This window comes from Sparus aurata, chromosome 17 (assembly GCF_900880675.1).
Source record: "Sparus aurata chromosome 17, fSpaAur1.1, whole genome shotgun sequence".
Taxonomy (NCBI): Eukaryota; Metazoa; Chordata; class Actinopteri; order Spariformes; family Sparidae; genus Sparus; species Sparus aurata.
Genome location: NC_044203.1, coordinates 20,050,685 through 20,119,313, shown reverse-complemented (window position 1 = coordinate 20,119,313; position 68,629 = coordinate 20,050,685). Strand labels below are relative to the sequence as shown.

Sequence of the window (68,629 nt, the reverse complement as noted above, 5' to 3'; positions counted from 1 at the left end):
ATGCAAAAAATGAAATATGTTTCTTAAAACATGTCTCCTGTCCCTCAAACTCTAACTCTAAATCAAGGCTGTTGTTTTATTGTTTTCTCACAGAGTTATTTGTGAATCACTGAGGTGTCCTGGTGGCCTAGAGGTGAAGACCTATCACAAAATAATGTTTGTTGCATCTCATAGGCCCCTCTTCTGATATTTCCTGTCTAAATCTTCTCCCTAATTCTATCCCATGAAGGTAAAAAAGCTAAAAACCTCTCTAAAAAGTTTGGTCCTTTGTTGTGTGTTAACTCTCCGGTCAGGGTTTGGTTATGATAACCCCAAGTTGATCCATACTGTAGCAGAGCACTAAATCCAGACAGGACCTCACTGCATGCATTACTGCCATTCTCGTGCCCGCAGCGACAGCTCTACCCTATTAGCTGCTCTGTTACTATGGCAACTGGTACTAAAACCCCAAAAGAGCCGACAGGAAGGGGTCAGAGGGCGACAGCAGGTCATACGGCAGATAACCAACACATGTCTTGCTTTGGATTCTGGGTTGGCTCACGAGCAAAACAGGCAGTGACCCACTGGAGATAAAGATGTAATGTATGGTTGACGTGGTTCTGTTGTGAAAACTAGAAAAATGTACCACTTTTTAACTCTTTACAAAGGCTTTATAGGTTGCAACTAAAGCTTTTATTAATGATCATTTATTAATAATGAATGCTTAGATCAGTTGTACGTTTTTTTTAACAAGTACAATGTTTTGGTTTCAATATTGTAAGAGAAATCTCTGGTTGTTGCCCTCTTCTGCTGACACTTACCTGCAGAATTTCAATCCATTTACATTTAAGTGTCTTAACATTTACGACCACAGACTTGATGTACTGTGTGGTATAAACACTATTTTAATGACTTATTAATACCCTAACCCTAACTGCAGATTTGGTGGCCTTTAAAAGACAACCTGGCAACCCAAATATTGCTTCTTTATAAAGAAGACTTATTTAACTTTATAGACGTAATATGAATTTACTTAATATGCTTATTAGTAATGTGTTTAAGTTGTGCTACTTCTATGAACTCACAAAGTACGTAATATGCTAATGGTAGAACATTATTACTATTAAAGACATACTAATATTTGATTAAGTGTACTTGACTTCCATTTAGTGGCACTTAAATATACATACATACAGCTTCTGTTTTTACTAATGCTGCACTATCTTTTTTTGATAACACTGAACTGGAATGATTTTTTTCATTTCATTTTGAAGTGTATTTCGAAGTAAATACATTACTAAATTATACTTACAATGTATTTTTCACATCTTTCTTTTAAATATAATAACTATATCTTATATATAAATGTGATGATAGTTAAAATTATTCATTGAAATATACATGACTTTTTTTCCAAAGTATAGCATTATTGCAAAAAAATTTACTTATACGAACGTATATTTAAGTGAATTTTAATGATGTCTCAAAATAGAACAGTTTAGTACACTTCAGTGTATTTCAGTATGTCCTTAGTTGTACTATTGATAGATCATTAATCTATTAAATAGATTGTTAGTACATCAAAGATATTACACTTTTCGTACATGAATCATGTGCTCATCAAGTAAACTAAGTGTACTTAATAACTAACATTATTATTTTTTCATTTTACATGGGAATGGCTCGTTATTGACCTAAAAAATATACGTCACTAACTTCACAACCTTCGATAAAGATAATAAATGAATGCTTTTTAAAAGGTGCCTTATTACCAAATGTGTAGTTCTGGCACCTTTTCGAAATTCTAGAAATGTTAATTGTAGAATGCAACTAAAAAAATATATACAACGTTTTCTAGTTTAGCGCAAACTGTTGAGGCTGATCACACTTCAGAGGACAAAGAGAGAAAGTTTCTCTAATAGCTTGGTGTAGAAAGGTCATCTGAAGTGAGAGCTGCTGAGGGCAAAGGATGTAGATGGTGTTTAGTTGCTGAGAACATCTTCAACACAGAGTAAATGATTAATTTAAAAAAAACCCAAAGGTAAATAACAGAATATTAGTTTCATCAGCTGAGAACTTGCAGTTTGTTGGGACCCAACCAGCAGCCTCCGATGTGAAGCCTCCACTGCAGTGGGAGTTGAATGGTGCACATGCATACATGGATTTGCAACCTGCATCAGACCTGTGTCCTGTCCCCTCTGAGAATCAATAAACTCTTTCTGTGAATACGACACACACCACATTCATCTTCCCTGCCAGCTTTTTCACTGAAACCACTTTTAATCACATCCCCAGGGCCTCCCCTGTGTTTTCTCATTGAAAATGAAACTGAGGTATCACTTCTCAGGGCTGTAGCACATCACGATGTGCAGCTCTTCACTGCAGGCATGCCTGTATCTGTGTTACACTGGTGCTCTTACAGTGCATGCATAAGTACATTTCATGAACAAATGTGCCCGGTGTTACATAAGCCTGCCGTGGGGATGAAATGGTATCAGGAACAACAGTGCATCAGAGGCAGCTCCAATGTGAATCCTCTTCTTCTGCTGCCTTTAGCTGTGAGCTCTCCAGCATAAATCCATTCTCATTAGTTCACTGTGGTGCAGGAGCACTGAGCTCTCGGCCTGCTGAACCTGGCAGCCCAACACAAGCAGACAGCGTCCCCCAGTGGTGTGTTAGAAAAGTGTGTGGGATAAATGGTTCGAAAAAAACTCAACCTGGTCAAGAAGGAAGGCCTGTTAGTGGTGCTGACTCGGCCAATCAGCAGCTTTGGGGTTGCCCATTGGCTGAAAGGGAGCTGTCAATCAAATCCTCCAGAGGGGGATTGTCTGTGATCGCCTCAGTGTAGTTTAGGAGGTCGTGGTGAGCAGATCATCTCCGTAGAAACCCTCAGGAGTTGAGCTCTTTCATTTAAAGCACAATAAAGATAAAGGTACATACAGTAAAAAATTTAAACTATTACAAGTTGTTGATAATATCATGTAGAAATGTACCATTCTGCATATTATATTTCTAACATGAAGTACTCAAAATTAGTTAAGGATATTGGAATATTTTGGACTTTCATGTGATTGTTCTGTGACACATCTGAATTTTTATTTCGTATTTTGTGAATATGCATATCCATATCCACGCACATGCCAATGTACCAAATTAATTTTGAGCAGTGTATATCTAACCTGTGTTTTTGGGGCTGCTATTATTGGTAAACTAAGTTTCATCCAAATTTAACTACATATAAACTAATTTAATCTTTGACAGTATATCATATTTTGGTAATCATGACGTTTTTTTATTTATATAAAATCTTTAGATGCAAGTGCTTAATATAAAGGTAGTGGAGTAAAAAGTCATAGAGGAAAACTATTTAGTATAAAGTATCATAACAAGGAAATACTCTTTATTATAATAATATCATATGATATCAATAGTGAAGGCCCAATATTGTGATGTTACATATTTCTTAATTTTAGTAGTTTGTAAACAACAGTAATCTAAGATCAAACAATCATAAATCTTTAATCCCAGTGAGACACGCCAGGCGTACACGGTCCTTGCCATACCCAGCTGACGCCCATGGGTGGCAGGGCTGTTCCGGACCACTGGACGGGGGGGGGGGGGGGGGGGGGGGGACGGACGAGCGGACTGCTCTCTGATTGGTCGGCCTCGGTGCGCGTCCCCGTCGTCTCCTCCCGGTTTTCCTGGCATGACCTTTTCCCTTGGCAACCACTTCCTCCGAGCATCCACGGCCATCTTTAATTTTAACTCATTCATGAAAAGTTGCCTCGCTCATGTAAACACGCGCCGACCGACACGTTTGCGCACGAAGCTGCATCGACGGCGCCGCTTACATGTAGTTGTTTTTCTCCTTCCCCGCCCCCCGCCCCCCCCCCCAGCGAGGAAGCTCCAAAACAGAGCCGAGCCGAGCCGAGCCGAGCAGCACCGCAGCAGGCTGTCCGTCCGCCGAGATTAAGTAAACAGCGAAAGCGTACGTGCATATTGTTCCTGTGCATCACGCAGCGGCACGTCTCCTCCACTGCTCTCGGGCAGCCGTCCGCTCTGTGTTCTCTTACATAAACTGTAATGAACTATATATACACACGTGTGTCGAGACTAACGTGTTGCGTTTTTTTGGAAAGTGTGTGTGTAGTAGGGCTGAGCTCCCGAAAGAAACAGCAGGTGGAGCGCTGCGATAAGTGCACGGATCATTGTGTGAAGGGCACAGCAGAGCACTGAAACACTGCCATGTTGCTGCTACTGCTGTTGTTGTGCAAACATGCCAGGAAAGGGGAAATGAAAGTGTGTTGTTGTTGAGTTGAAGCCAAAAGCAGAAAGAAAAAACAAATGACACTTTGAATGTTTTTAACGCGCCTGTTTGTCATTCAATTATGGCAGGATGAGAAAGAAGCAGACTGCCAAACAGAGGAAGACAGAGGAGACCACAGTAGTCCAGGAGTTTGTGGTGGAGAAAATAATACGCCGCAGAATATTTAATGGAAGAGTGGAGTACTTCCTGAAGTGGAAAGGCTTCACCGAGTGAGTTGAGAGGTTGCGACAGTCAGCTGGTTGTCTTGCTCATACTGTATGGTGTCATCTCTGTGGTGTGTGTGTGTGTGTGCATGATTTTTAAAGTATATCCTCTCCTCCTACAGTGCAGACAACACATGGGAACCTGAGGACAACCTGGACTGTCCTGAGCTCATCGAAGAGTTCCTGAGGAACAGCCACTACACCGAGCAGATTGAGGAAGAGCAGCAAGGGTTCATTCCCAAAGAAGAGATGACGGAGCAGGAGACGGAAATTGTGAGTTTTTTGGCACGTCTGTGTTTCCATGTTATTTACAGGACTTCCTCACTTGGAAATCATATTATTAGAGCCCCCCTTTTTTTTTTGATACAGTGCTTTTGCTGCTTTACGCTCAGAAAATTCAGGAAGCTTTACTCCTGGAGCCGGCTCAGATAAATCCCACAACGCTGGCAGATTCTGTTCCTCCTTTTTTTTGGCAGTTCTCAAACCGAATATGAATCTAAATGGTGTGTGAAGGTGGTTGGTTTCGCAATGCCCCTGAAAGCGAAAGCAGTAAAAAAAAAAAAAAAAAGCTGTTCAATTTCCCTTTCTTTCACAATCTGCCAGTACAGTGAAAATATAAAGTCACAAGTCACAACCACCATGATCTTTGTGGTCTCTCATCTAAACGTTGAATTGTTTGTCCTTGTCGTCCTCCCCACAGTCCTGCATGCAGTCTCAGCAGCAGACTCGCACCGTGCAGAGCGACGTCGACGTCCTCCAGCCAGATGATGAGCACTCAGACGCCCCCACTAACCTCAGCACTTACCTCGAGCCTGAGTGCATCATCGGCTCCACGGACAGACAGGGAGAGCTCATGTTCCTAGTCAAATGGTAACTCCGCCACTTCCCTCTTCTTCTTTTTTTTCTCCCCTCCATCCTCGAATGAATGCCAGAGGTTGGGTAAATGTTTGCACAATGGTAAAAGTCCCAGTTGTTCATATTTTAAAGGTTTAGTGTCAGGTTTATGAGGGTGTTTTTGGAGCGTGTCGTGTCATCTACCAGCTATATAATGTGGACATATCATGTACTAAAACTCAGAGTTGGACTGAACATCTGACAAAACATTCATCAGATGAGTGAGTGATCTTGGAGAGCATCTCTGACCGCAGTGAATGTTCAGTGCAGTTTTAAAGAGGAACCAAATCTTTACATAAATGTCAAGTTATTAGTCGAAGGAAGTGCTGTGATGACACTCATAATGTCTTGGGCGGCTCTGACAACTTTGTGAGGTTTGAGAAAATGACTCTTAGGCTGTCTTTGAGGGAGAGCTTGTTTTTAAAAAAACAAACGGCAGGTGTGAGGAGATGTCGGTACTTACCAAGAATGTGGAAACGCCGGGGCATCTGGCAAAAACATTTAACCTCGCTCAACTCTGCAACGGCTGCGTTGGCCAATCAAACACCTGAATACACACATTCCTGGTAGATGACTTTGTTCGGAAAAAGTGTCTACCTGTTTTTAGTTTAATTTGCACAATTTAAAAGAAAAAATACAAATAACATGGGTAACGAGTGATAAACTGCACAGGAAGAGGCAGAAAACCTGGTGGGTTTATTTGAAGCCTTCTCCTAAAAATGATCTAAAAATATCACAAAGTTATAAATGAATATATTCAACAACATACAGAAAATATGAAAACATAATAAATATGATAGACTAACAGTAACAACAGCAACATAACAATAATAACAAACAAATCTCATGTTTATGTGTCTGTGTGTTTGTGTGTGCAACACTGATTTTATGTCTGCATTGACTCCTGACTCCACGTCACTTAAAGTGATTCAAATGAAGCATGAACACAGAGACGGCAACACACAGTTCACCATTTTCCAATTATGGCAATAAAAGATCAAATGATTCCTTTCTCATCTCTTAAACAGTCGGGTGGTACTCGGACTAATCAGCCTTCAACATCATGAACCTGTTCCTCAGACTGAACTTCCTGGAATGGCGCGGCCTGAATTCTCACTGGCAAAAAGAACCTCTTAGTTGCATTTTGAGAAGTGAGGTTGTCACAAGACCAGATCTTTGAACTCAGTCACAATACTTGTGTAAAAAAAAATAAAGGATGTTCATTACGTCTTTTGACTCCATGGCAAAAAGAAACAAAAAGTCCTTGGCACATGAGAGAAAACAATATGTTTTTTAAAAGTTAATTAACGACACATTGCCTTGGGTTGAAAAATGTTTTCTAGATTTGTTTGTTTTTTAATAGCTTTGGTTCTTCTTTGGATAATATCAAATGTGGCTATTATATAATTTCTAACAAGTGTTATCCAAAAAAAGGGGAGAAGAAGCGATGCTTTTGACAACGTGAGGGGGGAAGTAGACAAACGGGCAAGGCAGGTCTATTCATTTGTTTATGTATAAGCACCTTTCAAACACAGAGGTAGTTCAAAGTGCTTTACATCAGACGAAGAAAAGACATTGGAACAACATTTATACTATGAAGTTAGATAAATGTCGACATTATGTATTATGTACACCACTTAATACTCGTGTGACTTATTCATCAGATATTTCAAAACTGCATTAATAAGAGATGAACTGTTCTCAGAAGCCTCCCCCTCCACTGCCCTTATTCTGAACTGGCAGAAGTGTGTTGCTGCTGAAACATTTTAGATATATTAAAACTAGGAGGCGGCCATCTTAATGGTTTCCTTCTCCTCTGTGTTCCCCACAGGAAGAACTCTGACGACGTGGCCCTGCTGGCGGCCCGTGAAGCCAGCACCAGGTGTCCCCAGATGGTTATCGACTTCTACGAGCAGAAGCTGATGTGGCACTGCGGAGACGAGGAGCAGTGAAGTGTGTGTGTGTGTGTGTGTGTGTGTGTGTGTATGTGTGTGTGTGTGTGTGTGTGTGTGTGTGTGTGTGTGTGTGTGTGTGTGTGTGTGTGTGTGTGTGTGTGTGTGTGTGTGTGTGTGTGTGTGTACAGAACTGATAAACAGCTGTGCTCTCGCCTGAAGCTTAGTTTAACCTCCATCAAGCGTCCTCCTTCAGCTGACATTAGAGGCATGCTGTGTGAAATTACGTCCCGCTGCAGGTAGACTCTCGGATTCTGGCAGGTGTGAGATACTCGGCAGGGATGGGTCTGAAGTGCTCTCTGTCCTGTGGTGCCCAACGACAGCTCTGTGCCTTTGCGGAGGCCGCGATGGAGACTGAAACTAACCTTTGTGTGTAGCGCCTGACGTGAGGTCGGACTAACCTGTAGCAGCTTTAGTCTTGTGCAAGCAGACACAATCACTGTGGACATGTGTTTTTGTTTTTACTGTTCTGTAGTTATTGAGTATTTATAGTCCTGATCTTGGTTGTTTAGTGTGTGCTCGACACTGTGTAGGCAGAGTGAACTAACTGTACCTCCAGTCCATGTAGCTGAAGATTGTAGCCCTGTTGTGTCGAACCTTTTGGTTGTTTGAAAACGTGTTGTGTGAGGTGTTTATAGCCACAGCCTCTACTGTGTCTTACTGTGTCTCTGTATGACCCTTGTGGTTTATGTAAAACATTTTAAGAAATGTTGCCCACCAGAAATTTCCCCAAATTTCCAATCAGCTGCTAAGTACCAAACCTTCTCTTCCCATCTTTATTGAATTATAGCACAAAAAGTGAGTTTTTAAAACATAATGTGGTGCTTACAGAGTGGACTCGAAGCAGAAAGACTCAGAAAGGTCGTAGTTTTGCGACGTCCAGAATAAATGTTGGCATTGTGCGTGTCTCCAACCTTGGGATATGTTGAAACTTTACCACCTATGCGGGGCAGCTGGCTTTGTGTGATCGTCTTGCAGGGCCTCGAGGTACGCTCTTGTGGCTGAACACACGGCGTCCTTTAAGGAACTTATGGCAGCTACAAACGTGGTTTAGACTCAACAGCCAGCGAGAGAAGCAACTTAGTTTGCAAACAACATTTGAGGCTCCTCAAGACATTTGGTTATAGCATCAGTTTGTAGAGCTGTAGAGTATATTTCTGTAAAAGAACAGCAATGAAAGCTTTTCTCAATGGGAAAGATGTTTTCAACAAGTCTCCTATTGTTAATCTGATTGGTTAGAAGTTAAGCCCTTGATAGACAGTGAAATACAGGTGGGTTTATCCAATCAACGGCCAAGTATTTTTAAAATGTGCCTGCCCCTTTCCCAGAACAGTTTTGTCAGGTCATAGACTTAACGGTTCTTTTCATCTCTGCAAACCACATATGTGTTGAAACTTTACATTACTTCATATTTCAACTTCACTTGTCTTTACAATTCAGTTTTATGTTGCGACAACACTGCTGAGGGTGTCCTGGATTCAACCAAAAAAATATCCTGACACTTGCTAAGATTACTCGGTTTTTGTTGGTTAAAAAACTGGAAGTGAAACGTGGCCTCTCGCCCACAGCGCCTCCTCTTACTGATGAGAAAGTCAGCTCATAATCATGTAAACTGAACGTGATATGATAGGTGTTGTGAAAGTGTGAATAGGACGCGTGCAAATTTACGGAATCCAGGTTTTAGAGACACGTACACTGCCAACATTTTATTCTGGCGACTGGGCCGAGTATTTCTTAGGTAAATCTATTCCAATTTACATACATTGAAAATAACTTTTGTGCACCTGTGATGACTAATAAGATTGTTAAATATAGCACTTTAGATACAAGACTGTCCAGTCATGCAGGGCATTGTCTTCCAATAATCACACAGGTCCGTGCACATGACACCTGTGTTCCGATGGCACTGTCCTGACTCGACATATCTCCCATGACTGTTAATGGGACACTCAGCTGAACCTTAGACCTCCTGAAACACTCCTGCTACTGAATTACTGTAACTGTTGACCATGGATCTGTGAAGTCTCTGTGAATAAAAGAAACCTTTTGTGAAGCTTTTCTCTAAAAAGTCTGGGTTATTTAAAAAAAATGTTTTTACTTCATTTGTCACATGCTAAATCATAAGGGATTTAAAAAATGATAAGTTTCGATCTGACTTCAGAACAGTAGCTCCTGTCAGGGATTGCGCTGTGTGCTGACCATCAATAAGCAATAAAGTGATAAGCAGCAGTAGAATCATGGAGGCATGTTGGCACGTGTCATGCCAGCAGTATGTAGTGATCAACAGTGAGTTTGGCTGAGTTGTGAGGAGGAGCCTATCTCGGTCTTGTGACTTTATTTGTAAAACCTTTGCTCCTGGACAATAAAAGTGGAAATAAAAGGCACTATAGTGCTAAGCACAGCGTTATCTGGCGGAATACCTTACAGTGACCCAAACAGGAGCGCTTGGATTATGAGAGAAGAAAGTGACAGTGCTGTGAGTCAGGTATGTCTAAAAGTTCATTCTAATGAGATTTGTTTTTAAAATGTAAGCACAGAAGCTTTAATTTGTGGTGCACCCTTAAAAAGCAACTTCTTTTTCTATCCTGAGCAACAAAGGATATTTGGAGGATTTTCCTGTCCCGATGCTTGTCGTGTTGCTCATCGCACTTCCTCTATCTGCCAATAAAAACTTCCCTTTTTCATAACGCACTGCATTCAGTTCAGCGTCTCTCCTGCTTCCTCCATGCAGCAGATCGTCAGTGTCTGGGTGCGGGACCCGCGGATACGAAAGAATGACTTCTGGCATGCCTACATAGACTATGAAATCTGTTTACATGTAAGTAAAGTGATGAAGGGAAGTTGTTTTAATGTATGTACGTATGTATTGCTATAATATATGTGTCACCTGTTTCAGACTGACAGCGTGTGCTTCACCAAGAAGATCTCGAGCGTGAGAAGGAGGTACAGTGAGTTTGTATGGCTGAGGCAGAAGCTACAAGCAAATTCAATGCTAATGTGAGTACAGTATCTTAAAGAAATATACCTCCAGTTTCCATGTTAAAGGTCACCGGCTTTGGTTCCTGTCTTTTTTACTGTCTGTGTATCTTTTGCAGGGTACAGCTTCCAGAGCTGCCTCCAAAGAACCCCTTCTTCAGCCTGAACAACGCCCAACAGATCACTGAGCGCATGAAAGGGCTCCAGAGGTTTTTGGAAAAGTAAGAGTGACTTCATAGATCAATAAACGGGGACTTTGACATAGTGCAACACAAACACGACAGAACTGGTGAATCAGAGTTTCCAAGAACGCCGAGCCACATGACTGCTGCTTTACAGGAAGCAATACAGTATGCTGTAAACAACAATGTAAGTCGTTCTGTCCTGTGTTCTCCAGGATCGTCCAGAGCCCTCTGCTGTTGTCCGACAGCTGCCTGCATCTGTTCCTGCAATCACAGCTCAGCGTGTCCAAGATCCAGGCCTGTGCTGCTGGAAGGACCCACTACTCCGTGGCACAGGCGGTCAAGAGCTGTGGCTTGAGGCGATTCCACTCGGAAGAGGATCTGCAGAAGGACCTCAGCATGTCCTGTGACTCTGACTCAGACAGGTATCATAATGGAGTCCAAAAATTAATCGTTTTCCTTATTAGGAACACAGCAGTAGAGCTGAAAGTCTGTTACCTCTTAGGATAGAGATCTGTTTGCATTTTCTTTGTCAACAGTGAGACAAAAATGCGCTTTTAAATATAAATCAACTGATGTATTTTCCAGGAGAGATAATGCGAGAACTCACGCCCATCCTCTGTTTTTTGCCTTCTGTCATTCCAGCTCAGAGTGTAGAGATCCAGAACCTCGGATTAAGGACTTGACGATAATCAAATCACAGAGCGCGGGTTTGCTTGATCTCATGGGAAGCAGCCAGGAGGAATCCCTCAGCTCCTCGTCTGGATCTACATGAAAAAGCATCATCATCTCATTGGCAGGAATGTTTGGACCTTGGAGGAAGAAATCCGCCTGTTACTCTGTCATACAGCACTTTTAGCCATGTGGTTTCTCCTTATTACTACTTGTAAAAAAAAGCAACGATGTGTTATGTTGTAATTCCGGCATCTTAGTTGGAAACGTGCACCATATATGGTGATAAAAATGTACCCATATGATGAGTATTCTTTAGCTGTTGTAAAGTTGTAGCAAAACTGTGCCTGAAGATGGCAGTGTTGTCTCATCCATCTGTTTGTAAATTCACTTAATCCATGAACATATGCTGTAACTGTCCCTACTGACTTTATAAATAGTGGCATTGTGACTTATACTCATTCACAGTGTGTGTTTTTGTCACATATGTGTAGATAACAATGCAGTATCTTAAAGCAGCGACAGCCTAATGTCTCTCTGTGGCTGAACTCCCCTCCCCCCCCGCCAACCCTCCTAGAGTAAGAGTAAGAATAAGAGTAAAGTGTGGGAAGCTTGTCATCTTGTGGCCACTGCAGTGCTTAGCAGTATGATGGGTAATGGGGTCTCTGCAGAGTTTTCACACAGCCCCCCTGTCAGGTTGTGTGGCTGGTGGGAGGTCCTGCGGGATCCCAATGGACTCGCTCCTGTCTGAGGAGGCTAGCAGGTAGACAGGCGACATTGCTCCCTGCTGAACAAAATGCCAGCTGCACTGACAAGCCACCTTTTTCTACCTGTCTCTCCCGCTTTGTGTTTGTATGAGCCCGTTCCCTACAGTCTCATATCCCTGCATGTGCATGTGCTGACACACATACTCCCACAGTGAGCAGCACCGTGCTTATGCAGAGGTAATGACCACTAAACAGAGAGAAGGCAGGCTGACATATCCGCACAGCTAATTAGATTAGCTTTGTCTCTCTGCGGCGCCTGTGATATTCATTATAAATTCAGAGCAGACAAAAGGCTCGTGTTGTGGAGAACAGAGAGGTGACGTCACCTCAGACCTGCTCTGCTCTGCAGCAGAGCAGCTTGTGACAGCGGGAAAAGCCCAGAAACTCAAATTGGGGGGTGGGACGTCTTCCCATCTTCCCTGCAGATGTGTGGGTGTATATGTGTGGTCATGCGCATCCACATATGCTAATGCAGTGTATGCATGTGTCTCCTTTGTCAGCGCTTAATAGTGTGGGGCAACGTTATCCTGAACCCTCCAGCACATTCACTCAGGCTGCAAGTGCTGCTTGCTTCGCTTATAGCTGGATATTCAGAAGAGGTTTATGCCTCTTATATATCCAGAAAACACACTTAAGGATGTGGAAATGACAGCATTCATACAAAAATGCGTCAAGCCCGATCGATATTACATTTTTCTGTGCCAATGCTGATCCAGATATTTGGGATCTTGAGAACCAATCTTTAGGGCTGGGTGTCATTAAAAACAATTCTGTACCGATACTTTGACCTCAATACCAACTCCTGAACGACCAATACTGCGAAATACGTTTTAACAGAAGATGACAGTACACATGTAAGCGGTGAGCCCCGTCTCTGGGTCTTTTTCCTGCATGCTTCAAGACAGCCAACCACCAGCACTAGTAGATCTTGGCACAACAAGCATGCTCATGCTTACTGGCACACTGACACTGATGGGATGAACTCATAAAGCATTGAACTTTGGCATTGAATGACATTTTTGTATACTCAATAGTATCGACCATAAAAGTGTTGAATTTCGATACCCAGCCCTACAGATAGCAAACATTGTTTGCAATGGTCCCTCAAATGATTATCAAACAATTAGATATGTATGTAATGAAGGCAGGATGTTTTACAATTTAACAATAAACTTTACTGTCCAAGATGACATCAGTGCAGTGGCTGGGAATTGAATTGTTATGAATTAGCCTACCCAAAGCATTTTTTTCAGAAACATATACGCCTATGACATATATAATAGACCTTATATAATAGACCAATATCGGCCAAGACATATATCATTAAGGCTCCAAAGATGTGTGAACCTGGAAACACATTTACCAGTCCTATATACAGTCAATGTTCTGACAATTCTTATTGTCAACGTGAGTTCATTTTTAGGTTCTTGTGCAAATTCTTGCATAAAACATTCTTCAGTTATATAATAATGATGTCACATCGCAATGTTAAACTTAAACCTATTTACCCAATTTAGCAGCACTGGGCGTCCACAATAGTCTCAATGCAATTTTGAAGGACTTAAATTCTACAATGAAAAACCTAGACATGGTGGATATTTTATGAGTCAATTCCAGTGGTTTTTTACAAAATGTGTTTAAAGTTGGCCATTTTTGGGCACCGAATAAACAAGTAAATGAAGCTCATACAGTTGACCACTCCCTCATCTTTTGGACCTTTATGTTGGGAGATACATTTTTACAAAAAATCAGCAATTAACTGAACAAATACAATTTACAAATTAATCAAAACATTTTAGAGACCTTCATTTTGGTTTCTGGTCCACACTTTATGAGAGTGGTTGGAGCTATGCTGGCAGGGCTTGTGACCTCAGTATTTTTAAGATCTTGGCAACATGACAACCCCGGGGCAGTGAATGTAAAAGGCTGTTAAACATGCTGCTAAAGTGTAGTTAGTCACACTACTTTCAGGAAGGGATTCTGTTGGGTTCTGAACCGCTGTAGATGGATAAATCACACGTACGTGTTTACTAACAGGTCTCTTCAACAGTAACGCCTTTGTTTGTTGCTCGTGGAGGATTGAAACGTTTACATCGTTGGTTTTAGTCCGACCTGTCCAAGTATTGACTCTTCTTTTAATGGTGACTCTGGTCCAGTGGCTGTTAACCTTGAGCCACTGTAGCCTAGCCTGTCAGCGCGGCTCTGCTGCCATGACAACACTGACACGTTTAAACCCACCAGATCGATTGGCTAACAGCTCCCTGCTCTGTGTTGCGTGACCCCGAGGAGGTCAAACGGAGAGAAAACAGAGGGAGTGAAATACACTCTGTATTCAGGTTGGATATAACAGCACAACAAAAATTTCACAATTTTTCACAATTTTCCACAAATGCTTCTGCTCAGTTTAAACTAATTAGCATGCTTATTGTTTGACACATAAAACAGTAGAAGATAAGATAAAGGAAAATGGCTCCGGAGGGAGATGCCCATCTGCCTCAGACCAAGTCAGCATGTCTTTCTGCAGCGACAGCTCGAAAAAAACCCATCTCATGTCTGTGATCTCATGCTTGACTCACAAATACCAGTGGCGTAATTAACAGGGAGTCGCACAAAAACACAAAATAAATCCATTTTACGCACTGGAAAGAGCCAAATTGTCATACTTGAATGTAACAATATGAAATCCCAATCAGGGTTTGTTTACCGAGCACACTGCACAGCGCCAAAAACAAATGAAAGTATTGAGGGAGATATGCTCCAGTGGAGGCAAATTACAGATAAATCAGAGGCTGCTCATGCATTTTAAGTGCCACATTATACAGAATCCATTAGTAGCAATAGGACTTCGGCACCACTCGAGATATTAAATCTCTTTGGCTGCAACTCTGTGGAACCAGGATGAGTCAATATCAGAGAAGCCCAGCCTATGGATATGGACAGAGAAGAGACCTAAAGGAAATGATACACCAACAGCAGTCATATGATAAAGCTTGGAAATGCTGATGTGCGGCCTTGTTATGCAGCAAGACAATCACATTCAGCAGGGGCAGATGCAGGAGCAAGGTAAATGATCTGGATGTCGGGGGTTAATTGAATTGCTAATAACATACGCCTCGCCTCTGAACATTTCTCAAGGTCTCCCACATTTCATGCCAATACTGAGCACTGATTTACTGAAGGTCACAAAACTTGCACAATCTGACAGCCAAAAAAGGATTTTCAGACGTTAACACCTGTCCTTGTGGCTGTGTGTGTCTCATTCTTTGTGTGTGTGCGCTTTGTCCTGACACCTGACTCTATCTGGTGGAAAAATACTTTTTTCTCAAGGCTGAAACATTTTTCCTTGCCACTCAATTGTCCCAGATGGAAATGAGCTGACTTATGAGCTATCCATCATTCATCAAACCCAACAGCCCCAGTACCTCACTGTGGTTCTGCATGGCTTCTACCTGCTATTTTCCCCGCCACATGCTGTTGCCTCGTGGTGCGTGGATGTAGCAATTACTGGGAATGACCGTGATCACTGTAGCAAGGCGAGCAACAGCTTCTCTTCTCCTGGAATCGGGGCTGATCAGTGTGAAAGCAGTTCCTCTGCTTTGAACACATGGGCCTGGGGGGGGGAAAGGAAAGTGATTCAACACTGCTTCATCATTTCCTGAAATTATATCAGATGTGTTTTCCTTCAGAGCGTACAACTGAAAACAGATGGAGAAGGAAGGGCCTTGTGTTGAGGTCTAAATCAGGAAAACAGGTCTGCCCATAGTGTACACAAAGGAATCTATATGGAATCTACTAATCTTTTCTATATCTACATTGTAGATATGCAGGTTTTATTTATTTAAAATGTTTTTTTTTCAGACCACTTCAGCACTCATAAAAATGTGTTCTCCTAACCTGAGGTCTTGAAATGATGATTTGGATGAATGTACTGTGAGTTGAGTTGGCTCATTAAAGAAACATAATCGGCATAATAGAAGACTTCCATGCATGCATTGTTTGAGCATTAAAACTCTCCTGAGACTCTTCTTTTTCATAGTTTAACGGAAACGTATGTGATAGGAACTTGTGTGTCAAAGGCTACATTTTGAGATACGTCATGTTTGTTTACGTAGACACTTATCCCCTCACATTTATTCATTTTACACTCATTATCAACCACTGTGATAGAAGAAGCTAATCCAGGGCTGCTAATAGTCTTTCTTGTAAAAGAGCAAGTTGATCTCCAAGAGCCTCCTGAGCAAGTTATTTCAAAGGTTAGGGTACATTCAGACCAAATCTGGTGGTGTGTGAGTGTCATTGTACAGTTGTGTGTGTGTGTGTGTGTGTGTGTGCCTAAACTGATCAGTCTGCCAATGGGCGAAGCTGCTATATGTTGTTATGCTACTGGCATGCTGGTCCTACTAGTGATCATTTGTCCTCATCGGTGGATTTAAAATAACAGTAAACAGCCTTGTTGGGAGGCAGATCATTACTGCGTGTTTTGAACTGGGGCACAAAGGGACAAAGAAATGTCTGTTATGTTCCTTCTGTAGCATTTAGCCATGCTTAGTATCACGCTCCGCTACCGACCCGTTCTACTCTGCCTCTGATCTCCGGTCAGGCTTCTGCCAGAGTAGGTTTAGCATGCCGGTCCCACAGTGATGATCAGCATCCATGGAGGTGTTTGACCTGGTGTGCGATGCCAAACTGAGTAGGTTAAATACACAAACTACATTACAGTCCACTGTGGTTGCAGTCATTCACGTTGCCAGTCTGATCGCCAGCTTATGTGACTGGCCACCGCACCGTGACATTTTTGAGTCTCACTCACAACTCATCAAATAATGACACTCAGTTTGCCAACTTGTCAAACACGGACATTTTGGGATCATGGGACGGGTCGGCAGCCATCCCAAAGCAATTCTTGACGAGTTGGGAGTGAAACTCAAAATTTCATTTTTCTTACAAATAAGTCATTTAAGTACAACTGAATTAATATCAAGTTATTTATGTGACCAGGATGTTTATATAGGTTTATTTGTTTTGGATCGTTATGAAATGACCTCAACCTCTCCTCTGAAATTCAATCCACTTAAAATTTTAAGGCAGCCTGAACTCATTTAAAGTTAAGATAACAAGATTACATAAGTTTGCATACATATTTAAAAACATTCACAAATATTCCTTTAATACATACTGAAACACATTTCTTCATAGGCATTCTATATATATACAGAATCCTAAAGGTTACAAATGGGCTCTAAAATGAAACACGAGCGCTGGAAGATACCTTTTTAATGTCTCTGATGCCTTTTGCTCATCCTTACACGAATGTGTGTCTTGGCACATGGGAGCAGCCCCTCAGTGTGTCACAAGATCATGTGTGAATAACAACGCCTTCAGATTAATGTCTTCTTAGAGACGAAGAACAGGTAGAGAGGGAGCCCTTTGGTCAGTCCAGTGAATGGAGAGCCCGGCGGTGGCAGTGAGAGGACGACTGTGGATGGAGCAACAAGGGGGGAAAAATGGAGGGGTAGAGGGCACCGTCTCTTGAGGCCTCTGTGCTTCGCTGCCAGTGTGTGTAAATCAGCAGGCAGCTCACGGCTGCAATGAGGTAGAAAATAAAAAAAACATAAAAATGTCCGAGTGAAATAAGAGGCAAGGAGAAATCTTTTATGATGAGCCTAAATTCTCCTTACTCTGCAGTAGATCCACTGGCCGGCTCAGCTTGTCTTCTCCAGACACCGTCCATCATCCCAGTGTCTGCATACAGCCACAAATTACTCAAATTACCCCACCTGCTATTCATGTAATACATATGTAATGAGTATCCTAAATTCACATGATTATCATTCATGGTATGTTAATAGGCCCATGTCAAATTCATTAATATGCACGTAAAATGACATGGAGCGACAAACCAGGACGTCCCAAGTTCTGCACATGTGGTTTAACACACATGACGTCCTGGACTGGAGTTTAACAACTTGTTTAAACTTCATTCTTGACCTTTGAGAACAAAGTACAGTATATAACCAAAACAGTTTAAACTTTAAACTCTGCTTAATAGCGTTTGGAGCTCATAATGGTGTTTTTTGGCATGAAGAGGTTTAGGTGCCATCAGGTTTCCACGTTGTACAAATTCTAAAGTTGAAAGCATGAAGAGGTGGTAAGTGGATCTTTGAGCCTTGTGTTGTTTATAACATTTTGCTCAATTTCTTAACATTTTCTCACCAACAAAGTAAGGCTATCTTACTTACAGTGCCAATAAAAACTATTCCGTTCTCTTGGAAGTGTCCATATTTTATAGCTTTACAGCACTGAATCATATGAGATTTATCGTGGCTTTTTTGGCACTGATCTGCAGAAAAAGATCTGCAGTGGAAAAGGAACTCTACCATGTGATCTGAATTAATCTAAAATAGAAAATAAAAAATGTGTTTACCCAGAATGTACTCCATTTAATAGGGTGTATCAAAATCATCACCAGTGAAGCCATTGTGTATTTCTTTTTTTATTATTCAGCCTTTATTAAATCTTGTTAGTCCAGTCAAGATCAAGAATTTCTTTTATAAGGGAGACCTGGCCAAGAATGTCAACAACACTGAGTCACAATGGTAGGTGGTATTAAAGTCTGCAGATAAGACATTTGTACACACGTAGACAACCTGGACTCAAAAGATGTCACCATAGTTTTAAAACATTCAGTAGTCTGTATGCTCATTGTCAGGACCAATAAAATCCTTAATGAAAAGCTACAATCAAACTTACAAAGTACAGTGCAGTTTTCTAACCCCGCTACAAATGTTGGTCATATTTATTTATGTCATTTGGATGAGAGTCAGCAGCGACTGTCAGCAGCATTACGTGGTTGGCTATCAACTCTTACAGTGAGTTCTTTAAGTAACATGAGAGAATATCCAGCAGGCCAAGAAAAGCCAATTCATCTGTGACATAAGTGCATTAGTCCAAACTGTTTAGATTTACAGCGAGTGAAAGGACACAGTCATGACATTATCAGCCACAAGCTGCACTGACAAAAGAGCACGGTGGAGAGTGACCAACAGGAGAAAAGAAATCTAGATATGATATATAATAATGTATCTAGTTTCTTAAAGCATGTTTCCCTATTGATGTATCTATGTTAGTCTCCCCACTACTTATTCATGGTCACTCTTCACTGACTGGCACGTGTACTCTAGGCACTAAATTAGCCCAGGTTAGCTTGGCAGGGCCTGAGCTTGGATACATACCAAAGCTGACATGGCAGCAGTATGCTGTATCCAGTGTCACAGTTAACTCAGCTAGCTCCTGTAACTCGACCCCTCACACCTTTACTTCCTCTGTGAGGGGGCTGTCTTACAAAAAAGTAGCTGCTATATTAAGACCTGACATTGAGAAGGCACCTCCACCCGAATGTGTGGTCATGGAACCACGGGCATTCAACTCTGTGGGGGGTGGAAGAGAAACAGAGACGGGGAGAAGTCGTTTTGGATGGGCAGTCAGTCAACTGCAGTGAGGTGTGTGAGGCACAGTGTGGAGAAAGGGCTGTAATTACAGTTAGAGCATCTGTGGCATCTCTGACCTCCCCTGATTACAAACTATCTTCCCGGACCATCCAGGGTCATTACTCACCTCACTAACTAGTAGAGTAAATCAGTGGCAGAGCACTGACCTGATATTAGAGCTGCAGCTACAGAGTAAACAGGGCCAGAGTATGGAGGCAGGATCCTTGTAAATAATGTGCGAGGAGATGGGGAAGGAGCGCTGCGTGGGAGATGTTTATAGCAGGTGGACAAACACCTGTCACTTTGATAAGCCTGATTTATCCTGAATGACATGTCAGCACATAGCTTTACCATGTCTGACAGCCAGGGCGTCAGCCCCACACCCTGGAACATGAGACCTGTGATGCGTAGGAAGTAGGAAGTAAGAGATATGACCAGTTGTGGAATGTAACTGAGTGCATTTACACAAGTACTGCACTTAAAGGTGCCGTGTGTTTCCAGACTGCAAACTTGACAGCTCTCCTATAGCCCTCCAATACCATGTTCACTACGAACGTGAAAGGCCTCCTGAGGAGCCAGTGTTTGGTTTGTCCATTCTGGGCCACTGTAGAAACATAGCGGACTCACTCCCTCTGTAGATATAAAAGATTCACTAAGATAACAAAAACAAATCTTAGTTTCAGGCAATTATACACATAATAAAAACACAAGTAGAAATATTATATTCCATTACTGCCAAAATCTTACACTCTGGACTTTTAAGTACAATTGTTTGGCTGCAAATATTGTACTTTTTACTCCACTACATGTATTTGATAACTACAAGTTAGGTTACTAGTTATTTTGTATGATTACATCCAGAGTAGTTCATTATTTGATTCATTTATCAAATCAGAAATAAAATTTAAAAAAAAACAAGAACAATTAAAACACCTACTTTGGAAGTGGAAAAATGCTGAATTTCAGATTTGATAATCAGACCGATAATCAGTCGACAACTGGGAAACAATGTAGACACGTAAATGTCTATTTCACTTTTACTTTTGATGGTACCATTTTATATGAGATACTTTAAGACTTTAACTCAAGCACTTTCTGTATGGGTGAATTTCAATACAATATTATAAAGTAATGTTTTATTGCTACTTCAAAATGTTAACTTACATTTAAGTATTTTAGTTTGCCTTTTGGGTGCTTTAAACGACACTGGATATGATGAACATGCAGCTTCATCAGCATAAAAAACAGTAGGGGGGCTGATGATGATGATTTCAAGGGCAGAAACTGGACTTTCAGAAAGGGGAGCGACTTGTGTCTCCTCTCCAGCTCCTGGAACATACAGGTTTTCATGTAATCTTTTGCAAATTGTTCAGTTTATTTCTCTGGGACAGCGCACATTATCAAACATTGAGGTAAATATGCCAGAATCAGCCAGTGGGCAGGTTAACTGCAGTCCCTGGCCAGGTGTGACGTTGCCAACCTAAAGTCAGAGAGAACCAAGCTCACAACAACAATGACGATGTAAGGCAGTGATTTTCAATCCTTCCCTGAATGTTGTAGATGTTTCCAGCGCACCTGATTCTAATGAATGGGTCATTGTCAGAGCTTGATGGCAAGCGGATCATTTTAATCAGGGAAACATAAAAACAACCAGGGCAGGGGGCCACCAGGAGCGGAAAAACACTGATGTAAGGCTTAACAATTACCGGGGAAGCAGAATGCAGACATGGGCGGCAGTAAAAGCAGAGCAAAAACAAGCAACACAACAACAAACAAATGCAATTAAGGATAGACATGAAGCACAAATTTACTCGGCAAAAACAGACATAAGCAGACAAACAGGAGCAACAGGACAACAGTAACATTTAATCAGGTTAAGTAACGGCAGTTTAGCAGCAACAACAACGGATTTTTAATGATGAAAGCATCCAAACTATTGCCGACATATTTGATGGCTTATATCCCATGTTCTTACCTACACAGTATGTAACGTCTACCTAGGGGTCTGTCAATCAAAACAAACCAAAAGACATAGGTAGTGTGGGATCATGGAAGTTGTAAACAATGAACATCCTTCTATGTGACTCTGGCAGATGTGTTAACTGACAAGGTAAAGTTTATACGTTACTTTCCAACGTTCTCACTCTCTCGTGGAAGTTGGAACATCTCTGGAAACACTTGGGATAATGAACTCAACAAAATATAGAACAATGGCGTAGTTGTTTTTAGACATTTGAATGCAGACATCTCACATATTATGTATTTAACTGTTCTACTTTCATGTACTGCTATTTAACTAATTTAAGGCAGATCATGTTTTTTTTTGTGGGATAACTTGGTTTCCTCTTGTGACTCTCTGCAGCTCGCAGGGAAAGTACAGACTTTGGGAACATGAAAGAGGTGGGTGTGGCGCTTGTGATAAATGGCCCATCTACACCCACATTTACTGGCCTGCCACTAACTCTGGTCCTCCACTCACAACATTATGCATCAGATACTGAAAAATCATTGAAAGGAGTGAAATTTTAGCCTCAAATTCCAAGAAATATGAATTTTCCGAGCAGCCTGTCATGGTCTCCGTTAGCCTTTGCTTTAAATGCATCCTGTCTTCTCACAATGTCATAAGCCAGCTGAGGAAACCTTAATTTGTCAGCTGCCGTGAGTTATGTTAACAGAAACTGACCTCAATTAAGAGTGACTTGCATTTAAAAAGTGTCTATTTCGGATTTTAAGATTTAGACCACGGGGGGAGAGGCTTTAATGGAATGCTGACAGAGGGCCAGTTGGAGAGGTAATACATTTTCTGCAAAATGCCAGGGGATACCACATAAATAAAGCAGTGTTATTCCTGACAGAAACTCTCTATGAAGCTGTGCTGTGATCTACGGCCGAGTGACCCGGTTAAAGAGCAGCAGAAACAGCTGACAGCTTGATCAAGATCACCTCTCTAAAGTGGTATAGATCAAGTCTTTAGCCTTCTCACCAACCCCAGGGGTGACGGTATAAAATGGTGAAGGTACATGATGATCCTCAACAAAGACGAGCAGCCGTCTGCGTGATATTAGTGCGAGGATATTGTCCTGAGAGGAAGGTGTGCATTAACAGGAGGATGAACAAAGTTATAATTGTCAGGCTGTGTAAGAATTAACACACCTGAGTGCCCGATTGTTAGCGTTAAACGACTGTGAATGTGTCCTGTCCTAAATGGAAATGTGTTTTATATTTCCATCATCTTTCTCAGCAAATCCAACTTTATTTATTATTACTCAGCAGCTCAATCTATATATATTTGGCCGGTAAAGTGTATCTTTATGGTCGCAAGTATTAATTAGTGATATTCTGGTATCATTAGTGTAATTTAGTGCTCACTAGATTAATGGCCCCCTGGCATTTATCTATGAAACATTATATCTTGATGTTAAATTGCAATAAAAGAACCTGTATATTCTGAGGATATGGCTGTCCAAATGTAACATGGGGGGATGGTGAGTGTAGTTGACATCCATTAAGGAAATCCTTTATTGGCACATAAAAATGAGAGGCAATATTTAGCCTTACTTGCCTTTGGCAACCTTACCTACAGCCTAATATTACAGGGAGGACTATTAGGGGGAACACCAAGCTCGGTCAGGAGTAAAGATATATCTGTGTTTATGTTTTAAATCCAAAATTCACGATTGAAATGTGTTTTTAGTCTTTTACAATCAGCCTTTATGATGGAAGTACACGCACTCAGTGTCAGTAACGTTCACTGACTGAATCTATCATATTGTTTCACTCCTGCTCTAAAACAATGCATTTCCTCTCTATATCCAATGTAGTATATTCAATAACTAATTATGGTAATTCATTACACCTCCAATTAGCAGAGAGGCTTTATCGCTGCACTATACCGTAAAGAGGAGGATTTATGTCGGCTTTGAATGTCACCCAGAGGACAGAGGACGAGCTCATCACTCAACAGGAACAAAACAGAGAGACAGGAGCGAGGAAAAAAAATTGAGGGAAGAGGGAGGAAAAAGATACAGTGAGTTATTGGTTAATGACCACATTTTCCTTCCCATTTTCTCACCAACCTTGAGGAAACCTTGACAAGGCCCCTTTTTGTCTGTAGCAAACCAAAAAAGTGTCGTTTTACCCTGATAGATAAAATTCTTGTATAAGTTTGGAATTTCAGTGAGGAGGCTGTAAAAAGATATGAACAGTATGTATGTAACCTCGCTGGAATAAGCCCAGCTAACGCCACCCCGCCTGCTGTCAAACAGCCCCTCAGAGGGTGATAAGCGTCCCTGCTATCTGTGTGGGTGGCTGTCTTATTAGTGCACCTCAGGCACGCAGCACAGCCAACCATCTGCCACGCTGTGATCCTCTGCCCAGCAAAGTCTCCCAGGTGTCATAAAAAAAGGCTCAGTGTCCCTTTGAAGCTTGGAACAAAAGTGCTGACCAGATGAATAAAGTCATTTTAAAAAATAGATTATTTTTTCATGTATCTTTGTGTATATTTTGGTGTGCACACAAGATTGTATATTGACAGTGACCTGATTTTAGCTGCATAGCATTACAGGAGGCAAATAAAGGGACTGATAGGCTAAAGTACTAATGATAAATGCAACGAGTCCTCATGTCCAAGCTTGTTAACTGTTTCTTTCCAACAAACCTCCTTGACGATAGTTGTGTAGTTAATTATAAACTGATTACTGCTAGACTCTCTTCTTCCTTTTTCTTTTAAATTACATGTAACAATTGTTTTGTTAAATTTTGTGAACATCATTTCAAAATGTGTCTCCTGAGGCATCAAAAGAAAGAAAGAAAGAAGTATTCCTTCCTTGAGCCGCTGTGTCACAGAGGTAATCTATGACCTTTGAAGAGACTCTATTGCCACCTTGTGGCTCAACTAGCAGGTTAAATAATGAAAACAGCTCTGCTAGATTTTTATTCAGTTTGACTTTTGCAAATGCCAAATTGGCCAAAGGCACAGCATGAAATGTTGTTGTGGAAAGAAAATAAATACAAAGAAGCAGTGTAAAGTGTAGCTACTGTAGAAAAATACTCTCAAACGCGCATTTCAGTCATGAAAATCTTCTCGTTCAGTCGTCTTCAGTCTCTTCCAGTTGAAATGGGATAGGAATGATCCTGAAAATGACACAAATGCACCACTTAATTAAATGAGAACAATTCCCGTTACATATTTTGATCCTTTAGTTTGTTACTGACAAAGTAAATCTGGTCATTTGGAGCCATTGGGTAAAACAAACTTACAAGGAATGTATTTATAGAACATAAAGCTCCATCAGGTAGTCTTTGGGGACGATTCCTATGCTTCCATTCTTCTCCCCGACCCACCAGCCAAAGTTCTGGTACTCCTGTGACAAAGTGGAGACATTGAGAGGGTAGATAGAGTATGCTTAGGAAATGTATTTCCTAACCATTTAATACACGAAAACAACACTGAACTTTTATTGAAATAAATGCAACTATTATTCAATACAGTACAAAGTTGAAGTTTCTCTCAAAATCAGAAACTCGTCGTGATGGGAAGTACAGAAAGCATCGATATCACGTTGAAAAACAATCTTCTGGAGTAAATGACACAGAAACTCCTATTTTTAGGAGGCCAACCAAAGAACCACAACATCCTGGTTAAGGTCAAGGAACCTAAAAAAGAAGGGTCATTATGTCAGTGAGTCTTGCTTTGTAGCCAGATTGTGGTGCTGGCTGTGTTGAAGTCTGTGCCTCCAGAAAAAGAAAGGACACACTTCAGAGAGAGGGTTAGGGACAGATTCTTTCCCCCAATGATTGACAGGGCTGATAATATTGTCACAGGGCAGATCCAACCAAATATCGCTGATGAGACTGTCATTTCACTGCGAACAGGAGTTCACAAACAAAGTCCAAGTCCACCCCTCACCTACTCTTAAGTGTGTTCTTTCTGTTTTGTGGAGGCATTTACTCATCAGAATTCATACGATGTAGATATGTTGGGTTTTAGTGTGGTTTTCCATGCATCTCCCATAGGCTTCAATACAACTGACACCAAAGCAAGATTCAGTGATGTAATGACCCTTACTGCCTTTTTAGGTTCCTTGGTTTGTGTCAGGTTGGGGAACTTTGTCATTCCCCATATCTCTCTCTCTCTCTGCGCTTATTTCCCACCCATTCCCACCTCCAAAACAACATCAACAAATCTGTATTCCCTGCTCTCTGGCTTGCCTCGGGACTGCGCGCACCTCCCCTCCACTCCACACAAAACAACCTCAGTGAGTGCAGAGCACATCACACATAAATCTGTCACGGCATGACAAGTAATAGCTCCAAATGGCTGTCAGCATGCTGAGATGTGAGGAGGACACTGTGAGGGGAGATCTGAGAGCAAGGGGAGAATACTCCTCTCTCTCTCTCTCTCTCTGGCCAAGAGCCTGACCTCACATCAAAGTCCTCCCTGGACATGAATCAACACTGGAGATCACGTCCTGACAAGGCTGAAGGAAGGGAAACCTGCACAATGTTTCAAATCGTTGCCAAAACTCAGGGACGGGGAGGGACCACATCTGTGTCCAGTTATTCCCAGGGGAGATTAATGGATGTAAGTGATCATATGGTAGCATTAGACTCAGGGAGATTACATTCACAAGAAGTGATGTCTCGCGTCGGCAGTTGCGCGGTGATGGGCCTTTCATCATGTCAGATAAAAAAGGTGCTTGATTTACTGTCCCTGTCACAACTTCATAAACAAAAAAACTAAAAAACTAAAAAATCAACATCAGGAGAAAAACAGACAAATTTCATGAATGTGTCACGCGATTAAAATCACATTTGACAAGCCCCCGAGGGATAATAGGGCAGACTGGCGTGAGGTGTGTTTAAGAGAGTGCGAGAATGAGTGTGTGTGCGCACATTATGACTTCCTGCAGCCAGCCTTTGAAAACAGCAACACCTCATTGTGTAGTTCTGGCTCACAAATAAGTCGTGCTTGAGTGAGCGCGGGACACAACATGAGAGCGCATACACAGAGCTGTGGAAGTCTAATGACACCACACACTGTGACAACACACACATTAACACAAATACCTCAAAACTGGACAATATCACTCAACTGCTCGCTCACTGGACGAAACGCTCGAGGGCTGATGCGCAAAGATCTCTGCAGGCACGATGACGACAGCAACATGTTGGGACAGCGTTTATGTTTTATCAAACCATTAAGGTTAAGTGAGATGTTACATCTTTCTATTAGTTTTATGTGCTGTTGCTTGAATGAAGGGGGTGGTGCGGCATATATCCGGACACCACACTCTCTCCCTCACTCACCCCTATAATCAACACCCAGGTCCTGACTGGGGGGTCTCGCAACTGTAACACCACAGCTATTCCTGGCCGGTGGAATGGGGGAGGGATGCAGGGGAGGAGGGAGAGAAAGGAGAATGAGGGAGGAGGGAGTCGACTGTCCCTCAAGCTGCAGCTGGCTGCTGCAGTCCAGACAGGTTTTATGGTCATTGCCCTCGCAGCGGGCCACAACCCCCAACACCAAGGTTTCAGCTAATGGCACTCCCAGTCTGAGTGAAAGGGCAACTTGATTCTTGGTCCTTTTCTACACATGAAGAAGGAGTCATAAACGGGCATTTGGCCATTGAGCATTGATGAGTCTGCCTGCTTTGTGCATTTGTTTCCTTAGTTAGTGAGGAATCAATTGATCAATTAGCTGGGGGACAGAAAATGTACAGTTTTGATAATCAGTTCTTTTTTTAAAGTCATTTTACAAAAGCTTCCTAAGTGTGAAAACTGGATGCCAGCTATCTTGATTTTGTGCGGCTGGACAATTTTCCAAAATGTTTCAGACTAAGCATTTATTCAATGAATCGTAAATCTAAAGTGAGCATTTATGAATGAAAATAACATGTAGATGCAGCCTACATCTGTACAGCTGACTGAAAAGGAAATCAAGTGATTAGTCAAAATTACAATTCAGGTTTTTTTTTTTATAAATAAATAATGTTTCAAGCTCATCCTGTTTTGACTCTTCATGGCTCTTACGTGCCACTAGATGGCAGACTTGAATTTGGAAACAAGCCTGGCCAGTTGACATCACTGTGCCTCACTTGACTCCATAGAAACCAGACAGGAAATAAAGCCAGTCTAGGTGGTGCACATTTTACACGTTTTTGTTTCTTTTCTTTTTTTTTCCCCTATTACACAAACCAAAGGGTCCACATGCATCTGTAAAAGCATAAAATTCCGTGTCCAATTTGCAGTGTGATGTTCAAAATCAAGCTATTTAAATGCATCACAACAAAATCCAAATTCTGCGTTCATATGAGCCGGCTGAGCACAAAAAGGCTCCTGTTTGGTTACATAATAAAAGTAAAGAACGGCCCCTCAGTTCTCAATACCTGGCACCTACACCTAGTCGACAAGCCTCGGAAATTGTGCGTCCACTACACGTCCTCACCTGCTCTGAATAGAGTGGCGGACTGAGCCTGGGTTTCCTGAGAACACACATTCCTATTTGGCGAGGTGAGGGAGACGTCTGAGAGGTGTGTGGGCTGCGGGCTGCTCGCCGCCCGGCATGGCAGCGTGCTGAAACAGTCCAGATGGAAGTGATGGAATGGCACCATGTGCCAGCTAAGCCCAGCGTCCGCCAGCAGCACTAAAACAGTTTCCGTTGTGACACAACTAATCCCCATCACAGTGCCAGAGAGAGAGCTGAGGCCAGTCTGCCTCTTACCATCAGCCGTCCACCTCCAGGCGGTGGGCCAGATGCTGCCAGTAAAGGATATGAACAGACAGTTCCTCTGAGGGCCTAGGAATAACTCACTTTAGGTGGTCTGAGGCCAGCAGAACCACTCTGACTACAAACCTCATCTCACAACTTCTGCATTACAGTTGAGTTTCAGCTAATCCTGGATTTATCATAACCTCAAGAAAACACTCATTCAGGGAAAAGAAGATGGGTTCCCCTGACCCTACCTTGCTCAGGATGTAGATGGCATCTCCACGTTTGAAGGAGAGCTCATCTGGGAGGTCCCCCGTACAGTCCCATAAGCCCTGGTAGTAGTTGGGGTAGTCTGTGCTCTTATCAACTGGATAGAAAAAGGAAAGGCGATAATAATAGCTCATTTATTTCCTACTGAGAGTAATCACATTTAGCAGCAGTGGTTGTTTGTGTGCAGCAAAACCAACAGGAGGCAGTGGAGAGCCTAAAACAGAAAAGGAGGCTGTGAGCCAAGTTCATATTACATACTACTCTAAGCAGGTTTGGAGGATGTTCATGCTGTGATAGAAACTATTCTCCCACAGTGCACTGCAGTGAAGAGATGGAGTCACCGCTCATAGCTGAGACACAATAAAAGTGTTGAATGAGGTGAAGGAGCTCAAAAGACTGAAAATGTTACTATTATCGAGCCATGACTTTCAACTTAATTTGCAGTGTCATTGTAAAGTAGTCGACTATTGGACGGACAGAAAACTAACCTGCAATTGTGATCGATTTTCAAGTATTTTATTTAATTCTGAGGATTTTCTGCTTTTCTTTGTTGTTTTAAACTGAATCTTTTTGGGTTTCAGACTCAAGATATTTGAGGACATCACGGTGGACTCAGGAAATTCTGACTGCTGGTTGGATTATTCAGTTTTTTTTTTATCAGTTGTATTAAAAGAAACTGATACTCAAATACAGGAAATCCACTTACCGACCTAAACTACTACACTGGAATATAGAAATGTGTTATTATTTGAACATGGAAAAGACAACAGCTAATAAAAGAACAAATCAGCTCCATTCGAAAACATTTAGATGTATTACGTGTGTACTACGACACAAGCTGGCAATGAGACTAACAAATCAACTGTCTTACCAGCTGGAGCTTTAAGTGCTCTAATGTCATTTTAGATTAAAATGTATTGTTAAACTGTAAAATATGCTGCCATCGTTCTACTTGTCTAAAATGTTTGATAAAGACATTTGAGAGATCACTGCAAAATACTTTTTTATATTTGCCTAAATTCGATATCAGAATGTTTTACTATATTCTCTAGTTTCAACCACTGAGCCTATTTATTGATCCAGAGTGTCAACATTTCTTCTCTGGTGGTGATTCTGTTTGTAAATGTCACTGGGATGTTTTCGTAGTTACAGCAGATAGAGAGAGATAGCACGGTGTTTTTACACTTGCAGAACATTAATATGTCACTTATTGTACAAGGAAGTTGGCCTCAGAGTTATTTCCAGCATTGTGTTAACTTTCAGTTGCGCACGTTCAGAGGAACTTCCTCATTGAGTGTCATTTCTCTAAACTGTGGCTGAAGGCTGAGCTGCTCACAGTACAAACACAACTATGTGACAGAACCACATTTGTTCAGTTTGAGTCTACCCTCCAGTGAAAGTTGCTACATTCTGCCCCGCAAACTGAATACACAGTCGGACATGTTTCTGTGCTGTACCTGCAGCGGGCGGAGCAGGTTTGCTCACTGGCTCCACCTTTGGAGGAGGCTTTGCCGGAGTGGGCATCTCTTCCTCTGGAGAAAGCAAGCGGAGATGGTGATGGATGAGTGTGCAGTGAAAGGGTTACGATACTCTGTCTAATAAGTGGACAGGGAAATATGCAATGACAGGAAAATATACAATACCAAAGAGATGCATTCAATGTCTCCATGTTCTGTAGGGCAACATGTCTATAATACAGATTGTCACAGTGATATAATGTGTGCTGTTACCAGGGAGCTCTTCATAGATGTCTTCATCGATTGCACCAACATCATCGTACACTTCCTGTTCCAACTCGTCTTCATCTTCTGGGATGATGCCCGTCATATCTACAGACAGACGACCGTAGTATGTTTGGCTTTATGATAAAGTATTTAGAGAATATTGTTTAATTTTTCATTCATGGAGGAACTAAAGTTTTGAATATGTTCATGATTAAAACAGTCCAAACCTTTCAAAACAAAGTCTATCTGTTTCACCCATTCCTCCGCCTCTTTCGTCGATGACGCACAAAACTATGATGAAAGAGGACCGAAATGAAAACTGCAGTCAGTGCAATATGCAGGTCTACATATATTAATTAACATAAACAAATAATACTGCATTTATGCATAGTAAAATGTTCCACAAGGAAGAGCCCGAATGTTAGAAAGACTCATTTAGACTTCTTAAATATGCGTGTCAGGTTGAGCCGCGGCAAAGGCAGCAGTGTCAAATGAATGAATGGGTTTTAAAAATAAAGATTTAATGAAGTGCATGTACACACATGCCTTTCCAAGTCTTAAACATGGCACATCTCAAGTCCACTTCTGTTTTTCAATTTAGGACGCAGTTACTCAAAGCATCACCAACAGACAAGCATACCTGATAGACTCGCTTGTCTGGAGCCGAAATCTCAAAGCAACAGTCCTTCTTTGAGTCCTTGCGTAAGGTGCTGTTCATCTTGACAGTGTACCCATCGATATTGAACTCCCCCTTCTGCTGCTTGTCTGGTTGCAGGAAATTAAAAACACCATCATTAATGGTTCATATACAACGACTGCAATGTCACTGTCAACTCTGAGGAAGCGAGCAGAATCTCCATCCACTCACGTCGACTCAAACAGCATCGCATTCATAATTGACTGGAAAGCCAAAGTAGTACCTTTCTCACTGCCGTAATAGTAGAAGATGTTATGGCTGAGGGCACACCATCTCTTCTGCCACTCGGTGCCAAAGAAGCTGTGATCTGTGGAGGGAAAACTGAATAATCTCAGCATGGTAGGGATAGATCATTATCTGGTTTGTTGATTAGGATAAATTACAGCCGTGTTTGAAAAAAAATTGAAAATAATAACAACAACAACAACAAAAACAACAACAACAACAACAACAAATCTCAGATAAATGGCAATCACTGCACACTTAATAATATCAAATCAGAATGGTGGGATGGGACGTTAAAAGGCTTTAACATGGATTACGATAAAATGTCACATATTGGAATAATATTTGTGAATCAAGATGAATTTGAATATGCTCACATGACTGACTTGAAGAAGCTGTCAGTCACTGATTTACAGTACTGTTTTGGTTTCAAGACTTATCTTGATTTGCCTAAGCCTGTCACCAGGGCTAAAAGCATGGCTTGCACATTGTATATCCCAAAAAACGAGTAAAAAAAACAAGGAAGTGAGGTTACCTCCATTTATTTATCCTTTATTTGCATGTCCTCCCTGCGATGCAGTAAAAGTATTTTTCACCTAACAAAATGTAAGGTTGAGTGCAGTCTTAGATTTTTTTTTTATTTTCAAAAGGAAAAATTGTTAAATGTTGCAAAAACAGCTGTTGTGTCTTTTTCCTTATTGCAATTTGATCTAGCTAACTTTTTATAGAAGGGTGTTACAATAAGACCTGATCTCTGTACATGAATTTAACTGAATACAATATTGTTGTGTGTGGTTTCCAATTAAAACATTTTTTTAACTGACTAAGGTCCAAGTGCACAGACATTGCCTTTCTTCATTGATGCTGTTTTCTTATAACCTTGCGCCTACATCATTTCTGTCATTCTTTTTCTAACATACCAAAATAAGTCATATAAAAAAAAAAACAGTCATGTATGTATGTTCTTAGCAGAGAACCAACCCTTTCTGCGCTTCTCAAGGTATCCTGCTTTGAAGACAGCCGTCAGGTCCTGAGCCGCCACGGGTGGGGACTGCTGGGCACCTGGAACAGAGTTGAGGAACCCAGCAAAGTGGCTTCAGTGTCTGCTCTGAACACATCATCCATTCAAAGTGTGTTTGAAGGGGCTTTAATGTTATGCCATTTGTAGCAATTTACATGTAATTATCACTTTATTATTGGCCAAATGTGAACAGACTGTAACGTGACATGAAAAAACTAGACCTTCCCTTGTCTCTCGGTTACCTACACAAGCCTGTGGATGATTTGTTTAAGCTGTTTAATGCTGCTGGACTGTGGGGTTTTGAGTGAAGGACTCGGGCCGGATTTTTCTGCGACAGTCCAAAGGATGTGAGTTAACACTCTTCTTTGAGAGCCTCGTCTCAGTGCCTCTCTCTGCTAACAGAGAGCAACAGTTGCTAACGTTCATTCAGAAATGGAGTCCACTAACATAAGCCAACGACCGGCTTCCAGTGCAGCACAGAAGATCCACAGAACCTCTTTACCAAAAGTGAGAGCTCAAACAATTCAACTTGATACTAATGCCTCCATCTGATTTACCTAAACGAGACCACCAGTGAGGAGATCGGCTATGTCTATTATAGTTATTATCATAATTCTTGATGACTGTCACCAGGTCAAATAAGTCATAAAACTATTTACTATTTTTACTTATAACTATATTTTATGGCGAAGTGCTCAGGATGAAAGCCGCTGGATCAAGATCTGAGTGCACATACCACTTTTGTTCACAGGGGCCGCCAGGATCAACAAAAAATGAAAGCTCCTTGTAGCAGCTTTAAACATAAACAGACAGAAGACTTTGCCATCATGTCTTTGTTTGGCTGATATTAAAAACAAGCAGCGAAAAGCCACAGAGGCTCCACTCGGCAATGTTTTTTTGCACGCCTCTGGAGGAGATGTCCCCTCACAGTGAGCAACTTCAATGCAAATGTTCAACTGCTGTGTCAAAGTTGCTTTGTGTGAAAGAGCAGCCATAAAGCTGGCAGCTGCTTACAGCCCATAAACCCCAGACCCCTAATCACCATTTCACAAGGCTTTCCCTGATACTCCATTATGGAAAAACGCAAATACAGAATCGAACATACAGTAGATTGCCATGATAGAGCGCACGAGGTTAAAGCTACTGTATATCGAGGAATGTTTTTTCTCAAACTACAGCCGTGGCAGTAATTTTCAGCCCCCAGACCGCGGCTGAGAGCAATAAAGCTCTAGCTGTCAGAGGGGTGGAGTGAAAGGAGGCGGTGGGAGTAGCATGTGTGCCCCTAAATTGCTTCCCAAGTATGTTGCCAAGTTACAGTTGGAATGTCTCCCTCATTGTGCCACTCAAAGTCACTTTCTCCGGCAGCAGACCCCGAGATTTGTATATCTTAACGCCAAGATGCAATTTTCGGCAATTTAATCCGCGGCTTGTTAGCAGTTAGCGAGTCAGCTCTGGACATCTGCTAAGTGGCTTGTGGCTAACCTTCGCAGGCCTCCTCATCCTTGTCTGTGCGCTCAGACTGCAGCGAGCCTCCGTCGTTGTTGCTGTCAAATTCCTCCTCCTCTTCTGAGTCATCTCCACCTACTGGGGGAAAACATGTCGGTGCAGTGATGGTGCATGTTATCATGTGACAATTCTTAAGTACTTGACTTGAGTATTTTCTGAACTTTACTTCCATTTCAGTGTCGTCCTTTTTACTCCTCTACACTTTTTTGTTACACCCTGTAACTCGGTGGTTCCCAGCCTTGGGTATGTATCTAGAAGGTGTGACCAGCTCATTTGTAGAGTTTTAAACAGCATTGACGAGAAAAACACTATAGATAGAGAAAAGTCTGAGAAGTTATGATCACTTTTGTGGGGGAAAAATTTTTCTTATATCTCATCACCACTTTTGGTACACTCTTGGTGATCTGGATTGATGTGGAAGTCCTGACCTACAGGTTGGGAACCACTGGTGCAACTTGTTTAAAACATAAACCTCAAGAAAATTAATATAAGTAAACAAAACACTCACTTTTGTCCTTGAAATCTTGTGGGAAACTGTTGGGATAGACCATAAATAGATGTTAAATATGTTGACATTTTGGTTCAGTGTCTTTCATAATCAGCTTGAATCAGTCAGTGGTTCTCAAAGTGGGGTCTGGTGACCCTGGAGGGGGTCCAAGGCAGTTTGTAATCGTCCATGGATTTCATACACTTTCTGTCATAAAACATCTAAAAGTAAAATCCTTATCAGGTGATCAGATGGTGTACAAGATCTAACTTTTGACATGAAGAAGTTTGAGACTGACTTCAAGTGTCAAAACCTCCACAACAGGAAACAAACCAACCTCAGTTTGACCTCTTTAATCCGCTTGATGAAGGCCTCCTTCTTCTCTTTTGCCTTCTTGCTCAGATTTTCCCCTTTTAATCCATCAGAAAGGAAACTCTCTAGATCTAAACAACAAACAGCAGGTTAAAACATTCACTCAATCTGATATCACTTACTGATTGTGGTGTTTTACTTGGCAGGCAAGTGGCCCAGCCTTTTTACTGCTGGAGATCATCTTACCTTTCCAAGCACAATAACACACGCGCGCGCGCGCGCACGCTAACACACACACACACACACACACATACACACACACACAGTTAGCAGCTTTGACGTCAACCCTGCGTATTGTTTGATTGATGGCATGAATGGAAAAGCAGCGCTGAGAAGTCTGAAACTTGAGTCATCCATGTTGAGTCTGCGCTTCCTCCTTTTAACCAAACGCTCTCTGTGAAACTTGACTTTGTGCAACGAGGCATAAAAGAGCACGACAGACAACCACACGCATGAATTCACGTGTGTTTTACCTGCAATGAGCGTCGTTAGCTCCTCGGGAATGGGGCGCATGGTGCTAGGTGTTTGTGGCGGGCAGCTCTGGACCGTCCGGCGGGCTGAAGGTTCATGTGACGCGGAAGCAGCAGAATCAGCAGCAGCAGCGGCGGGGTTAGTGGTGGCTCGATACACGGAAGTTGATGTGCTAATTATGACTGACCACACACACTTCTGTTGTTCAACACCCACCCTGACGTTTATATATGTGTGTGTGTATACTTTTGACTGCTCCTGATGACGGGCAGCTGATGCTTTAATGGAGCCTCGGGTCTTTACAGACTATTAAAGTCCACATTATATTTGATTGATTCCAGATAATATTTCTCTGGCACTTAAGAAGTCTGACTGACTCACTGGACACGTTGTTGGGGGGGGGTCTTTATTTTTTATTTTTACAATGATGTGATGAGAGCACTTTGGAGTTTATGAATATGTCAACATTGTAAATCCAAACAGGGATCATTAATAGTTGAAAAGGCAATTATATAAAACTGTTGTGGAGGAGGGTTCCTGTGCCAGGTTTATTCGTCTTTGAGCCCACAGAGGTGTTTGAAGGAGCCGGTGCGACCTCAGGTTTGATTTCATCTTTAATATGTCTTTTAATAAATAAAAGAAGCCTATAAGACAATAATGTAAATGTTCTCCAACACTTCTAGGATAATATGCATGAACAGGGGAAGCGTGTCACAGTGGCGGTTCTAGACTGGTTTTAATAGGGGGGCCAGGTTGGGGCCGGCTTTTTTGTTAGGGGGCACATACAACCCAGGAAAAGACAAATCCCTCATTCAGATAAGGGATAAATGGGACTTCAAACAATGTTCATAATTTCAACAACTTTGATTGGGTGGTAAACTGCTGAGACACTTTATTTCCACCTTTCCCTTCAGTAAAAAATCAGTGCAAGAAATCTGTCATTGTATTATTAATGCAGACTCCCTGTCGGGGGGGCCACAGGGGGGTCCAGACTCAGAGTTACGGGGGCACTGGCCCCTGTTGCCCCCCCCCCCCCCAGAACCGCCCCTGGCGTGTCACTGGAGTAAGTGTTAACGGCTGCTAACGTTAGCTATAAGCTTAGTTAGCCATGCAGCTAGCGGTCGGACAGGGAGCTCGGGGACCAGGAGAGTGTGACGCTGCTAGCAGAGGACTTAGAGAGTGGCCTAGGCTATCTGGTTAGCATGCTAACTCAAGTAGTAGACATCGCTATAATACACTGTATAGACATTATAACATCAAAACTGTTAGTTTTTCACACTCTGTTGATAATTTTAGCTTATTTCAAGCAACAAATTCTTACATAATGCACCTTCAATTAACCTTTCAAATTGTGGATGCAAACTCTACTCAAGACCCGAAACTTACCAAATATGTGAAAATGTTAACAAAATGCTTAAGACAGACAGTTATGATGTTATGATTTCTATATATCTTATTACAGAGATATCTACTGAAGTCAGCATGGCCCGTCCTGGTCCAAAAAGTCCTGCGCTAGCGGTGTAACACATCCCTGGTCCCTGAGCTCCCAGTCTGGACTGCTAGCTGCATGGCTAACTGAGCTTACTAGCTAATGGCAGCTACTGTTCATAGCAGTTAGCAATTACTCCTGTGATACTTTGCCTCCTCTTTGTTTTAGGAATTAATTGACAGGTGGCCGATTCGTACATGTTGCACTTTTTAATCCTTAATTGTATTTTGAAGAATTGCCGCATCATTTGCATCTTCTCTCTAACACCATTTTTATCATTTTGTGTTGCTCAGTCGATAAGAAACACGCATTTCCATCATATCTGATGCAGGCAGTGAACCACTGCTGGCAAGAGTCACACAACAAGCCTTCACTTCTTACAGTGAAGCCTCCTGGTGTATTCAGTGTCACACTGTTTATAAAGGTGTCAGTCATTCATTAGTCATCTTCTGACAGGCTGTATCAGCCAATCCAGGTTGAAAAGGCCGAGCCTTTGAACTGTATCGCCTGTTGTTGTTGAGAAATGAGACAGAGATGTCAGTGTGGCTCTGGAGGGGCTGTGTGAAGAGCCTCAGCTTGTGCCGTAGCTGCAGGTGGTGGACAGTGTTTGTCAGAGCTGCCTGACACTCAGACTTACTTCAGTTTCAGTCCAGGAGCTTTGAGAAGAGTAATGCCCTCACGATTATCACAGTCTGTTCTGGTCTGTCTTATTTGTCCTAGCATAAAGGAAGAGATGTGTCGGGATAGTTAAGAATATACACCCTGCATCGATGAATTTGTCTATATCTGCTTTACATATTTATGATTTTTGAATGGATTTGCAGTCGATCTTATTCCAAGAAAAAAAGCCACCAGACCTTCAGATCATTTGATTGGTTGCCATGTGATAAATGATCACTCTTCACGCTTCTTATTGCAAAATGAAACCTCAGATTGTCGCCTACTCTTCATTTTCTGACGTCACTTCCTGTTTAACATTATCCGAGTACAGACAATAAATTCTTTATGAGCCTCAGATCCTCTGTGGTCATTCAAAACCTGACCCCCTACTGACCCGGCAGTAGTTCCTCCCAGTTTGGAGAGGAGAGGGGAGCCGGCTTGACCTTTGACCTGTGTGTGTGTTTCCATGTGTGTCTGTGTGTAGTCTGTGTGTGTGTGTGTGTGTGTGTGTGTGTGTTGTATCTAGTTTCCCATAAAGCCTCATCTCACAAACTCCTCCTTATGATCGACTCCTTCCCCCTTTGATGACGTGTTTTTAATCCACTCAGTGCACGTCCACCAAGCTGTTTCATATAACCCACAATAAATCAAATATCTGATTATGTCGTGTCTTTAGGAATTCTAAAGTTGTCATGGTGAAAACATGCAAATGTAGGGAGAAAAAAAAACGTTTAATTGTGTTCTCGTAAAATGAATAAGCAGATCATTCGAAGGAACCATTTGTCTGAGCTCTTATAAATAATGAGCACAACATGAGAGAGGGTATTTGTGGTTGCAGTGCTGTACACTCTGTAGACACTGACAGGCTGACACAGTGCGGTCTAAGGATTCAAAGTGAGTTCAGTGGCTTCTGCACCAAATCAGATCTGACTGCCTCCCTGCCTCCTGGGCTTTCAGTCATTTTCCCTAGTTAGTCCCTGTTTTCAAAATGATCACAATTAGCCATCGAGTAATGTGCAGCTCAGTGGGAAAAGCAGCTTGCACGCTCACATCACCATTTTCTTGTATTACTGCTGCACACAAACACACACACACACACACACACACACACAGACCAAACACACAGCTTAAAAATGAATCCTGCAGACTCAAATTAATCAATGAGTGCTATTATTAATCTTGTGATTCCTGGATCCATCTTTGACTTCAGCTTTCCATCAAGCATTTCCCCCTAAACATTTAATAACAGCATCCTAATATTAATAATAATATTATTAAAAGAGCAGCCGCTGCTCTTTCGCTGTGACATACGCGACTCCAACGCGCCGGGGTTCAACTGGTCGGTGTGAAAAATTCCTTTAGTAACAAATAAAAAGAAAATCTGTTCGGTGAACATAAATGCAACGTTATAGTAATTTACAATAAATGAATGGAATATATATATAGGCTATGTATTCTATTATTTGACTGATATCTGACCGTGCAGGGACATTTTTAAACAAAACCCTGTTTAATTATAATTTACAGCAATTTGGAAAAAGAAAGTCTCATCTCAGCTGTTTTCAATTAAGCGTAAACATATTTAAAACCATTAAAAGTTTTTGGTTTGGGAGGGGAAAAATCCACAGTGGCTTCAGGCGGGATTCTTAATTCAAAAAGATTGCACTACATTGCGGATCAGGCTATAAACAAGCACCCTCAGTGCTGTGAGTTTTATAGGCAATAAAATTTAATTAGAGAGCCAAGAAAAGTCATAGCTTTTGGCCTGGGACTCCTTGCAGGCAGTTCTCACTGCAAATTCTGCTTTTTTCGGGGTTTAAAGCATGCGGGGGCGATCAATCTTCCATTTTGTTTCGGTTTTTTCTCCTGCTCAGATAAATCACAGCAGAACCACGGGCACGTTTAAAGAACAGGTTTCAACTCAACCTATGAAAGTAAATTTTTAAAAAAACCCAAAAAAAACGTGATGCATCTGTATTAATTCAAATGTTTATCTCTCCTGCGCACTTCCGTGTTCACTGGAGCAATTTGTTTTGTGGAAGTTCGAGATTGTAAAATCAATAGTGTCTTTATTCTGCAAGACCATAAATTCAGTAAAAATACCCTGTGGCTTTTAAATTAAACCGTTTATATTCTACCTTCTGTGACTACTGTGAGAAACTATTCAGCACTATGAATTATGCATGAACAAAATTCATTTCTCTCACGGCCAAAACTCTTAAATATATTATTGTTTTAATGAGTCCTAGAATCAATACGCTCTCCAAACTTTTCCTTGATGGTGTGGGGGGAATAAGACAAAATGGCGCTGCTGATTCCAATCAATGTAAAGTTTTTTATTTTCAAGAAAAATATTATGCTCAGTTATAGTCGAAATCCACATTAAAAAAAATAAACTGTGCAAACTGCCCGTACAGGCTGAAGTGTTTCATTTTGTTCTCGCTTTAACTTACCGTATCTGTGAGAGGCTACAACTAACACCAGAACCACACATTAGAATTTCAATAGCTCAAGTTCTGCAGATCGATGGTCGTGAGTGTTTCTGAGAAAAGGTCAAAAGTTTCGGCCGATAAAGGCAGAGGGCTCTCCGCGCAATCTGACAAGCTCGGTGAGAAAGAGGAGGAGGACGAGAAGACGTGGAAATCCTGCAAAGACACGTCCAGGCCGGGGGAGTGATCATTGTCTGGGCCTATTGTGGACACGCAGATGGGAACAGTGGGAGCCGCGTTTGGAAAATGTTTCAGATTTTTCTCATTGCTGCTCAAAGGCGTGACAGGCGGGCTCTGGCTGTCCCCATTGTGCCCGTTGTGACACAAGGTATTCTGCTGGAAATACCTCTCCCTCTCCAGGAGCGTCCCGGCCGCGCCGCCGCCGTCCGCCTCAGGCTCGAACTCGTCCTCCGGCCCGTCGCCCGCGCAGGCGTACTTCCCCTCGCTGTCCCGGTTCTCCTTGCAGTGCGTCTGCCTCTTGTGCTTCATCCTCCGGTTCTGAAACCACACTTTCACCTGCTTCTCCGTTAAATCCAGCAGCGCGGCGATCTCCACTCGCCTCGGTCTGCACAGGTACTTGTTAAAATGAAACTCCTTCTCCAGCTCCAGGAGCTGGGTGTTGGTGTACGCGGTCCTCAGCCTCCGGGATCCACCGCCGGCACCGGCACCAGCATCGTCTGGGACCTCTGGTGAACCTAAAAAAAAAAAAAAATAGATAAATAAAGCAATGAATTTTTTTTTTAATCACAGAAAATAAAACAGACACACATACACACAGAAAATGTGTGCGTGTGTGTGTGTGTGTGTGTGTGTGTGTGTGCGTGCGTGTGTGTGTGTGTGTATGGATGTGTGTGGTGGAAAACAAGCTCCATGGGGGGAAACTTGTGGCGAGCAAAGGGAGCGAGACTGGGAAGATTTATGGGCCCCCGGCAGAATATGATGGGTCTACGTGGACAGGACAGGACGGAGGGTGAAGATTAATGAACATGCCAGCTGCTGGCCCGTGTAAGAATAATCTATCACTCTCCATTACTGTCAAACATTAACACTCTTACACTGCATCACAAGTCGGTGCGTTACTTGATGAGATTAAGCATGCTTAAATCACAAATCCTGTGGACGCCCACGCTGCACAAGGCCCGGGATGCGGCTCCTTACAGAGGGGGGAAACCCTCAGACAATGAGGAGCCTTCTACATGGAGGTTATTAATCATCATGTCTTGCCTTGGGGGGAGAAGTAGAGTGGCGAGGAGTCCGCCGTAGTCGCGGAAGCAGCAGCAGCAGCAGGAGAAGAAGAAGAAGCAGGCTGGTTGTTCCTCTTGATGCTCTTCTTCTCCTTCATCCACGGGTACTCCGGGGGCAGGGATGCAGCCTGCAGCGGGCTGCTGCAGCCTCCCAGAGCCTGCTTTGAGCGGCTGTGGCGTGGGTGGATGCTCGGGTTCAAGCCGGGGATGGTGTGCTCAAAAGGAGGAGGAATCAGTGTCGACTGTGAAAGCGCCGGGCTCTTGATTGATGAACTTTGAAATGCATCACCGACAGGGTTAGCGAGAGATGTCAGGCACTCAGCGAGCGACGGCTGGCTGTTGATGAAACCACTTTCTCGCCCAAATTCGTAATTCATCTCCTCCTTCTCTTGTCCCCTACAAAAAAAAAAAAAAAAAAAAAAAAAAAAAGAAAGAAAAGAAAAAGGAAACCCGCCGATTTACTCTCAGAGTGGATTCGGATTTAATAAGCAGTTTATTTTCATAAAGCAAACTGGATATAGTCGCGTGGAGACCTCTGTGCCATAAACTATTGCTTTCATGAGGACATGGTTGGAATTAGACCGTGCTGCTTGTCACATGATTACATCTGCCCAATGACAATTTGGGGTTTTTATCAAAAGAAGCCACTGTCCCCTGTGATTGATCGAGAAAGTCGGAGGGGTAACGCCTCATTCCGGGGGTAGGGGTTGCTTTATTTACACATTTTTTTGGGTCAGTTTGTCCACCGCTGCCCCCCCCTCCCCTCCCAAACCGTGCCTTCTTCTGCGCGTCCACGCAGTGTGCCGTGCGGGTACGCGCTTGTGAGCCTTGGTCTGTGAAGGTGTGTGTGTGTGTGTGTGTGTGTGTGTGTGTGTGTGTGTGTGTGTGCGTGTGTGTGTGTGTGTGTGTGTGTCGTGTTTAATGTCCACGGTGGCACTCCACAAATCATCACTCCGACCGGCAACATTCGCATCTCATAACGTCTCCACACTCGTTATCAGCGCCGAGGCGTTAATCTAATGAGATTTTCATGAAAGGCTCTGCTTGGAGAGGAAAAGCTGCACCAGACACCCAACAACATAAGCACCCCTCCCCCAATACACACACACACACACACACACACACACAAGCAGGAGAAGGAGGTAAAGATAGAGAAGAATCCGTGTTTAATGATTTCGATCAGATTTTTGCGCATTTTGATTCTTGATTCTTCTTCTCCTTCCTCTTAATAAATCCTGTTATTATAACCCACTTAATCATTGAAGTGTTTATATGAAATCTACTAAAAACAATATTTTGTGTCAATATAAAAAAGGCACTCATTTAACAGGCATGTTCCACCATTTTTTACAGTTAACACCTCCCTGCACCACACACACATGGCATTTTATTTCTTCTATCCCACCTAACAGGGATCCTGTTGACCTCAGCCCTCCTCCATATACACTTCAGCATCATTGGCTCTAACATGAAATGATTTGCCACTGTAGTGCGAAGCGGAGGAAAAGGTGCGGATCTGATGGCTGTTTATTGCTCCGGCTCTAAACAAAGAGCCCTGGTAGCCTGAGCGTGATCAATCTTTCTCGCCAAAAGGTCTGACAGCTCCCTGCCCTAAGAACACATTTAAAGCATCTAACACTCCCCGAGATCATACATGGACCAGGAAGAGAGGGCAGCCACTCTGTAGGTTTAAAAAAAGGGCTGTAGGAGAAGGTTGTTTTCTTAAATGTAGAAATGTGGGGATTTCTTTTGGATGAGACGCACGGCCATTACGCACAAAGATGTCTCTGTTTTTTTTGTTTTGTTTTACACTAGAAATCCATCCAAAGATGAAACTGTCGCCCTTTTTCGTTTGCAGAAGGGACTACACTGACACAGAAGACAGGAATGGACTCGGTCAGTGGTTTAGAAACGAACGGAGCAGCTTTTACATAGGAGCAATTGTCTGCTGAGGTGAGTGGGTGTTGGCATTCAGCAGAAATCCCATTCAGTCTCGTACCTTTCTCTCGCTCAGATACCCCGCGAAGAAGTCTTTTCTGTGAGCTGCGTTTCTCCAAGAATGATTCGCTTTTATCACACTTGCTTGAACGTTTTTTTATTTGAATCCATATAACTGTATTTCTGCTCTCTGATGTATTGTTATTGCTGTGTTATTTGTGAGGATGTACTCTGAATACAAGGCAGATCTTGGGAATTAACAATATTCTAATATCAACCCTGATACTAGCCTGAATTGTAAGAATTTTATCTCATTTTATTTTGAATTTAAATTGATTTTTTTTTGTGCTTATATTGTTGTCAAATTGTGTGGTTATTGCTGCATATAATTATCCAAACCACCCACATGCATTCTCTAGTTATTTGTCATTAGAATTTAGATGAATAATGGTGTGTGTGTGTATATGGATTTACACAGGTGTAGAGGCAGGACAGTGATACAAAGAGAACAAAGATGAACCTCGACAGTGTTTTCACACAAACCCTGCAGCCGCACGCTGGACATTTCATACTGCAGCTACATTTTTCTTTTTGATTTACGTCCACTGCTGCTGTTCGGAGCTGAACGGACATAAAGTCACGTTTTTCTGCCTCGAATGCAGACAGGAGACGGTGTCTGGATGAGCTGAGAGCAAGAGAGGCACGTTTCCCGTCTGTTCCGAGACAACAAGAGACATCTGGGAGGCAAGCAGGCCAAAACCTGCCAACACCGAGGAGTCCCTTTTAAATAATTAAAAAAAACCTGCTTTAATGACCATGCTAGGCTTATCTGTGATGTGATATTATTTCAATTTAACCTGATGTAAATGTTTACCCAGACGTAGAAAATTAAATTTTTTAAACATTTACCGAGTCTGTTTCTGCTTTTCAGTGTTTAAAACAGTCTTCATTAAGCGGATGGTGCAATAACACATTTACAACACATTTATCACGCACTTAGTTATAAACTGCGGAAATTCTATTTGCTGAAATGACTGAGAGTGTTCACGAGAGTGTTTATGAGGAGGTTGTTTCCGTCATTAACGCTGCATGTTATCATACATCACATCATATTCTGCCTGTGGATGGAGAGAAGAAAACACATTTAGCTGCGTGCCGTGTGTGTGTGTGTATGTGTGTGTGTGTGTGTGTGTGTGTGTGTGTGTGTCCTGGAAACAAAGCGGTATGTTCACGACAGGATTTTTCACATTACACGTTTATTTATCGAGCCCCCCCCCCCCAACACCCGGATTCATGGGAGAGATCTGACAGATACTACTACTCAAAGGGCCGCAAATCACACGGTTGTGATGCACGAAGAAGACGTGCAGAAATATCGCGATGCCTTCATTGTCCCCTAAGAAGGCAAATTAGCGGGGTAAAATGTGGGGTCACGGCAAACGGAGTAACAGAAATGTGACATGATACAAGAACCCACCTTTTGAGAGAGGGGAAGTCTGTCCGTCAGCTCCCTGATTCAGAGGTCCTGCTCTGCTGCCCTGCGGGTAAAAGCAAAAATGTACAACGTGAACATGGCTTTTTAAAGAAGAATTTGAAGCAATAAGCATGCAAAGAAAAATATGTAGGATAACACTGGTATCTGTGGCTGATGAAAGAGGCTATCTAACAGTAGTTAGCCCCGGAACAAATGGGAATAATTCATGCTCTGTTTGAGTAACGCAATAACAGAACTATTATGGTCATGTGTTCGTACATTTTTGTCTAATAAGACACTCGATCAGATCAGACGGGTTCCGTGGACTAATTTGTGTCAGGAATAAGTTTGCCAACCCCTGCTTTGGAAAGCAAAGTCCAAACTATTCCCTTTTCAAATCTGAAATGGTGTCAGTGTGGCTCAATAATCTATCCGCACAAATGCAAAAAATAACCCTAACCCTGCACAAAACAGTCCTGTCTAATATCACGAGACAAGCTCACTGTCCACATGTAAACGACACACTAATGGCAGCGAGGATAAGTGGGTGCAACACTCTCCCATGTGCTCATGACTTTACTCCCCTGAACTTCTTCCTCCAGAGTTCACCCGCGGCCTCCTCTGTCACCGCTGGTGTCACGGGGTTTGATGTATAGGGGTCACCGGAGGTCCCACCGCAAACAACGTCCGAGCAACTTTCTGTTTTTCCTGCAACACGGCTCCACTCGAATGGAAGAGATCCACGCAGACAAGCACAGGGGATCAGACAGGAATGCCATCTTTACGCACACCGCGCTGTTTCCGAAGAGAGACTTCACTGGAGGTTCTCTAATCTTATCGTGTCCTCTTTAAGAAATGTGAACATCAAGTTGTCTGCGATAACTTTACAGTTTTCCCCCCAAAAGGAAATAAGAGACTTAATGAGCTACATGTGGATGACCTTTGGGGGTGAGAGAAGGAGGGAGGGGGTGAGGGAGAGGTGGAGGTTGAGGGGAAACCAGGAAGAGAGGTAAAGCTTGTTGGGGTATAATTTCTATTTGTAGGAACTCAAGTTCAACGCTCAATTTGGGTCCAGTGAAGTCTAATCCAGCTCCTGGGGGAATGATGACATGCTGCTATAGAGTGTGTGTGTGTGTGTGTGTGTGTGTGTATGTGTGTGTAGGGGGATAATCATGCGTGGTCAAACTGTCACCTCAGTCATGGTCAATGCACATGTTCATGGATACAAAATGTTTATTTTTGCTTTCTATATCAATATAAGAATCAATGAATCCTTAATCATAATGTCTACAGACTGTCTTCTAAGCTATTCAAAAGACACAAAATGGAGTCATTTGAAAATCTGTGGCTGCAATAAGCAGAGAAGGAACCCCCGGCCGAGCAGAGTCCCACTTAAATTAAACGATGATTTTTAGAAGAGCAATTGATGCCACATATGACGATAGAATGAAACCGAACACAAAGCAGGACTCGGTGATTTACGACGAAAACGTCTGGAAACTGGTGCAGCCCTGTGATGATAAATTGGGAGTGGTCTCGGTGTGCCGTGAACGCACCACCCGGATTGCTCCTCAGACAGGCCGCTGCCTCCACCTGCTGGCGGCGCGAGAACAGCACCGAGCACTGAGGCAGGACGCTGGTGCTCTGTTCAGTTTTTAGTCTTTCTTTTATCATTATTTGGACATTAAAAATATATATATACATATATTATATTTTCTGTTTGTTCACCAGATAAAGCGATGTATGTTGTGGGATATATACCAGTGTGTGTGTGTGTGTGTGTGTGTGTGTGTGTGTGTGTGTGTGTGAGTGTGTGTGTGTGTGTGTGTGTGTGTGTGTGCGCGCGCGCGTGTGTGTGTCGACACAGCGACCGAACAACAAACGGATGTCTCTGCTCTGAGACACTGAGACGGTCTAATTGTTGGTAGACGGTCATAAAGTAATTAGACAGACCCATCTGCAGTCCTGTCAGACCTTACACCTCTTATTCTTATCTCCTCTGCTTACGTGTGTGGGTGGGTGCGTGTGTGTGCGCGCGCTGCAGGCCTCCTATCTCAAAGCAGTATCACATATTTGACCGTCGGCCCGAGCCTCATTACAAACGCTGCCTCGCTGCAGTCAGAGCCTCTACATGCTCTGCTGTTTTCGCACCTTATAAACAGCCGAGGCTGTGATTGTGGTTTATTGCACGAGGGCATCTAGTTTAGTTTTGTGGGGCTTTCAAAGGCCGAAAAATGTCCAACAACGTCTCGCGCGCACACATGTTGCGATTCCGACAATAATTAAGTGCTAACGAATCTATAAACGCACAAATGCGCCTCGGTGTCGCTTTAATTTGCTCTCGCTCTTTGAAGACGTCGTGTTTGTAATTGTTACATCGCTGTGCGTCGCTGGTTTGCAGTCCATGCAGCTGATTTAATTTCCCAAAAGGTCCGTAATCGAATGATCCAAGAATATCCAAACTTAATTAAAGTAACCGCGGTCATTTTTCATCTCTGTATTTAGTATTTGTTTGAACAGGATGCCTGGACTCTTTCAAAATAAAATAAATAAAAAACAGTTACTATAAATGTTTCAATCAAATAAACACCCTTCTCATTTCCGCAATAATGTAATCGTAATATATGAATATTGTTATGAGAAACTTCTTGCCAGGAGGGTTGACAAAAGTCTTTGAGGGAGAAAATAAATCTGGAGAGGCCTTTGTGGGTTGTTTGCGCCATAAAGCTCGCTGGTTACAAACCAGAAGACGTAGTAAAAGTTTGTATTTAAACCTTTTTTTCCTTTTCCTTCTTCTTGATATAAATTCATGTTAGGTGACAGGAAGTGGAAATTCTTATTTTGTTGAAATTGTTTTGAATGTTCTTGTTTTTGTTTTTTAAGGTAAACTCAGGCGAAAGTTGCTCATTATATACATTCTTAGTACATGTTTTTTTGTCAGAATATGTTTGGTATATTATGTAAAAAAGAAATGACTACAATTAATGAGACATGGTAGTTTTTTCTCATGTGCTATACAAACTACTCTTTATTGTGGATGGAACCAGCAAACGACGAGGTATTTGAAGTGCGAACACAGTGTTTTCACAAATGGATCAACAGTTAGAATAGAATAAAAACAACATCTATATTGCAAAAAAGAAACAAAACAATAAGTTAGACAATTCAAATAGGTAGCTGAAAGACATTCAGGTAGTCGAGGAACATTTCATGCAAATAGCAAATGTAGCGTGGTTAACTATCTCTGTGCGTAAAATGCAACACATCTAAATTCTGACGAGACGTTTTTGTCCTCTCACAAACATCAAATCTGGATATCATAGGAAATGAAAAGAACATCCAGCATTTTTTCATAACGACACAAACTTTACAACGACATGTGTAACAGGTCAGGAATATTAAGGACACACTCCCACCCCTCTCTCCCTCTCTCCCTCCCTCCCCCAACAGCAGTCCCAAATAACAAGTTAACTGTCTCTCCGCCGGTCTTTGTTTTCTTTCTTCATCTTCATCCTGCGGTTCTGAAACCAGATTTTCACTTGTCTCTCGGTCAAACTCAGGAGTCTCGCTATCTCGTATCTACGATCCCGGGGGAGGTACATGTTAAACAGAAACTCCTTTTCCAGTTCGAGGATTTGGTGCTTTGTATAGGGGCAACGCTTTTTTCGGGTGGGCTTCGCGTGAAGCCAGTTGGACGATGGATCATCTGGAAACAGGAGGGTCAAAACCAGGAGACAGTAGAGTTAAAAAAAAAAAAAATTAAAAACAAAAAAAACAAGAGTGTACTGTCGGATGGAGAATATGCTGCTGCTGCTGCTGCTGCTGCTGCTGCTGCTGCTGACAGGAGTGTGTATTTGTGAAATAAATTATTTTTGGTGTATTTCCACCCTGCGCTGAGCTATTCGAGGACTGAGGATGGCAAATTCCACACCACATTCCTTCGTAGATGTTTCAAATTATACAGTGAAGTATGTCAACCACCTTGACGAATATCTGTACAGCAGATCATGTCACTGAGCTGTAAATTTATCGTTTCTCTGTCAGCCAAATCAAAAATGTGCCCCCATTTTTAAATTTTTAAATTTTTTATTTTTTGCCTACTAAACCAAGCCTGTGCCATCCTAAACAATCCCTCCACATCCTCAAGCCTTTAATACCATTTGCTCACTCATCTAAACGGGTTCCACAGAGAGACCAGAGTAAAAAATTTAAACACTGCATCGCTTACTTGCATCCACCTCCCTCACTTCCTCTGCTGACGGGCTCTCCTCCGCGGCTTTCGACGCGCCGGACGTGGTTTCGCAGGGAATCTCCGCGAGGGACGCCTCGTTTCCAATGTCAGACAAAAGAGGTGTGTGCGTCTCCAGAGTTGTACATTCGGCACTCCCAATCAGAGGTTCGGGTTTAATCTCGTAATGCATGGTCGTCGAAGGTAATCCCGTCAAACACAGGGACGCGGACACCGGATCCAACGCCCAGGAGCGCGTAAACATGCCATCGCCGTCCCCGCTCGCGTACGGGTGATGTATATAAGTCGGGGTGGCTGTGTTCGGAGGGTGGGCCGAGATGGGACTCCAAGATCCACCAAAAATAGAAGATTTCGCCTGCAAGGGGAAAGACTCGTGTCCGCCATATTCGGTGAGCATCGCCTGCTCCACCCCTGCAGCTGATGAGTACCTCGGTACCATATCCTCCTGCTGCTCGGGAAGAGCAGACGACTCGACGTAATAACTCGTCCCCAACGTCGACATTGCAAAAAAAAAAAAAAAAAAGGCAACGACAAAAAAAAAAAAAATAAATTAAAATAGCGCTTTAGTTTCCTGATAGATTCAGAAGCAGCAGATTCATTTCATTTAACGAGCTGCTCTCCTGCACCAGCTAAAGGGGCTCAATGCGTCCAGCAAGTTGAACCTTGCCCAAGACTGGATAGGGCGCCCCGAACACGTGACCGTGGGACAGAACAATAAATAATAAATCAGCCTGCTGCTCAAGTAAATGGCCACCATTTTCCCCCACCATATTTTAATAGCAAATCCCCGCGCCTTTATTGGGAAATATTACGTTTTATAAGCCATAAACGTTATGATTTCAGTGGAGAGATCTTATGTAGGTGCAGTCGAAACAGAGTTGTGTTGGAGGGGAGCAGGCGGAGTGTTACTTTAAAGCCTCCATTTGTAAAAACTCACCAAACAAGCTCTTTGCTTTTAAAAATTATGTTGTACATTCATAGAAAACCTAATGGGATGATTGATCCTCCAAAATAAAAGACGTATAATAATTTAATGAGCTCCACCTATAAATCTGTTGCTTTGGGAGAGAAGATTTTCTGTTTCTCGTTCGTGGCTCCTTAATCAAAAAATAAAAACATTAAAAACAGACCAAACAAGGAGAGATGCGTTTAAAAGCACCACTGGAGGTCACACAATGAAAAAAAAAAACCCAACATATTCGCCTACAAAGATGCACATAGCTGTGTCTGCGGGGTCTACTTTGAAGGCAAACTAAAACGGAAAGTGGGGTGAGGTTATTTGGGTGCTATATAACAGTCCCTTTTTTATCACGGGCAATTGGGTTGTTTTTCTTCAGGTTACAACCTGGCTGTCTAAGCTAAATATCACCAATAAAGCTCAGCCTTTGTGCCCTTTCTCTGGCGAGAGCAGACGCATCCGGCGTTTCCTACGGCGAGGCAACTGGCAGACTGCAATGATCATAACCGAGGCCTTGTCTGTCCTTTGCTCCTCTCCTGGACGTATACAAGCCTTAATCCTTTCATTCCACCCCAAAGCCTGCGTCTTTACTTCCTGCTTAAAACCCCTTTGCAAAAAGGTTGTCTTGAATTAAATTGCACAGAAGTGGTGAGAGATTAAATGTACCCAGGATTTTAGCTTTATGATGTAGGGGGGGGGGGGGGGACAACAGAAAAATCATACGAGGAGTTCCTTTTACGCACAACAATAAAACACTTTATTGCACTTTTTGGAATAATAATTTTTATGTATGTGAGGCAGCCTGCAGCAAAGAATTATTAATAACTCGGACCAGTAATTAATAGTGATTCATTTTTCATGATGCGACGAGTTTTACTGAGGTAATCAAGGCAGTTTCGTGTTGTGGGAGGAATATAATAGCCCAACAACATGAGACTACCTAAACCACTCAACAGCCCGCTCTCCTCTTCTGGAATCTCTCTCACAGTGTGTTTTTTTTTTTTTCCACGGCGTGGAAATTGTGTTGTTGTTTGTTTTTTCATTTCATAAAAAGTCTGCATGTGATTTTTTTGTTTTCTTAAATCTGTAAATGCAAAACACGATGATCTGATAAGAACGGCAACTCTCAAACGGATTTGCAACATTTTCTGGCTGTTTTATAAACATTTAGCATTTGAACCATACAAATAAAAATAATTGGCTGTATTTGTTTTTGCAGCAAAGGAGCCACATGTTTATAATTTTTAAATTAAGTAATCAAAATGGAAAATTGGCTCTGATGCTGCTTTCACGGCGCGGTTCACTTTTAAATCCTGTGTCAAGGACATAAAGCAACCAAGTGTGCACAGCCGCCAAACATCTATTACAGGCCCAAACTATGAAGAACATAACCCTCTACTACTGTAATAATATTTACTGTGCACAGAGCGGACCCAGTCCAGAAACACAAAGTGGCGGTAGCACCGTGCGCTGTACCTGAGCCAGCTTTTAAGATTTAAAACAGCGCGCAGCTCCTGGTCTGTCCTCCTGAATGAAATAAGAAGTCTGCAGTTGCAGGGATGGTTTTATTAATTTGACCAGCAAAAATGTGCAAATATTCATCAGACCTCTCAGGTTTCTTTAGCTGTCACATGGAGGCCTTACGTGTAACTGTAACACAAGTACTCCCGAGGGGGGTTAGTCCAGCATGCAAATTCCAATGGTTCACTCAGGTTGACTATACAATATGTACAAGCCTGACGCTCTGAAACATTGTGGTCACATTCTGAACAGTTTCAACACAATGGATCAACGTTACAAATGTAGCCATTTATAAATACATATCCACGACGGAACAAAAACAGACTTGAAAACAAGAAAGAACAACAATAAGTTAAGCAGTAGGGTCCTATTTTCCATGGACATTCTCACAGTTGGGTGGGTGTTGGGGAGGCTCTGCACAGGCGCCCTTGCCATGGATGGAGGAGGGCGCCAAAGTCGCAGACAGTCTCACGAGAAACTGAAGTTGCTGGAGAGCTCTCGGATCCTGTTCTCCCGGCTCATTTTTTTCAGTTTCATCCTCCTGTTTTGGAACCAGATTTTGACTTGCCTGTCAGTGAGGTGCACACTGCGGCTGATCTCCAGGCGACGCTCCCTTGTCAAGTACATGTTGAAGAGAAACTCCTTCTCCAGCTCCAGAGTCTGGTGCTTGGTGTAGGGGCAGCGCTTCTTGCGGCCGCTCTTTGCTGTGAGCCAGTTAGCTGTACTTTCCATTTTTCCATCTCCTGCGAGAGGGAAAATGAGACAGCATGTTAGGCAACAGGTGTGAGAAAAACAAACATCATACCTGGAAGGGAAGCTGGATATTTATTAGAAATTATGCGCTTGTAAAATTCAAAATCCAAAATAAACAAAACCTGACATGGTCAATGAATACAATTGTGTTTTTACTGTAAATTACTGCAGAACTGCTTTGGTACATAATTCCACTTTTTTAACTGACTCCTACTACCTATCTATAGAGCTTAAATATCCTAAATATGCATGATTTCTGTCTTCTGTTTGATTTTTACAACCATTTTACACGCAGCCACATATCTGCGTGTATGTGCCATAGAGCTGCAATTCAGCATTTTACCAGAAACTGCTATTTGCCCCGTTAAGCAGCCTTTAACGACAGCAGCCTGTAGCCAACTGCACGTTTATTAAGACATAAACCATACTCTGCACAGTCTGCTGAAATTATAGCCAGGCCTGGACTACACTGCGTTGGCCTCGTTATTAATAATAAATGAAACCCTGATAATATTTAAAAATCCGAGAATAATTCATGTGCTTTTTAACTATCAAAACTTCATAAAGTCGCCTGTTAAAATAAATCCACTGTGCCTGTGTGAATAGCAGTGTGATAGCACACATACTGCAGCCTATCTGAGATGTCAAAACACACCTAATGAAGCACAATAGCTCTGATCCTCGACTCTGATTGGCCGGATAAATATCAAATAAATGCACCTGTGAGTGGCTGATCTAAATATTAATTTACTAATAGTAAAAGTAAATCAGCATTCATACTCAACAAACAATAGAATCCTAAAAATGCTTTGTGCATGCCCTTTATGGTGCTATATGAGTGTCGCCTCTTCACCTTTGACGGGCTTTTCTGGACACTCGGCGCTGCACGTCTCAGCGGGCTCAGGGGAGGACGAGCTCTCCGAGGACAGGCGGCTGTCCTCCTCCCTGGCCGGGGCGCAGGGCGCAGGGACAGGCGCCTCCTCGTGGCTCTCCCTCCGCTCCGGCTCAGCAGAGGCAGCCTGTGGCTGGGAGGCTGGCTGGCTGTCCAGGCGAGCAGCTCGCTGCAGGGTGAAGTGATTCATGTTCGGCTGGTCATCGTGGTAGAGCCTGGAGGACGTGTACGTCTGGGACAGGCGGAAGTAGCCCGGGACCGGCAAGGTGGTGCCGGTGACCGGGCATGATGCGGTCGAGTAGGAAATGTCATCTACTGTTGCTCCTTTAGGGCATTTGTCAGACTCGTAAAGGCAATAGGCGCTCTCCTCCTTTATGCTCGGCGAGAATGAACACTGAGACATATGCTGGCCGCTGGGCTGCTCCACCCGGCAGGACCTCGACGTCTCCAGCCACGTTTCCATCCCCTGAACATACGGAGCGGGGGACGGGATCACGCTCTGGGTGCTCGGCTCGTTGCGCTTACCGATCCCCGGGAAACACGAGCCGCCGGAGAGTCCATATGAATATTCCGACGCCGGTGGCAAATACACGCCGTTACTTTGGTAATACGAGCCACTGTCGCTCCTCACGTTGATCAGGGAGTCCACGAAAAACGAATTTCCAGCCTGGTTGTTGGGGCATGTCATCGTTGTGGTATAATTTGACGGAGGATGAAGATAGCCCTTTCTGGCTGACATTTCTTGTGCAAAACATTGCTGAATAATTACTGATACTCACGCTTCTCACTGTAGCCTGCAGCCAATTAAAACACCAGGCGACCACAGACTCCTCCCAGTCCGGCCGGGCAGCTCCACTGTGTCGTATATTTTGTTTTAGGCTAAGTAAAGAGAAAAGCTGTGGGGGGAAAGTGGTGCATCAGAGGAGTTTATAGGTTAAAAAAAATAAAAAGAAAGAAAGAAAGAAAGAAAATCTTAAATCTCTTTCTGAATCTCACATTTTTTGCACCTCGATCAGCGCCCATAAAAACAGAGCTGCCTATGCAGACTTAACAACAAGCCCAGTTTGACAACTCAGTTGTTGAAAGCTGTCCCTAACAATTATGTACAATGCATAGCTTTATGACCACTTTTACAGCACTGTAAAAATGAAGGGTTCTGGAGGTGCCTCTGAGAAGCACAGGGTGCATCAAAACACCAAAAAGGTCCTTTGGGCGAGGGACTCTTTACCCTTTCTCTTGCTGCTCTGATGATTATCATTGGACTATTTTTAATTCCTCATGGGCTCACCCAAAGCAGTGCACACACTGCCGGACAGAAAACACTGCAGAGACACTCGGTCGAGCTTATCTGGTTGTGGTGCGGAGTGTTGTGGGTGCAAAATGCCAGGATTGTGTCCAGACACCTTTTTACTGCTAAAGGGCTGTGTAGAGCTTTTTTATTAAGGTGACACGCAGGCAGGCACAGCTGAACAATGCCCTGGAGCTACATGTCTTTTAATGGTCACTTAATACAGAGAAAGACTGCCAGAAATGTAGTGCGTTACCGGACAGATTGCATATTTTGATCTGGCTTTTTACAGAAACACTGGGGATCTGAAAGAGTTTCTCCTCGTGTTTACGCACTGTTTATGTACAAACAAACGCACACACATATCAAGGCCTAAATGCACATAATACTATACTCATTGTTTTAATTTAAATTAAGTCTCCCAATATCCACTCCACTCCATGAACAAATAGATCAGAGCGCGTTTTAAAGCTGTTTTTTATTCGGGTTTTGTCTGTGTGTGTGTATATATATATATGTGTGTGTGTGTGTGTGTGTGTGTGTGTGTATATATATATATATATTTTTATATATATATATATATATATATATATAAATATATATATATATATATATATATATATATATATATATATATATAAAAAATCTGTATGCATGTGTTTCTAGTCTTTGTGCTTTTCATGACATGTTTTTGTGCTAACAGACCTGTGCATGTGAGATGGAGGTAATGGGAATAAAAAATATAAAAACTAGTAACCGTGACGCAGCCAGAAAACAAAACCAAAAAATAATTACAATGAAAATAAAATAAAAAAAACGTTGTTTTTTTTTTCTTGCATACCACATAACGCAACCTACGACGGAATAGCCTAACTTCAGGTGTGTAATGTTAAATGTCATTTTGATTTAAAACAAACAAGACGAAACGATCTGATAGCCGTTGAGTCATTTCGTAACAGGCTGATTTAAAGAGAAAAATTATTGAAATGTGTTCTCATCCTGTAAGGCGAACAACTAGTATACACAAGTCAGACTTCTACAATATGTAAAGTGAAATAAAATTTTTTAAAAATAACAAAAGTCAGAAAACACATCGACCCTCGTTTCCTCAGACCGCCAATGGGGTTAGGAGTTTATAACAAGGACCTACAGATTTAGGTCAGAATAAAAACGTCTCCAAAGGTGGGTTTACCCTGAAATACAACATCGGCCACCTCCATGTTCCTATAAGTCTGGAGCCATAAAGTCTAGAAATGAGAGCTACAGTTTATGTACAGCCATTTTATATGGCGTCAAACCTGCAGCAGTCTGGCCCTCAATGAATGATAATAATCATTAATCCTATTAGATGTTTCCTGTGATGTTTCAGCGCGCGCTGTGGGTGAGCTCCCCCCACATTATTATTCACATAAAACTTGTGTGTGTGTGTGTGTGTGTGTGTGTGTGTGTTTTAATTCGTTCAATTACTCTCTGAAGAGAGAAAATATTTGAAAATGTGTGAAAATACGTCAAATATGTATGCGCGCATAGTGCGCACACACACAGACACACACACACACACACACACACACACACACACACACACGGACACACACAAGTAGCAACAAGCTGCGCGTTGATATGAAAAGAAAAACATATCTTTGGGACAATCCAAGTTCTTATTTTCACATGTTTACATTGTTTACATCACGACTAAACAGCACACATCAAGTTTAGCATTTATCAAACAAAGTGTCATTTACGTTGGAAACTTTTCTCTAGGGATTATAAAAGTTAGTGAGCCACACGTTGTTTGGAATAAAGGCCCTTGTGATCTTATTTCTTTGTGCGCATTAGTCACTCCAGGCCTGTAACGCCTGCAGAGCTGCAACCTGAGAATCCTTTTTTTTTTTTTCTTGCTCCATTAACTTGAGTTTTGCCTGTAATGCTTTCAGTACATCATAACATCTACACCCTGGATGAAAAACAGCATATTCTTTAAGAGGGAGATGAGCTGAAAGACTAGAAGAAGAAGAAGAAGAAAAGACAGACCCACTCCCTCTGATCGCGTTAATAAACCCCCTGCAGTCAAGGCAATATTTCTGTGCCTACCTTAACAATGAAATCCTGAGGTGGTGACATATTTTAAAGCAGCTGAGCGCGTTGAGTCAAAACTTCTTTTATATCTCAATTCACGGCAATGACATTGATCTGTGGAGCGCCACCCAGTGGGCGAATGCGGGCGCGCCTAGCACCGCGGCGCGACGCCCGAACGCGGAATATTCCGACCACGGTAAGATGCTGAAACAAAATGATGCCGGAAAGCTCCGTGGACACAAGCTTTCAATGCTCCCAGCCGTTGTTTTTCAGCCCCTTAGTCACAGTTAATAACCTTGGGTCTCAGACGCTTTATGGCACTACACTCCAAATGCTCCAGACGAATCCGCGTTTTATGGCCAAGTTACTGGAGCAACTGGGAGGATGTGCAGCAATCAAAGCGGAATTCCTGGGAGCCTCACAGGATGCACGGTATAAGGAAGGCATCAGGGCCCTTATTAGCTTATGGCAGGCCATTCAAGTTGTTTTCAGGGGCCTGGTGGTGAATATAAAGCCACCTGAAGCCACGTTTTTTGTTTTGTTTTTTACCCATCTTTTTATGTGAGAGGGCTTGACACAAATGACCCGAAATTCATCGCCTGTTTATTCAGTATCAAACACAATAATAAATAAATGGCCAGATTGTGCTGCCTGTGACGATCTGGCGTTCATCCACCTTTATTTACCGCACAGTGTCACCGCCTGGTGGATCGCGAACGGTCGACTTGTTAGGTGGGTCGTGAGGGGAAACGGTTTTTACTCAAATAAGAGCATAATCACTCGAACACATTCACTCTTTTCTGCAAGGAGGCGCGTGTTACATCCAGATTCATTCAAACAAGTGTCAAGATTGTTTCAGTAAGCCTAACAGGCATGCCAGGTCAAAATCAGACTCTCCGCATCGTCCCAAAAATGAATGAACTCTTTGTAATGGATATCAGATAATAACTGCAGCGGATTGTATTTCCGGCCATGAGGGAATAAAAAAAGGCATCAGACATACATATCAAATGAACCAGATGCGATCCACGTGCTGGAGGATAAAACACAATACAGGATTATGTTTCACTCGTGGGGGTTTGGGTTCTTTTATCAGCGGGGTTCGCCTTCAAGAATAATCCGACTTTACGGCCGAGGGCTCAACAAAAGCGCCGGTGCTGAGCGTCAAGACGCAGATGTTACAATATCACTGAAAATCAGACTTAAAACGCATGAAATGAACGAATCATAACTGGACACATGCGCTAAAGCTGACTTGTGACTTTTTTTTGGGGGGGGGGGGGGGGTCAAATGATGAGGTCTGATAGGGATATCAAAACACACAAGATGGTTTCCTGTCAGCGGATCTTCTTCTTCTTCTTTTTTTTTTTTTTGCATTTGTACACTGAAGTTAGAAGAAAGAGAGAAGAGAAGGAGCAGAAACACAGTTTGATGTCAGAATGTTTGGGCCTGCAAAAGTTGCGTGTGTTTGTGTGCGTAAAATTGGGGAAACATTTTGTATTTCAAGGAAAGACCAAGAATTAAAAAAAAAAAAAAAAAAAAAGGTTGCAGTACAACAATCTCCACGTGCGTTGTTAAATATTATAAAGGAAATTCAGACACACGTGTTCGTAAACCAAACACGCAATTTTAGAAATTCATAAAAAATTGGGAAAATTGTGGATTATTGTCGGGCAAGCAGAACAACATGCCTATAATAATAATAATAATAATAATAATAATAATAATAATAATAATAATAATAATAGAGGAGCCAACTGCGTTTAATGACAAAATAGTGTATAAATAGTAGAATTCTTTATGAAGTCTGGCACATTTAAAAAACAAAACAAAACAAAACAAAAAACCACTCCTGTCCTCCTTCTGTCCAGATCAGATGTAGCTGTGTAGTCTGCGCGCCTCAGACAGTCTTTGTTCAGTTTTTGTTTTATGTTTTTATAGCAGGGGGTTTGTGGTGTAGTACTGTAAACGGTCTCTGTTCAGTTTCTTCTCCTTCATCCTCCTGTTCTGAAACCAGATTTTGACCTGGCGATCTGTCAGGTTGAGCATCCGCGAGAGCTGCAAGCGCTTCTCCTTGTTGATGTAAACGCTGAAGAAGAACTCCCTCTCCAGCTCCCTGATCTGGTACTTCGAGTATGGACATCTCTTCTTGCGCGTCCTCTGGCCACCTGGGGGAGAAAAAGTGAATAAATACATTTAAAAAAAAAGAAATAAATAAAAGGGTGAGGTCAGCACATACAATGCAACAAGATGTTATCACATGTGTGTATTTCCTGCTTGGATGCAGCAGCAGCAGAAGCGGTGGTGGTGGTCTAACATGAGCTGTGGAGTTCAAGTGTCTCCCTCCTCTCAGGCCTACAGCACCGATCTGTAAACAAAGACTGGACTTGGTAGTGGGGCATGTTGGGCATGAAGAATCGCACGTCGGAAGCAGTGAAAACTTATTGAAATGCGTAAAACAATCCTGGCCCGCGTTTTAAAGAGTGAGGGCGTGGGCCTAAACCAAACAACGCAGAGTATCGTGTGTCTTGATATGCTTGTATAATGTCCGCTTTTGATTTCACTGCGCGTAAAGAGCTGTTGTTTTTAGGGCCCGGCTGAGGCGAAAAGTCGTGAAGAGCACGTTGTTGGATTAAATCCGAGAAAATCCAGAGATTTTGTAAATGTTTGTGTTTGAATAAGGAGCTGGGTTTAAAGTTAAATCAGGTCGCAGGCTGCCCACTCTCTGTCAGTCCATAGAAAACAAATTATAAATCCAAAATGTTAAAGGCAACATGACGAGGACGAGCAGTTTGTCGTTTGGTTTTCTCTTTTTTTATTTGTTTTATTGTGTTTTGATTCTGTCTGATTAATTTATTTTGACCTCTCTTGTTTTGTTTTGCAGTGTTGTAAACTTTGTATTTTTATGCACACATAAAATAAAACAGTTAAGATGAAGAATTATAATCTCATGGAAGATTTATGGATGCAGCCATTCTCTAACTAGAACAGCATTTCATAAAATAAAAAGATCTGGTACACACATTAAGTTCGCAGGCTGGTTGCTGGTGGGATATCCAGGCGCACATATGGAGACAGAAGTGGAGATCTTGTCTGAAATCATGGAAGACAAGCTTAAAGCCAAAGTCTTCACGGCCAATTTCAATCCCAAGCACGTGATCTTGCCGTTTATAACATAGTTTTGTTATAGGGTAAATCTGCAGGCCCTCCATAAACCTTACGTGCTTATAAAACAGCATATAAAAAGCTTTAAGAGCGACGCGTTAGATTTCTCTCCTTCAGTCACACTCACCGCTGCTTTTGCTCTGTTTCTCCTCGCTGTGGCCGGAGGACGACTTGGGGCTGAGGCTCTCCGCCGTGTCCGAGCCCGGGTGAGCCGGAGCGGGGCTCGTTTTGGCGGCGTGTCTGTCCGCGTCCGCCGCTTGTGCTGTCGGTGTTGTGCTGCTCTCCGAGCCCCCGTACGCGGTGTCGAAGAACTGGTCGAACGCCTGCGGCAGGACGCCGTTCCTGCCCACGCTGCCGTAGAAGCCCGGCGTCGGGTTGGAGGTGCAGGAGTGGCCGGCACCGGAGCCGCCTTTCACCAGGAGCTCTGCCCCCCTGGAGCCCGGGCTGCTCGTCCAGCCGTCCCTGTGCACGATGTCCTCGGTGTAGCAGTGCGATAGGCTCCCTCTGCTGTGGTGCCACTTACTGGAGGTATCAATCCCATAGTCTCTGAACGCCACATCTCTCACGGACGGGACCTGTGGCAGGGCTGAGGACTGGTAGGGGTATGTCATGGGGCAGGAGGACTGGCTCTGGGTTAAATAATGAGGGAGACCCGAGAAGTCGGCTCCGGAGACGTAGTAAGTGCAGCTCGGTAAATACATATTAGAGCCTGAGATGCGCTCATCAAAATCCATATTCTGCTGTTGGAAACGTCCTATAATAATCCGCGCATAGTTCCTCCGCGGCGCTGCGCTCCAGTCACTTTGAGGCAGACTGCTGGAGCAGAAATCCTTAGACGTACAAGCTGACGTGGGGATCCATCTCTATCCATTCCTGAGGGCCAAAGCCATGTGACCACTGGCACAAAATGACAGATAGCCTACGCCTCGACGTGTAGGGCTATACTGTATGAGTCAATGAGTTTATAAAGTAGACCTCTGGTTGTATGGGAGAGGGAAAAATACTGAGAGGAACCCATTTGGAGGCAGTTTTTTTGGAAAGAGCCAAAACATATATATATATATATATATATATATATATATATATATTATTTTTTTTTTCTTTCTTTATTTTTTTTTTTTTAAATCGTGGGTTTGTTTTTCATTGCAGAGCTGCTGCGGGGCTACTTCTATCTGGCTGCAGACTATCGTCGTTAAATTACCACATTACAAGGTAGAACCAAACTGAGAATTGTACCCAATTTCACGCCAAGCATGCTTAACCTGCCATGTTTCTTCTTTTACCTTTGAGTTTTTCAGACCTAACCCTAACCTTAACCCTCACCTTAACCTCTGGGGAGACGAAGATGATGTGTTTTAGACCCACTGGGACACAATTTGGGCTTTTTAACGCATGTGAGGATTAATTATTGTGCGACAAATAACATTTAACCGCCTAAACTAGGGTTTTTTCTCTTCTTTACGCAAATTTGGGCCTTTATGGAACATGCGTCATTTACTTTGGAAGCCATCTTTCGCAATAATTAAACCCATTTTAGATGATTTCATGATTTGAGCTAATGGCAGCCACGACTTCGCCCTTCTCCCCATGTGTATTTTTAATATAGCTCCTCTGGCTATTTATAGGCCAATCTCGTCCACAAGTGTCGGAGTAATGCGAGTCATGCTGCACTCATGTCAGGCATCAGTCCAGTTTGGCACCCGCGGACAGATGGGGACAATGGTGGGCGCTTATCTCTCTTATGGCTGCTATGTGTTTGTTTGAACCAGGATCATTGAAGCACGCCACAGCTTCGACCCTGCTGCAGACTCTCATCGTGCGAGGGCGGCACGCGTGTGTAAAAAGTTGCCTTTTTAAAAACATTTCTACACCTTTTAATCACCACTTGAACCATGAAAACACACATTGTGCTGTGAGATTGCGATTTGTGCGGGAATTGGAAGTTATAAGAGGGCTTGGCACGCACAGCTAAAGTTTGATGTACACATTTTTACAGGCTGCCTACTCCTAATAAAAGGTATTTGCTGACGGGGCTCCAGTCTTTGCATCGCCTGTTCTCTCTCCCTGCACCGCCCAGTATAAAACCTTTGGACACGGGCTATTTCCCACACTCCAATCCATTTTCATTTGTCATCGCTGCTGAGTAAGTGGGCACATGTGTCGCATATCACTAATCCTGTTATGCAGCCCATTTTGGGAATTTAGTCCAAATTCGCTGTTCATACATCAAAGCCTGTGAATTTGTCCTGTGCAGGGACGCATTAGGAGACTGTGTAATATTTCATCCTGCCCTGGGTGGACTGCAGCGAATCCAGCTCCATGCAACGGGGACAGAATTAGCCTTACGTGATAAATTAGACTTACTGTTTTCATTTTTATTTTATTATCATATTGTGAATTATTCAGCCTGTCGTGCGCAGCGTCAACATCCAGGCCGAGGCTGCAGGAGTGTTTGTCACACTGAAACCTCCTCTCCTTCTTCGGCTCACAGCAAAGTATTCAAACAGCCTCGACCACAAACAACATTAGGGTACTCCGGTATATGCGCATGAATCCATTGATATAAGCGAGAGAAGAAGGTGCGTGAAAAGCTGGTAAACCCGGAGACCAACAAATGCGCAAAATACATTTCCATAAAAAAGATCATTTCTTTTTTCACTTTTGTTTTATTAGTGCAAAAGTTTTTATAAAAGTAAATAGAAAATATTACAGTTTCAGCTTTCAGCTTCTTGGTTAATATCACAAATATGTTTTCGATCCTTTAACTTGACGTCTTTTTTTGCAATTTTTTTTCAGACAATCGCATGAAAGTCAAGGCTGGTTTGTCGTTTCCGAGTCGCCTTGAAGAGTTCACATGCAATAAAGTTGGAGGGAGCGAATAAAAAAGACCCTGCGGCCTTCAGGATCTCAGATCGAATGATCAAATGTGGGAGATTTATTCAGTGGTGCAGAAAATACAGAAGTCGAACATACATCAAGGTGCAGCAGTCAGTCAGCTAAAACACATCTTTTTTTTTAAAAAATAAAATCAGTTTTTCTTGGTTTGTCTGAATTCTCCTTCGACACTTGAGGAGGAATGTGAGGAAAAATCTGTGCGCGCCTCCTGCCTTTAAGTCGGCCCCTGACTTCATTTCACGAGGGGACATTTGCAAATATTTAGCTAAAAGATGTGCCGGTGCAGGGGCCCAAACTGTAATGTTTGTACTTAAAACAATGCATGTGTATTTTTATATGTGAAAATATGTGAACAATGTCACTTCACCCATCAAAAATATGGCTAATTCATATTAATGAGTAACAGTATTGGTGATGTAAACTGAAACAGTGAGCTGTTACACATCATTCAAATGTAGATTATGAATAAAAGGAGATGTAAAAAGGGAGAGATGTCGTGTGTTTACATTTGGATGATGCCTACCAAGACAAATTGTTGGAGCGGAGCAAAAATGTGCATCAATCGCTTCACTTCTCTAATATTCACGATGATTTAAAAGTGTTTATGAAAACTGATTCATCGCTCAAAATAAAGCTGTGTGACTGCAGCGTCTGTCCGCTCTGAAAAAAAAAAAAAAAACCCAGCAAATAACAAATAACAGATTTATTTGCTAAGATGTCTGAAACACACACGATCGAGTTCAGACAACAACAAAAAAAAAAGTCTCCCAGGTGTTATTAATACTGGACTGTGTGTGACTATTTTTCATGTATTTTTCTATTTTCTTTCCTGCCAACCGAAGTCATCCACGAGGCCATCTTCTGCTCAGCGATACGAACAGGAAAGAATTCAAATGAGTTAAAGAACACACAGCAGAGATCTACAATAATGGAGGGTTTGATGTGATCAAGGTGGACAAAGTGAGCTGGAATAAGATGGAGGACTCTGACACATATGAGGGAGGAGGTGGAGAAGGAGAAGGAGGAGGGTACTTCTCCGGAAGCAGTGCGCTGTTGGGGGGGGGGGGGGGGTTTACAGCTGAAGCTGCTGTAAAACACAACAACTTAAAAAAAAAAAAAAACCTAATAAAACTTTCTGGCTTCACAAATTCAACCTCGCATTATATCCGCAGGCTGTCAGATGTGATTGGGGTAATCGTGTCGAAGACAGCAGGTTTGATGTCAGTGAACGCATCAGTTACACTTCACTGTCCTAACTTTCATGTGATCGTGTGTTTTGTTTTGTTTTTCCCTGCCTGTGTCCAGCTATGATATCTGCAAATGCAGTTTCGTTGTCTCTCTAAAACACGCACAACACATCGACGAACACAGCTGTGATGCTACATTAAAATGTAATGTTTCAGCAGTCAAACGTAAAATGAACAGAGTATTTTCACCCAGAGTTAAATGTGTCCACCATACATTTTTGATTGCTGGTGTTTCAAAATGCCAAATCAGCACCGTTAGAATGAATTCTTCCCTTAGTGTTTCCTATAATTCGTTTGTTCGGTGAAGATTTGGATTTTTCCTCAGTGACTGTTTTTATTTCGCTGTGTTTCATTTTTGTTTTTGTCTGAAGTTCATTGCACAACGTCCAACACCATCAAGCACACACACACACACACACACACACACACACACACACACACACACACACACACACACACAAGGGGGGGCTCTCAGCTCTTTAAATAATTAACTTTTTTGATTGGTTCCACTCCGCAAATCATATCAAAGGGTTTCCACTCTTAGATCCTCATTTCGCTCAGTGTTTGAGAGGCAATCTGGGCTGTTAGCATCCATGTTGCTGGTTCAGACAGCAGCAGCATACGGGACTTTTTTTGGAGAGAGGTGCGTTAACCTGCGCGGCTGTTAGGGGGCGCAATGACACAGAGCAACAGAGGGGGAGGCCGCATGAAACACGCAGAGGAGCTGCAGGACAAGTTTCCCAAAGAGGACTCCATCTGTACAAAGCGGAGGAATGTTTACACCAACATGACCTCCGTCTGCGAAAACAGGAAACCTTTGTACGATTATTACCTGTGTTAAGAGGCCCATCGGCAGCCGGGCCTCTCTAAGTGCTCTTGAGCAAGAAGACAAAACGTGCCTGCTATTAGTTAAATCGCCCCGCTTGTGCGTGTGTGACAGAGCTGAGAGGGTGACACTCACCCGAGGGTGCTGCCGCCTCGAAAGCTTGCAGACAGGGCTACAAATCCAAGCAGACAGGGTCATTGAACCAGCATCCTGCCGGTCACGGTGGCGCGGACAGTCTGGAGGTCAGTGTCGTGACCCGGCTTCAGTTTTTAATGCAGAAGGAGGATTTTTGCGCACCTGGTTTGTGCGTTGATTGGGTTTTTTAGACTCAGATCGAAGCTGACTCAGCAGCCTGTGTCTTTGTGACTGTGATGACACCATTATGTGTCAACGCCATAATTATATTACTGTTTAATTACGGGTTAAAGGTCAGATACCAAAACCAATGACTGAAGAAAGGATTTGTGCGTAATAGTTCACAAACTTTTCATCTCAAAGGTTTTCATTTCGTCTTTTACATGATTTTCTGTGTCGGCTTGACGCTTTTGTTACAGAAATGAGATGCACATAAGCATCGTTTGGACTTCAACACAAAAATTTAAAAACACATCCCTCTTCCTGGAGGAAAATTGATTTGGTTTTACCCCACTAAAGCCACCGCACCTCAGAGATTTAGATGTCCGATTTACTATTTACCAGTAGATATGAGCATAAACTGATAAATGTTTTTCAAAATTTGAACACACATCTCGTAAAGTAAATTCTGAACTGCGCTTAACCAAAAAAGGGACAAGAGTTTGCAAGATATGAAGCCCTGATGAAACATGAACGGAAACGGAATAATGCATTTTCACTGTAATTAAAACACATTTTATTATTTTAAAAAGATAGTTTAAATATGCATGACCAAAATATATCTGAATGTGAATACAAGAAATAATATTATAATCATAAGCCATCATCATTGTGTTTTTTTCCGCTGTTCCATGACTTCTTATCGTCCAATTTTCGTTAAATCTGTCATGAGGATCATTTTGTGCGCTAAAAGATCCTTAAAAGAAATGTTGTTGTTGATATGATCTAAACCTCAACTGTCAGAGTTGGTTTATAACACGTTGTTTTGAATAAAATGAAGATTTATTAAATAAATAATACGCATTCTTCTCAAAGAAACACACATACATATATTTGTGTGAGAGCAGATGCCAGATGTTCAGGCAGGTTTAAACACTGCGGTCTGTGGCACACGCTGTGCTGACACAGCTCCGCCACTAGGTGGCGACATAAACTGTTAATTGCTGAAACCCACAGAGGCTCAGAGCTCGGCGAGGCTTCTCTCTCTCTCTCTCTCTCTCTCTCTCTCTCTCTCTCTCTCTCTCTCTCTCAGGCCCTTGGGCCTAAAAACACCATCATCACTTGTTTTATATATTATGTAGGCTTTTCTAACTTTACCATGAGGATCTTTAAAGCCTGATCAAACATCCACGTCCAGCTCGGACCGAAAAACCTGAACGAAAATGACGAGATCACATCGCATAGCGTCTCTCAAACATTTATTTTCGAGAAAAATAAAAAATAAACGACTTTGGCTATTGCAGTCAGAGAAGGGAGAGTAGATAGTTGCAGTCAGATAGTATTTACATGTTTAAATATGCCGACACGTTCAGGACTCCTGTGTGAAATCGTTCTTGACTGACAGGAATACATTTGCATAGGTCGACAAAAAACAAAAAACAAACCCTGTGTTTAGAAGAAGAAGAAGAAGAAAAGGGACAGTGACATGGACAAAGAGTGGACACACGTTTTGAAACGTTTAGGTTTCATGTTTGACAGAGTCTCATCACATCCTGGCTCATCAACTGACAGATGGAGGATTGATTCAAATAAAGAGATTGGATTTGTAGATGTTTGGAGGAAAAAGAACTGCAGCATTTAATTATGTATTAATTAAATATTATGTTTTGAGATTCTTATTTGAGATTCTTTTTTTCTCTATAATTTAATTGTTATTTGTTTAAATGTGCCTGTTTGCAGCCTGAAAGGTTCTTTAAGTCTGTTTCACCACCGCATCAATTATTGTAAAGGATTCAGGGGCCTTCAGATTTAATTTTCTTGGCTGGATTGAATAAAACAAACAGCCTGACAAAGACATTTGATCCACCAGCGTGTTCACCGCTTATCATAGCCTACATGATCCAGGGGCCTCAGTCTTAAATTCTGCTGGATTAAATAAAATAAAGTCGCCGGATAACTCGGGGTAATGTCTCGTCGTTTGGTGAGTATTTGCAGGAGATTCATTCATCCTCTCACAGAATCGCCTCGGTCAACGTGCTGCAAAACCATTTCCGACCTTCTGTTGACAGGCCGCATCGGCTGGTTCCAATTAGGACGCGAGGAAGGAAACGTGTAGGTTCGGAACAGACCAACAGAGCCGCTCTGGCGACAGAGAACCCGTCCATACAGCGTAATAAATTATAGCACAGTTTTCTTGGATGAAGGCGCATCCATGTCTCTCCCCCCCCCCCCCCCCCCCCCCCCCCCTCCCGCAGCTCTCCAGAGCTAACTGGAGCTCTTGAATTTGTTCACCACCTTCTTCTCCTTCACGCGTCTGTTCTGAAACCAGATTGTCACTTGTCTCTCTGTCAGGTTCGTCTGCGCGGATATCCTCCTCCTTTTGTCCTTGGTGATGAATTTATTGGCGGCGTACTCCCTTTCCAGTTCCTTGAGCTGCACCTTGGTGTAAGGCACACGCTTCTTCCTCCCACGGCGGATAGAGCTGTCCCCACCAGATATGGTGTCTGTGGAGAGGGAGACACATCACATCTTAATCTGCTGGACATCAGGCAGAAAATCATTTTTTTTGGTTTCAGGAATATATAATGCTCTAGTTTTCTTTTAACTGTCTTCTTCCAGGCGCATTAAAATGTGCTTTACATGCACATATTTCATAAAGTTTAACAGCTCGTTTCTGTGATAATAAAACAATAATAATAATTTTTTTTTAAAAAACCTTGTAACGAGGACTTCCACAGAGGATTGGACTGTGGCTGCTCTTTGGTGCAGTAAACTTGACCGCTCCACCCGTTGGTGATGGCCCACGGCTGGTAGGGCTCCATGGGCAGCAGGGACTCGTGCCTGGGCTCAGATGGAGCACTGAGCGCAGGGACCACAGGGACGTCCAAGTAGCTGGGCTGGTATGGACCCGAGGAGTAGCCCTGATAAAACGCAAATTCCTTCGCCCTGGTCGAGAACTCCTCACCAGACACCGGCGAGTCCATGTACTTATCGCCATAACCGGAGGGCTGCGCGCACGCCTTGACGCTGCCGTGTGACATCCTACATGGGTAATAACTGCTGCCAAAATATCCATAGGGCAAAGACGCATTGGGCGAGCTTTGGGTGGCAGAACAGGGGCTGCACTGTTTGCCAGGCTCCCCCATGCCAGAGACTGGCACCTCACTCGCGGTGTAGGTGGTGCTGGGAGCCAGCGAGGTTGGATGCGCTAACAAATTCCTGCACTGGTTCGCAGCGAAATTGCCTCCAGTAAATCCTTCCATGCTCTTGCTTCTCTCATCCAAGCCGTTGTCGTAGAGGAACATCACCGGGTCAACCCAGTGCGAGTGGAGGAGTAATGAAGCGGTCATAGCATGCCCTACATCGAGACGACCAACTCTTTTTCAAAATCCCCTCGACTGAGCAGAGACAGGGACTCAAGGCAGAGTAACGATACCAACACGCCTGAGTACATAAAGATCGCGAGGTTATTGGCCGGGGCCAAGCACGTGATATGCAAAGGAGATGATAAACGTCTAGACATCAGATAATGCAGATCGAGCTGTTTATCTGCGACGAGCTGCCGCACATCAGGAGATCCATGTTTTAGATATTTAAAGGAGGGTCGGGGGGAATTTTATTTTATTTTCCTTAAAACTAAAGTAACATTTGAGTCCCAAATTGAGAGGAACTTTGCGTAAGGCAATCTCGTCTGTAGTTCTGTGCCATCACAACACGCTTATATGATGAATTGTGTAACACATGACATGGGAAAACTATATGATTTACGCTTTTTTTGATGCGTAATTACGCGTGCCATTTTGGCTGCACATGCTCCTTATGTAAAAGGGAGGAAAACTGTTTACACATATGTGGATTTAAATGATTATTTGGGCTTTATGTCTAAAGAATTCAGTCAGTGCAAACTTTCACTAAATATACAATAATTTTACTGAACAATCAGACTGACGGATTGGCTCAGAATTAGGATTTTGGCCAAAATGGTCACAGCGAGACGATTTAAGAAGAAAACACACACTTGTGCCTTGTGGAAACATTTATAGCGGGTATTGTAGCAACAATAACATTCAATCATCCTCACATTTTCGCGCTATAACGTGCAAATCCAGACACAATTTCAGCGTCCACAAAAATACCAAAAAGCATGCCACATTTGGCTGCACTCTTCCTAAAACGGGGTTGGACGCGGCTGGAGGCCAAGGTCAAGTTGAAAGTTGCAGTCTGGCCAAATAGGCACTTCAAGCCAGGA

General features: G+C 42.5%; 8 protein-coding genes and 2 long non-coding RNA genes across 14 annotated transcripts; 3 read left to right on the top strand and 7 right to left on the bottom strand.

The window, feature by feature from the left end:
• Positions 1–1,435: 1,435 nt before the first annotated feature.
• LOC115567891 (uncharacterized) lies at positions 1,436–3,593 on the bottom strand. Its single transcript, XR_003981291.1, has 2 exons — positions 3,543–3,593; positions 1,436–2,882 (listed from the first exon to the last, which is right to left on the bottom strand). It is a non-coding gene; the product is annotated as an uncharacterized LOC115567891 (long non-coding RNA).
• cbx3b (chromobox homolog 3b) lies at positions 2,893–9,408 on the top strand. Of its 4 annotated transcripts, none has more exons than XM_030394819.1 (5): positions 2,893–2,911; positions 4,375–4,515; positions 4,632–4,782; positions 5,210–5,379; positions 7,235–9,408. In XM_030394819.1, the coding sequence occupies exons 2-5, from the start codon at positions 4,376–4,378 to the stop codon at positions 7,353–7,355; spliced, it is 582 nt and encodes a 193-aa protein (XP_030250679.1). In that variant the 5' UTR covers positions 2,893–2,911; position 4,375; the 3' UTR covers positions 7,356–9,408. The 4 variants fall into 4 exon arrangements, with proteins under 4 accessions (XP_030250679.1, XP_030250678.1, XP_030250676.1 ...); XM_030394818.1 differs by lacking the exon at positions 2,893–2,911 and adding an exon at positions 3,687–3,952; XM_030394816.1 differs by lacking the exon at positions 2,893–2,911 and adding an exon at positions 3,689–3,967.
• A 104-nt stretch (positions 9,409–9,512) lies between these two features.
• Positions 9,513–11,642, top strand: snx10b (sorting nexin 10b). The gene is made up of 6 exons (XM_030394815.1): positions 9,513–9,840; positions 10,087–10,173; positions 10,252–10,352; positions 10,451–10,552; positions 10,729–10,938; positions 11,159–11,642. The coding sequence occupies exons 1-6, from the start codon at positions 9,808–9,810 to the stop codon at positions 11,286–11,288; spliced, it is 663 nt and encodes a 220-aa protein (XP_030250675.1). The 5' UTR covers positions 9,513–9,807; the 3' UTR covers positions 11,289–11,642.
• A 12,717-nt stretch (positions 11,643–24,359) lies between these two features.
• Positions 24,360–35,116, bottom strand: skap2 (src kinase associated phosphoprotein 2). 2 transcript variants are annotated; one of them, XM_030392465.1, is made up of 13 exons: positions 34,925–35,116; positions 34,417–34,522; positions 34,101–34,126; positions 33,569–33,670; positions 32,047–32,127; positions 31,064–31,147; positions 30,784–30,908; positions 30,371–30,434; positions 30,150–30,248; positions 29,877–29,951; positions 28,404–28,516; positions 24,699–24,802; positions 24,360–24,572 (listed from the first exon to the last, which is right to left on the bottom strand). In XM_030392465.1, exons 1-12 carry the CDS (start codon positions 34,962–34,964, stop codon positions 24,710–24,712), a joined length of 1,008 nt encoding a protein of 335 aa, XP_030248325.1. In that variant the 5' UTR covers positions 34,965–35,116; the 3' UTR covers positions 24,360–24,572; positions 24,699–24,709. The 2 variants fall into 2 exon arrangements, with proteins under 2 accessions (XP_030248325.1, XP_030248326.1); XM_030392466.1 differs by having other exon boundaries at positions 33,569–33,667.
• Positions 35,117–39,386: 4,270 nt separating this feature from the next.
• hoxa2b (homeobox A2b) lies at positions 39,387–41,573 on the bottom strand. The gene is made up of 2 exons (XM_030392801.1): positions 40,785–41,573; positions 39,387–40,255 (listed from the first exon to the last, which is right to left on the bottom strand). Exons 1-2 carry the CDS (start codon positions 41,179–41,181, stop codon positions 39,573–39,575), a joined length of 1,080 nt encoding a protein of 359 aa, XP_030248661.1. The 5' UTR covers positions 41,182–41,573; the 3' UTR covers positions 39,387–39,572.
• A 626-nt stretch (positions 41,574–42,199) lies between these two features.
• Positions 42,200–43,650, top strand: LOC115566802 (uncharacterized). Its single transcript, XR_003981080.1, has 2 exons — positions 42,200–42,757; positions 43,405–43,650. It is a non-coding gene; the product is annotated as an uncharacterized LOC115566802 (long non-coding RNA).
• A 3,561-nt stretch (positions 43,651–47,211) lies between these two features.
• On the bottom strand, positions 47,212–49,177 carry hoxa9b (homeobox A9b). The gene is made up of 2 exons (XM_030394498.1): positions 48,445–49,177; positions 47,212–47,922 (listed from the first exon to the last, which is right to left on the bottom strand). The coding sequence occupies exons 1-2, from the start codon at positions 48,965–48,967 to the stop codon at positions 47,684–47,686; spliced, it is 762 nt and encodes a 253-aa protein (XP_030250358.1). The 5' UTR covers positions 48,968–49,177; the 3' UTR covers positions 47,212–47,683.
• Positions 49,178–50,156: 979 nt separating this feature from the next.
• hoxa10b (homeobox A10b) lies at positions 50,157–53,529 on the bottom strand. Its single transcript, XM_030392736.1, has 2 exons — positions 52,551–53,529; positions 50,157–51,687 (listed from the first exon to the last, which is right to left on the bottom strand). Exons 1-2 carry the CDS (start codon positions 53,326–53,328, stop codon positions 51,413–51,415), a joined length of 1,053 nt encoding a protein of 350 aa, XP_030248596.1. The 5' UTR covers positions 53,329–53,529; the 3' UTR covers positions 50,157–51,412.
• Positions 53,530–57,830: 4,301 nt separating this feature from the next.
• Positions 57,831–59,983, bottom strand: hoxa11b (homeobox A11b). The gene is made up of 2 exons (XM_030392737.1): positions 59,246–59,983; positions 57,831–58,121 (listed from the first exon to the last, which is right to left on the bottom strand). Exons 1-2 carry the CDS (start codon positions 59,850–59,852, stop codon positions 57,889–57,891), a joined length of 840 nt encoding a protein of 279 aa, XP_030248597.1. The 5' UTR covers positions 59,853–59,983; the 3' UTR covers positions 57,831–57,888.
• Positions 59,984–66,645: 6,662 nt separating this feature from the next.
• On the bottom strand, positions 66,646–67,765 carry hoxa13b (homeobox A13b). The gene is made up of 2 exons (XM_030394543.1): positions 67,097–67,765; positions 66,646–66,884 (listed from the first exon to the last, which is right to left on the bottom strand). Exons 1-2 carry the CDS (start codon positions 67,728–67,730, stop codon positions 66,646–66,648), a joined length of 873 nt encoding a protein of 290 aa, XP_030250403.1. The 5' UTR covers positions 67,731–67,765.
• Positions 67,766–68,629: the final 864 nt, after the last annotated feature.

Bases quoted from the DNA above. Each gene is read 5' to 3' on its own strand.
- hoxa13b (XM_030394543.1), bottom strand. From the start codon at position 67,730: ATGACCGCTTCATTACTCCTCCACTCGCACTGGGTTGACCCGGTGATG. The intron at 66,885-67,096 runs GTTTTTTAAAAA...CCCTCTCCACAG, and splicing joins GTGGAAGTCCTCGTTACAAG to ACACCATATCTGGTGGGGAC.
- skap2 (XM_030392465.1), bottom strand. From the start codon at position 34,964: ATGCGCCCCATTCCCGAGGAGCTAACGACGCTCATTGCAG. The intron at 31,148-32,046 runs GTTGGTTCTCTG...TTCCCTCCACAG, and splicing joins CCTTGAGAAGCGCAGAAAGG to ATCACAGCTTCTTTGGCACC. The intron at 30,435-30,783 runs GTATGCTTGTCT...CTTTCATCATAG, and splicing joins CAGACAAGCGAGTCTATCAG to TTTTGTGCGTCATCGACGAA.
- snx10b (XM_030394815.1), top strand. From the start codon at position 9,808: ATGAGAGAAGAAAGTGACAGTGCTGTGAGTCAG. The intron at 10,553-10,728 runs GTAAGAGTGACT...TGTGTTCTCCAG, and splicing joins CTCCAGAGGTTTTTGGAAAA to GATCGTCCAGAGCCCTCTGC. The intron at 10,939-11,158 runs GTATCATAATGG...CTGTCATTCCAG, and splicing joins TGTGACTCTGACTCAGACAG to CTCAGAGTGTAGAGATCCAG.
- hoxa2b (XM_030392801.1), bottom strand. From the start codon at position 41,181: ATGAATTACGAATTTGGGCGAGAAAGTGGTTTCATCAACAGCCAGCCG. The intron at 40,256-40,784 runs GCAAGACATGAT...TTTTTTTTTTAG, and splicing joins ACTCTACTTCTCCCCCCAAG to GTTCACCAGAGGTCCCAGAC.
- cbx3b (XM_030394819.1), top strand. From the start codon at position 4,376: ATGAGAAAGAAGCAGACTGCCAAACAGAGGAAGACAGAGGAGACCACA. The intron at 4,516-4,631 runs GTGAGTTGAGAG...CTCCTCCTACAG, and splicing joins AAGTGGAAAGGCTTCACCGA to TGCAGACAACACATGGGAAC. The intron at 4,783-5,209 runs GTGAGTTTTTTG...TCCTCCCCACAG, and splicing joins CGGAGCAGGAGACGGAAATT to TCCTGCATGCAGTCTCAGCA.
- hoxa10b (XM_030392736.1), bottom strand. From the start codon at position 53,328: ATGTCAGCCAGAAAGGGCTATCTTCATCCTCCGTCAAATTATACCACA. The intron at 51,688-52,550 runs GTGAAGAGGCGA...TCCCTCTCGCAG, and splicing joins TCCAGAAAAGCCCGTCAAAG to GAGATGGAAAAATGGAAAGT.
- hoxa11b (XM_030392737.1), bottom strand. From the start codon at position 59,852: ATGGATTTTGATGAGCGCATCTCAGGCTCTAATATGTATTTACCGAGC. The intron at 58,122-59,245 runs GTGAGTGTGACT...TTTCTCCCCCAG, and splicing joins GAAACAGAGCAAAAGCAGCG to GTGGCCAGAGGACGCGCAAG.
- hoxa9b (XM_030394498.1), bottom strand. From the start codon at position 48,967: ATGTCGACGTTGGGGACGAGTTATTACGTCGAGTCGTCTGCTCTTCCC. The intron at 47,923-48,444 runs GTAAGCGATGCA...TCCTGTTTCCAG, and splicing joins AGTGAGGGAGGTGGATGCAA to ATGATCCATCGTCCAACTGG.